This window comes from Lissotriton helveticus, chromosome 11 (genome assembly GCF_964261635.1).
Source record: "Lissotriton helveticus chromosome 11, aLisHel1.1, whole genome shotgun sequence".
Lineage (NCBI taxonomy): Eukaryota > Metazoa > Chordata > Amphibia > Caudata > Salamandridae > Lissotriton > Lissotriton helveticus.
The window spans coordinates 1,198,866,385-1,198,938,473 of record NC_136072.1 but is presented as its reverse complement, the minus strand read 5'-3'; positions in this window follow the sequence as shown (position 1 = coordinate 1,198,938,473).

Genomic DNA, 72,089 nt, shown 5'->3' with positions numbered 1-72,089 from the left:
ACAGCACATCCACAAGTTGGATTATTCTGCATTCCGTTGCTTGTGTCTGAACACATATTGTGACATCCATTACTGCTAACTGCCAGAAAAGTGCCCGCAGCCTGGGTCTTAATAACCACAGATTTGTGTGCCACCTGCACTAATGTCTGAAAGAGGCACTTGAAGAAATGTCAGACTCAAAAGGTTTCATTTAGATTATTAATGCTGGCTATTTGGTTGTTCAGAGTTACCAGAGTGCTCCAGTCGCAGAGAAATAAAGATGACCTGCAAGGTAATGAAAGCCTCAGGCTTCCGTGTGCAAAGCTTTCCTCCTGCTCATCGCGGCTCAGCCCCCGCGGCTCTCAGTTGTGACGACAGTCAGTTCACGAGCTACTCTTTTTCAGGCAAGATGGGTTGTTTCTCTCTCTATAGCATAGTCCATGGCCACATCCAGCTGTTTGTAAAACTAACATCTGTTCTGAGGTCTTTGAGAGTCAGCATCAGGTGTTTTAACTAAGTGTGCGGTTCGTTCTGCATAACCAGCTCTGCTTACCAAACGTGACCCACCAGGCACTTACATGCAATGCCCAGCCTATCATTTCATCCCCTCCAATAATATGTTTCTGAGCACCAAATATTATGGGGGAAATATTTCAGAAAAAACATCTACTAGATGATTTGATTTGTCTTATGTCCCCAGCTCAGATGACTAATTTGCATATAACGACTGCTATGAACCTTAACCACAGTTTTCTCTGACTTCCTCCTACCCAGGCATAAGTCATCATCTTTCCAATCCTATCACACACCCTCATGCACCACCTCCCAACAACACAGGAAAAGAGATGAGTGGTGTGCCTCCAGCTAGGAAGCAGCAGGATCCCACCCTCTTCTTCATTGTGCCACAGAGTTTCCGCAGCCCTCCAATCAACACATGTCTTAGAATCTCTTCTCTTCTAGAGCTTACTTCTTGTCCACTTTGGCAAAGTTTTGCTCTTTCTCTAGTCTTGCATGCTCTGACTTCAGCCTCCTCTCCTCCCTCCTGTCCTCTGGCTCCTCTGGGGACAGCTTCCTTGATGACACACTGCTCCCTGCATGAGGATTGACTTTCAGTCCTGAGAGGTTGTTCCCTCCCTCCCCAACAGGTCACATGTCAACACCCTCCTGCAGGTCTTGTTCTAATTCTTCCTCAGACCCAGATCCTTCCTCCTCATTATCTGCGCGGTTCTTTTGGGCTTCTGCCCATTCTCTCAAAGCTGTCTGGGGCTCTGGTCACAGACACAACAGAAAAAATGGGAGATGGGAAAACCTTAGAAAAATCAAAAAATTTAAATTAGAGTGAACTGGCTCTAATTGGTATAGATATGAAGTAGTGGTGTACACCAATTCACTTCATGGCACAGAACAAACACAAGTCCTATCCTCACCACTGATCACCAGTGTTAGAAATTGGGTTTGTTTTTGGCAGAGGTATGCACACAGTCCAAGCAGGAACCACAGTCCTAGTCAGGATAAGTCAGATGCACAACATAAATTAAGCCATGCTCACCCTCTTGTAGCCTGGTACAGAGCAGACAGGCTTAACTTAAGAGCCAATGTGTAAAGTATTTGTGCAACACTTCAAACAGTAACACAGTGAAAAACCCACAAAAAGACTCCACACTCATTTAGATAAATAGTTATTTTTTTATGAACAAAACAAGACCAAGATGACAAAAATCCTTCGGGTTGCACCAGACTCGGACAAATCTGAAAGTTCAGGCAGACCACGATGGAGTGCTAGTCAAATACAGGAACTAACCGTGGCCAGCTGAAAAGTACCTTAGTTCCATCATCGACGTGGCCGAGACACGTGAAGCAAAAGGTGAAGCGTTGTCATCAAAACACACGTTTGTAGGTGATGTGTCGTCATTGAGACATGCACATTCGAGGTGCGCCATTGTCGAACTGCAGGATGTGGGTGATGCGTCAGTCACTGGAAGTGACGCATTGCACAGTGAGTGAGGCGATGTCTTCATCCTTGCAGTAGCGGTGAGGCATCAGCATAGAAGGAGATGCACCAGTTCTGATTGGCACAACATCATCTATGGATAGATTCTGGCAGTTGCAGCACATTATACCAACTTCCTAGGGCCCTAGACTGAATTGGCACCGTTTGGCAGGGCAAGAGTTGCAGTATGCAAAGTCCAGGCGCTGTTGCAGATGGATGAAAAGACTTTGATGTCCCTGAGACTTAGAACAGGTTGCAGATTATGCTTCGCAACATTTATCATATTGTCACAGGGGAGACCAGTCCGGAACCCTGGAGAACAATGAACCTTTTACCAGAACTATACAGGACTCACCTCTTTTCCTACAACAACCCGAAACCTGGAACCCGGCAGAAACAACACTCTTCCGACCGCAGGAGGAAGCAGGGCCCTGTTTCTTTAATAGGGCCGAGTTTGCGAAAGGCCCCGCCCTCTGGGACGTCACTGGGTCAGAGTCTCCAAAACCCAGAAGAACAGAGAAGGAAGGGTCTCCGAGTCCAGCAAGGGAACGAGAGTGTGGAGAAGCTGCGAAACGAGTCGTGGAAGGAACGCCGGAGGAATACCGAAGAGAAGAGTCCTTTCGCCGTGCGACAGAGCTAGGAGGCCAACGTTTCAACGTTTCGCCCAGCCACTCGTCAGGAGATGCGCGGCTCACCCAGGTACGGGCGCGTGTCTCGGGGTGCACAGCGAGGAAGGGGTTCAAACTCCCGAAAAATCAATCCGGCAATATCCAATCACCACTTACCGGTTGTTTGGTTTTCTTTTGTGTGGTATTGCGCACCGTGTGCTTCCTCACTCCCCATCCCTATCACTGAATGAGGCAAGTCCTCCGACTGAACACAAGTCTTTTTCTTTTTCATTTATTTTGCATTCCGGACCGGCGGCTGTCCCGGGAGCATCCTGGAGTGGAGGAAGAAAGGAAAGCCCTTTCTGAGAGGACATCCATCTCCAGACAAAGACCCTGAAGCCACATTACCTTATTACAGAATAAGTCCAAGGCGGAAGAAACTGTTAAAGCCAATAAAGCCCAGTTTAAAATCAATACCTGCTTCCGTGAGTTCCTCTATCCCGCTAACACATATATACAGAGTGTCTAAAGTTTTCTCACACTAACGTCACTGGTGATGTTTGTTTACAAAATGAACATATGATACATGGGTAAAAATTGGAGTTCAGAATTCCGAATTGCCCCGGAAGTCCTGCTGAGAGCTGTTAGACCTGACAGCTTTTGAGTGGTCTTACCAAACTGACTCAAATATTACTTAAATGCATGCTATGAATTTGTAAGAAATTATAAGGAACACAGTAACCCACATTAATACTACATGTTAGAAATGGGGGTCTCTAGTTGGCAATAGTTTGCACCTTTGTCCAAGTAGGGACCCTTCTTCCTAGTCAGGGTAAGGAGGATGCACTTCTAAAATAACCCCACTCACCCCCTCGGTAGCTTGGCACAAGCAGACAGGCTTATCTCAGTGGCAGTGTGTAAAGCATTTGTGCACACACACAGTAATTTAGTGAAAACACTACAAATGGACACCACAACAGTTGAGAAAAATAAGTAACCTTTATCTAGAGCAAAGAAGACCAAAACAACACAAATCCACAATACAGTAATCAAATGTACTTCTTAGAAGGTAAAAACAGTTCTGTTCATAGCAAACTATGGGTGCAACACTTTTAGCACAAACTACCTTGGATGCTTCAAAATCATAAACAAGAACAGCCACAGGGAAGGTGATGTGTCGCTTCCTTACATGCAAGGAAGGTGATGCTTCGGTTCCTTACTCCAGGGGAAGGTGATGCGTTGGTTCCTTACTGCCTCGCAGGGGAGGTGATGCATCGGTTTCTTACCGAAGGGGAGGTGATGGGACGGGTTATTACTATGCCGGTAGGTGATGAGTCGGTTTCCTAATGTGGCCCTGGTGTCCTTTCATATTTGGTTACCCAGTGCGATAGCTGGCGATCGGGGATGTGTCGGTGCTCAATGTGGCGATGGCGACAGAGCTGTATTGGTCACTCCAGCCGTGGTCCCACAATGCATGGGTTCGTGCAGCTGCACAGCAGGGCATGTATCGGATTCAGTGATCTTGGACTTCGGAGATCGGTGCACAGGAGTTGGCGTGCAGCGATTTCTCCAGCCGTGGGCAGGTGATGCGTCATTTTTTTCTGCGATGCGTCGGAAACATGGGCGGATGCTCATGCTTCTCGTAGTTGCTTCTCCTTTCCAGCTCCCAACAGCAGGAACAACCTCCGTAGCCCCAACTCAGCAACAGGCACCTCTTGGAAGGTCAGAACTCCCAGCAAGGAAGTTCAGGGGAGCTGGTGGTGAAGTCTTTGTGGCCCTGAGACTTCAGAACAGGAAGCAAGCTCTACGTCAAGCCCTTGGAGATCTTCTTAAAGCAGGATACACAGCACACAGCACACAGTAAAGTCCTTGTCCTCTCCTTGGCAGAAACAGCCACTACAGGCCAATCCCAGACAACACACAGCAAAAGGGCAGTACTTCGACTTCAGCTTTCCCAGATTTTCTCCTTGGCAGATGTTCCTCTTGAGCCCAGAAGTAATCTAAAGTACTGGGGTCTGGGCCCCAATATTTGTATTCCATTTCTCTTTGTTCTCCTGTGGCATAACAGCTCTGTGCTCAGTCAAAACCAGTTATGTCCTCTCTGGTATAGCTTCCCAGCAGGAGGTGGAGACAGCATTGTTTAAGGCAGACCTGGCCCATTCAGGTGAAAGGGAATCTCCTCCCCTTACCTTAAATGCAGCCCAGGTCTATTCAGCCCAGCCCTGACCCAGCCAGGAAAGGGAGGACAAACCTCAACCCTCCAGTGGCTGTCTACAGCGAATGCACATTCCCAACCCCTGTCACTCCAAAGCCAGACAGTCAATCCACAAGCCAGCAGAAGCACACAGGATGGCTAAGCAAGAAAAACCTACTTTCTAAAAGTGGCATTTTCAAGCAGAGAATGTAAAGGTTATCCTTACTAAAAGATGCATCTTCATATTCTGAGTCCAGGCATACTAAACTTGACTCTCCGATCTTGTCCTAATGGGAAGTTATAGGTATAAGATGTTATAAGTAAACTCCCATTCTATCCTATGGGACAGATAGACTTTCAATAGTGAAAGAACGAAATTCACTGTAGTCCACGAGCAGGACATGTTACATGCATCAGTACATGTCCTACCTTTCACATACTCTGAACCCTGCCCCAGCCGCGTTCTGTGCAGGCAACAGCAGTTGGGCCACATTTGGGGGGATTTTGAGGTACGATGCAGAGGGTAAAATTAATTTTTTATTTATTTTTTCCACAGGATCGTCCTTCGAAATCCTCCCCCCAAGCCGCCCCACCACCCCATTGCTGTTACATGCACGGACCAAGGCTGCCCTGCCCATAGGGGCACCTCCGGCCTACCTTAGGGGTGACCCACATGTAAGAAAAGGGAAGGTTGGGCCTGTCTCACATGGTATCAGTGCTTAATTTGAGCCGATGGTTTGCGGTGCTCAGAATCAGCACTTAATTGTCAACACTGGTGCTTGTGACAGTCTGCCACAAGGTGGCGCTCACTGGGTAATTTATAGATGAGTTCAAAAACAAATAGCTGCTCCTCCCTCCCCTAGTGTGTGCAGCATGGTTGCATCACTCACACCCCTACGGCACACCATTGTCATGCCTGTTTGCGAATGCCCACAAGCCTGACAACGACACAGTGATGATGTGCGCTGAAGGTGGCCGACCACGTGTGTGTAGGCCCATTGTAAGGACAAGGCTGACAAAGATGTAGAGCACATGCCTAGCTGAACTCGCCATGCAGTTGAGGGTGCACATTTAGCACATGATGCGCTAATAGCAACACACACAATAGTTGGCATGTGTGATCCCTGACCCCAAGCGGGCATGCCCTCCCTCATGTACTCCTTTGGCTGAGCCCGCACTCCGGGGGCATGCCACATAGCAACATTGTCCATTGCGGGATGGGAGGCGTAGACACTACAACAAAGACACATGCATTAGTCACTTCCTTGGCAAGGCATAAACTTAACCACATCCAGATCCACGTGTTGAAGAGCCACACCCCTACGCTGTACTGTCATATGCCTGTCCACTCCGGTTACGCTCACAGGGAGGTACAACAGTGCTACATGTCCCAGGTCTACCCCACTGCCTGCGGTGACATGGTTACGCGCTCGCTGTGCACAGCATAATGTAATGTGGTATGGCCCGGGGCCCTCATGCATACATAATAACCACACGGACACAGTGAGTGAGTTTGTGGAACTGGCTACGGCCACGTGCGCTCGGCCCCTTTTATTGCCAGGGTCACATGTCCAGTGACGCCTGTGCTGGATGGGTGTTGGGTAGTGTAAGCCACCCCTCAGGGGTTGCTTGGTGCTGGCAACAACCACAACAGTGATTAGACAATCAGCAGTACAAGGTTCAAAGAGCAAGGGTCCATGACTTGAGCTGCACAGAGTTAGTGGCCCCGGATGCACTGTGGCCGGCACAGGCACACCGCCACGGGCTGGTGACTTCCATTGCAATGAGGTAGGGCCACGCGAGCTGAGCGGGTCCTTGTTGATATCCAAGGGGATTGTCACGGAGGGTTGCGGAGGACAGAGGAAGGTGTCCTTCCAGGGCATGATGCAGAGGGCAGAAGCAAGCAGAAACAGGCTAATGGCAGAGTTTAATGCTACAGACTGCTCTTTACCACCATGTCAGTTTCAGCTACATGATGATGAAGACAACCCCCAGCCCATGGACTCAGATGCCACCAAAGTTCAACCAGAGAGTGCCCATGAATTTCGGGGCACATACTTAGTGGCACCTGAGCAAAAAGGGGATGCAGTCTGCAATGAGGCCTGTACAATGACATAAACTCTGCCACGAAAAGAGCAAGACTCAGTTCCAATTGTGTGACCTACTCCACCACAGTGTGTGCTGGAGGCAGCAGTCAGCAGTGGCCCACAGCCATGTGTCATTGGCTTGCGATGCACAGAGTTAGTGGCACCAGTGCAGTTCTTGGTAGGGTCCCATCACCTCTGTAATGGAGAGCCTTTTCTCCTCTGGACTGAAGCGAGTGTTCCTCTTACTCCTCTCCTTGCGTACTATGACATGAATACTGCCATGAAGAAATCATGACTAAGTTCCAAATGTGTGACGTAGTTGACCACAGTGTAGGTCAGAGGCAGCGGTCAGCGCGGGTCAACCGCTCTCCAGCCATCTCCTCCTGGATTGCTAACACACGACATTGGAATGGCATGTGGAGAAGATTTGTGGCTGACGGAGGTAGTGGCACCAGAGCTGAGCGGGTGTGCAGCATGCGATGATGCTGTGTCCTGACTGATAGACACTGCAAAAGGATTGGTGTGAGGCATGCAGGAACACAGTGCAGGCTGATGGCCGAAGTCAGCAAGGGCCCACAGACATGTGTGGTTGGAATGCTATGCACAGAGTTGGTGGCACCACATCGAATGTAGTATAGTGATATGAACTCTGCCATGAAAGTAGTACTCTGCCATAGTGTAATCAAGCCACAATTCCAAATGTGTGACCTACTAGTCCGCTGTGTCAGCCGGTGGAGTGCATCAACGAGAAAGGAGTACTGCAGGCCTGTGTCGTGAAGGCCGTGATGGTCTGAGGAGGTTGCCAATTTCGTGGGCCTAGGGCTTGGAGCTTGCAGCAGCACGTGATGGGTCCTCCGTGACACACTCCAGTGTCAGCAAGTGAGCAGTGATGCCTGGATGTGCCGGGGCGGGCAAGACGGCTTCGGGGACCAGCGGCCCGTGCAGGCTCACCGGATCACAGGCACCACCGCTCATGGCGTCAGCCTCGTGGCGGTGTGAGAGGCGCCACCCTGCCATGAACTTTGACCATTCTGGAAGAGAACCATGCCCAGGGCTACGTGCTTTATATTCACCGCCCTTAGCTAGCCTGGAATACACCGGGCCAGCCCACTCTGCACACACTCAGATGGGGCTGTAACAAGCTACATTTCCATGATCTCTCCCACTAACTTGGGTGACATGGTTGCGTCCACTGTCCACTGCACTCCATACACCGGCGGTGTATGTCGACATGAATATGTCTGTGGTCTGAATACTGCAAACTGTCCAGTACATCCACACCACACTTGGCATTGTGTACATTCTCATTTATCGATCACTTGCCTCCTTCGCAAATGCCTGGTTCCCACCTCTCCCCACATTCGGCTAATATGTGGCTGAGGTGCCATGCCAGTGATGGCTTGTGTACATGGCTAGCCCATGTTCCCACAGTAAGTTTTGCTGTTGTGTCTGGTGGGTGGGCATGTTGTATGTGAATTTGTGACCTGTGCATTCCCAGAGTTGTGAATTGCATTATTGTGGATTTGAGGTGTGTGGTGTGTTCATTTGGTACTTACCAACGAGCAGTGCATTTCCGTAGGTGCCAGCCTGGAAGCTCTGGTTGATGACGGAGTGTTGGAAGATATAGGAATCATGCACATTGCCTAGGTAGTTGGTGACAACGTGGGTGAAGAGTCCCCGGTGGTCCACTATTGCCTGCACATTGATGGAATGCGTGTGCTTTCTGTTGCGGTAATTGTGTGCAGTGTTGGCAGGGGGCAGAAGTAGGACATGTGTGCAGTCAATTGCCCCCAACACATGCGGGAAGCCAGCTATGGCATAGAAGCCTTGCTTGGTTTCCAGCTGTTCCTGCACAGTGTGGGGGAAGTATAGGTACTGGGGTACCAAGCTGAGGATTGCATCCAGGACAGGTTTGAGGAACTTGGATAGGGCTGGCTGTGAGACTCCTCAGACTCTGGCGGTTGTTGGTTGGGAGGTACCAGAGGCCCACAAGTGTAGCACAGCCAGCAGCTTTGTCTGTGGAGGGATGTTGGTTCTCCACTGTGTTGGTACCCTCAGCCTGTGGGCAATGATGTTCAGGATGCGGAGGATGGTTGTCCTTTTGAGCCTGTAGTGGGCAGTGACATTCTCTAGTGTTAAGTCTGTGAGGCTGGTGCATTTTCTGAAGGTCCGCTGTCTGTGTCTGCGCAGCCTCTGTGGTGGTCCAGTGGGGGGGCAGAAGGGGTTCGGGGAGGGTGGCGGGCCTAGGGGTGGTGGCAGTGGGTGTTGTGGCCCTGTTGGGGCTCACAGCTGCATGATCAGTGGCTCCATGGCTTCTGTTGTTCTTCAGGTGTGGCTCTGGCCTGGGCTCCCTTTTATGTTGCAGGCTGCCATCTGACTTTACACCAGGTCAGAGCAGGTGTTAATTCCCTGCTACTAATGCGCATTATCGCCTGTTTTGATATCTTATCGCTGATCTGTCTGGTCATGAGAATGTTGCGGAGTGGTGTTGTCGTGGCTTTTGGCACGGGAACGCCTACTCTGCATCTCATTAGCTATAGTTGCCGAGGTCGTCTGTGGCGATGTTTTCTGCGGCTGCTAAATTGGTGATATGGGCTGTTATCACCAGCCTGTGAATGGGGCGATAGTTTTATTGCCACTTTGTCTGCGATAAAGTGCCGATAACTCAGCGATGCATCCTTGAGAATATAGCCCACAGATACAAAAGAGCCCTGAGCATTGAGAACGAAAAACACCTGGGGGCAGATTTACAAGCCCCGTGCACCACTTTTGAGTCACTTTTAACATGGGAAAAGTGACACAAAAGTGGCGCAAGGAGCTTGTAAATCTGCCTCCTGGTTTGTTGATTGACGCACTGCGTAGGGCTCTGGCACCCGTGACATCATCTATCACGTGTGCAGCCCTGTGAGATACATACAGTAGTGAGGGGACTCTCAGATCCCAGATCCTGGAAGGAAGTCAGTCTCCTGCTTTCAGACAAAAGATATTACAAGAGCTCAAAGAGCTGAAAGACATTCTCAGCATCACTGAAATATCAGCTGTGGAACCAAGCAGCAGATTTGAGTCATCACAAGACAAGGACTGAAGTCGAGGAATCTGTAGAGCATGCTGACAGTACACTCACCCTCGACAGGCTCAGGAAGAAGAAAAATCTGTACTGTATTTAGTTATTTAAAACCATTAAAGCAGCACAAAATGAATATCATTGATACCCCCAAGAATTATTTACAGCTAAAAATATCACTGTTCATCCCCGATGTTACACCGCGCTGAGTTACATTTGCTGATTTTCTAAAAATTAATGGGGCATATTAACAAGCAATAGCGATAATTATCGCTATTGCTTGGTTAGAGACGAATTTTACCGCTGAGCTGCGGCGATTTTTACCGCAGCTAAACCTTGGTATTACCAAGGTTTATCGCAAATGCGATAAAAAACGTCCGCAATGCATGAATATCGCTGAAAAGTCCGCGATATTCATGCATTACCGAGCTAATGCTCTTAGCCATGTTATCCACCTCCCATTGGATAACATGGCTAAGAACTGCTCAGGGCAGGTGTTAGCTTTTGGAGATATTCGCGCTTAGCGCGAATATCTCCAAAAGTTGGTAATAGGAGATAGCGATGTTAGCGACTGTTTCCAGTCGCTAACATCTTGGCACGCCCACTTTGCATGTCATTAGTGATAAATATCACTCACATGCAAAGCGGGGCCCAAGATGGTCGCTATCTCCTATTAGCTGTCGCTAACTGGTGTTAGCGACAGCTAGGTAATAGGGAGATCATTTTATTTCCGCTTTCTTGGCTTTTAAAGCCAAAATAGCGGAGATAAACCCCCTTGATAATATGCCCCAATATTCTTTACTTACACTGTTTACTTTGTCTTAATTATCATTCATGGTTACAATTTTGATGTAAAACAACTCAAAACAGCACATTTTTAAAACCATCAATAATTCATTTCTCCCGGGGGTTACTATTATGATGCTACAGATCATAGCCAGAGTTCTCAGTCCTGAAACCCTATGTTTGAAATTTCCTTAAATAGAGGTGTTATGAATTTTACTCCCCTACAAGCAAGGGCAGCTGAGCATCCGCTTAGCCAGATGATAATGGGCTGCCACCATGAACGTGTTCCCATGTTCCTAAATAATGATTTCTAAAGAATCTTCCTTTGTGCCAAGGGTACAGGACAGACCTATAGTAAATAAATTTATACTTTGTTCTTATATTCGCATAATCTACAAGATAGATCCTGTGGCTGTTTTTTTCCAGGATGGGACATAGGCCCACATGCATCATTGTAGGATTTTGCGATTCCTAAAGTGCAAAAATTAAGGAATCGCAATTTAGGAATTGCAAAATCCTATGCATCAAGAAATTGCAAAAGTTTTTGCGATTCCTTATTTTTCTTTATTTGCGATTCCTTAATTGCGAATCACAATTAAGGAATCGCATTACATTGATTCCTATGGGCCTAGAAGCCCGTAGGAATCAATGGGAAGGCATTCTCATTTTGCGAATTCGCAATTAAGGAATCACAAAATGAGAATGCATTTTCAAGGGTGCAGGGGGGTCCAAAGGACCCCCCTGCACCCCTGAAAAGTCACGTAAGTACATTTTACTCACACACATGTCCCAAGGGCATGTGTGTGTGTAAAATATAAGTTTCAAAAATGCACTTTTGTGCATTTTTAAAACTTTTCGCAAATTACCATGAAGGTTTACTTCATGGTAATTTTCCCCTTCCTAATTGTGAATTCGCAATTTAAAAAAAACCATGCATAGCATTTAAGAAATCGCAAAATTTCCGATTTCTTAAATGCTATAGCAATTTAAGAAATCGCAAAAAATTGCGATTTCTTCAATTGCGAAAAATGAAAAAAAAATGATGCATCCTAAAAAAGGTTTTTGCATTCGCAAACGGACAAATTTTGTGATTCGCACCGTTTGCGAATGCAAAAAACAATGATGCATGTGCCCCAAAGTCTTTAGATTTCATAATACCAAATGGAATAACATAAATTGATGTTTCAATCTTAATGAGAAATGCTCTGCCAGATATCCTTTAGACTTAAATTGGAAACCGAGGTGCATATGTAGGTAATTTTTGTTTTGCGATTCTCAAATTGAGATTTTTTGGGAATCGCAATTAGAGAATCGCAAAACGAAATGTAGGTAGAGTTAGCACATTTTTTTGCGATTCCTAATTATTCCTTATTTGCAAATCACAACTAGAGATTTGCAAATAAGGAATTCATTTCTATGGGCTAGAAGGCCCATAGGAATGAATTGGAAGTCATTCTCAATTTGCGATTCTCAATTAGAGAATCGCAAATTGAGAATACAATTTCAGGGTTGCAAGGGTGTCAATAGGTCACCCTGTTGCACCCCTGAAATTACCATGTGCCATGTGCCCACATACATGCCCTAAGGGCATGTATGTGACCCACATGGCACTTTGAAAAATGCCAAAAAATGCATTTCTCAAAGAAATCGCAATTTACAACCAACCTGAAGTTGGTGGTATTTTGCGATTCCTTAAGCCACAATTCTCACAACTTGGATGCTTCCTATATTGTATTTAAGGAATCGCAATTTGCGATTCCTTAAATGCAATTGCAAAATAAGGAATCGCAAATTTTGCGATTTATTTATTTTGCATGTGGGTTATTCCCTAATTGCGATCGCAAATGCCGAAATTCTGCGAATGTCAGCATGTGCGATCGCAAATGGGCTTCCTGCATATGGCCCCAAATGTATTACTGTCCAGGCATGTACCCTTATTCTTTTTGTCCCTAAATATATATAGTGCAAACTTGACCCAAAGGTATCAGTGTGCTTTACATGAGCACCAGTTGTGCGTTACAGACAAACACATTCATTTTTGTCGGGCACGGGGAGATAAATGGGCATATTATTGAGCACGGCGTTAACATTATCGCTGCTTTAGCTGCAGAAAACTGCCTCTAAAACGGCGATAATGGGATTGATAATACGCCGTAGATAATTCCCATAGAAGCCCATGTTCACACCAGAACATGAGCTTATATGGGAATTCACAAGGGCGTATTATCAATCCCATTATCGCCATTTTAGCGGCAGTTTTCTGCCGCTAAAGCGGCGATAATGTTAACGCCGTTTCTTGATAATATGCCCCATAGTGATTTTCCCAGAATCACAGGATGTTGAGCATCCCTGCCAAGACTCAAATCCAGTTCTCTAGCTTTGAGGTCGCCTGCTCTAGCTGCAAGGCCACATCCTCTCCCTTAGTGCAAAAGTATTATTATCCCCCCCATCCCCTAGAATCCCTAGGGGCCCGCTAAGGGCCTTCAATGCTGAGAACAACATGCCTTTCCATGGCAGTGTTGCCACCACGGAAAGGCATGTCCCCCCATGTATGCCAATATGGATGGCGGTGTCTACCAGCCACCGCCACCATATTAACAGCTTTTCTGCCCAGTAGACTCTTCTACCAGTCGCAAAACAGGCGGACGGTCTTTCCGTCCACCGGGGTTCGCCCCCACCATGGTAATGTGATGGGGGAAATTTACATGCGTGAGGTGGATTTTAGCGGGTGGATCGCCACCGCCATATGGGCGGTGGTGATCCACCCGCTATCATAATGACCTCTTTACTATCTAGACTTCTTTACAATTTCTTTTTGATTAATTGATGACCACAGCTCTTGCAAAAACAGCTAAAACTGTCTGTGTGGACAACTAAAAAGCAAGAATAGATGACAAGCCCTTGATAATATGCCCCAATATTCTTTACTTACACTGTTTACTTTGTCTTAATTATCATTCATGGTTACAATTTTGATGTAAAACAACTCAAAACAGCACATTTTTAAAACCATCAATAATTCATTTCTCCCGGGGGTTACTATTATGATGCTACAGATCATAGCCAGAGTTCTCAGTCCTGAAACCCTATGTTTGAAATTCCCTTAAATAGAGGTGTTATGAATTTTACTCCCCTACAAGCAAGGGCAGCTGAGCATCCGCTTAGCCAGATGATAATGGGCTGCCACCATGAACGTGTTCCCATGTTCCTAAATAATGATTTCTAAAGAATCTTCCTTTGTGCCAAGGGTACAGGACAGACCTATAGTAAATAAATTTATACTTTGTTCTTATATTCGCATAATCTACAAGATAGATCCTGTGGCTGTTTTTTTCCAGGATGGGACATAGGCCCACATGCATCATTGTAGGATTTTGCGATTCCTAAAGTGCAAAAATTAAGGAATCGCAATTTAGGAATTGCAAAATCCTATGCATCAAGAAATTGCAAAAGTTTTTGCGATTCCTTATTTTTCTTTATTTGCGATTCCTTAATTGCGAATCACAATTAAGGAATCGCATTACATTGATTCCTATGGGCCTAGAAGCCCGTAGGAATCAATGGGAAGGCATTCTCATTTTGCGAATTCGCAATTAAGGAATCACAAAATGAGAATGCATTTTCAAGGGTGCAGGGGGGTCCAAAGGACCCCCCTGCACCCCTGAAAAGTCACGTAAGTACATTTTACTCACACACATGTCCCAAGGGCATGTGTGTGTGTAAAATATAAGTTTCAAAAATGCACTTTTGTGCATTTTTAAAACTTTTCGCAAATTACCATGAAGGTTTACTTCATGGTAATTTTCCCCTTCCTAATTGTGAATTCGCAATTTAAAAAAAACCATGCATAGCATTTAAGAAATCGCAAAATTTCCGATTTCTTAAATGCTATAGCAATTTAAGAAATCGCAAAAAATTGCGATTTCTTCAATTGCGAAAAATGAAAAAAAAATGATGCATCCTAAAAAAGGTTTTTGCATTCGCAAACGGACAAATTTTGTGATTCGCACCGTTTGCGAATGCAAAAAACAATGATGCATGTGCCCCAAAGTCTTTAGATTTCATAATACCAAATGGAATAACATAAATTGATGTTTCAATCTTAATGAGAAATGCTCTGCCAGATATCCTTTAGACTTAAATTGGAAACCGAGGTGCATATGTAGGTAATTTTTGTTTTGCGATTCTCAAATTGAGATTTTTTGGGAATCGCAATTAGAGAATCGCAAAACGAAATGTAGGTAGAGTTAGCACATTTTTTTGCGATTCCTAATTATTCCTTATTTGCAAATCACAACTAGAGATTTGCAAATAAGGAATTCATTTCTATGGGCTAGAAGGCCCATAGGAATGAATTGGAAGTCATTCTCAATTTGCGATTCTCAATTAGAGAATCGCAAATTGAGAATACAATTTCAGGGTTGCAAGGGTGTCAATAGGTCACCCTGTTGCACCCCTGAAATTACCATGTGCCATGTGCCCACATACATGCCCTAAGGGCATGTATGTGACCCACATGGCACTTTGAAAAATGCCAAAAAATGCATTTCTCAAAGAAATCGCAATTTACAACCAACCTGAAGTTGGTGGTATTTTGCGATTCCTTAAGCCACAATTCTCACAACTTGGATGCTTCCTATATTGTATTTAAGGAATCGCAATTTGCGATTCCTTAAATGCAATTGCAAAATAAGGAATCGCAAATTTTGCGATTTATTTATTTTGCATGTGGGTTATTCCCTAATTGCGATCGCAAATGCCGAAATTCTGCGAATGTCAGCATGTGCGATCGCAAATGGGCTTCCTGCATATGGCCCCAAATGTATTACTGTCCAGGCATGTACCCTTATTCTTTTTGTCCCTAAATGTTATATAGTGCAAACTTGACCCAAAGGTATCAGTGTGCTTTACATGAGCACCAGTTGTGCGTTACAGACAAACACATTCATTTTTGTCGGGCACGGGGAGATAAATGGGCATATTATTGAGCACGGCGTTAACATTATCGCTGCTTTAGCTGCAGAAAACTGCCTCTAAAACGGCGATAATGGGATTGATAATACGCCGTAGATAATTCCCATAGAAGCCCATGTTCACACCAGAACATGAGCTTATATGGGAATTCACAAGGGCGTATTATCAATCCCATTATCGCCATTTTAGCGGCAGTTTTCTGCCGCTAAAGCGGCGATAATGTTAACGCCGTTTCTTGATAATATGCCCCATAGTGATTTTCCCAGAATCACAGGATGTTGAGCATCCCTGCCAAGACTCAAATCCAGTTCTCTAGCTTTGAGGTCGCCTGCTCTAGCTGCAAGGCCACATCCTCTCCCTTAGTGCAAAAGTATTATTATCCCCCCCATCCCCTAGAATCCCTAGGGGCCCGCTAAGGGCCTTCAATGCTGAGAACAACATGCCTTTCCATGGCAGTGTTGCCACCACGGAAAGGCATGTCCCCCCATGTATGACAATATGGATGGCGGTGTCTACCAGCCACCGCCACCATATTAACAGCTTTTCTGCCCAGTAGACTCTTCTACCAGTCGCAAAACAGGCGGACGGTCTTTCCGTCCACCGGGGTTCGCCCCCACCATGGTAATGTGATGGGGGAAATTTACATGCGTGAGGTGGATTTTAGCGGGTGGATCGCCACCGCCATATGGGCGGTGGTGATCCACCCGCTATCATAATGACCTCTTTACTATCTAGACTTCTTTACAATTTCTTTTTGATTAATTGATGACCACAGCTCTTGCAAAAACAGCTAAAACTGTCTGTGTGGACAACTAAAAAGCAAGAATAGATGACAAGCACTAGGTTTACTATCTAGAAATGTGCAATGCATGTGATCTCATGTCATGTGTCACTGGTTCAACCAGTGCTGGGTCCTTAGGACTTTCTGTTCTTGGCTTTCCAGATTGCCAGGAAAATGGGCAAGAACTCTTGGTAAAGTCATTATTAGCTGAAGAAGTCACATGTGACATTGGGTCAATGGAAAACTGTGCATTTCCAATGCATTGAGCCTGTTTGCCTTGCTTACGTTGGCCAACCGGTCCATTGTGCGAAAGATGTTTGAGTAAGTTGGCTTATATCAACATGGCGAACCAGAGAGGTGTCTGGGCGCACAGCAGTTGCGGCAAACCTGCCCACAGCTGTCCATGCACTCCTCAGCTCACAGGGGGGCATATTATCAAGGGATTTATCTCCGCTTTTTTAGCTTTAAAAGCCAAGAAAGCGGAGATACAATTATCTCCCTATCAGCAACAGGGTGCTAACACGCAAATTCGCATGTTAGCACCCTTTTTCTCTACGCTTCCCCTTGCATCTCTAATGAGATGCAAAGTGGGCGTTCCAGAGAAAAATAATAGGAGAAATGTTGTTAAGCGACATTTCTCCTATTATAAAGGATTTCGCTAACCCTGTTAGTGAGATTACACCTGGGGGCATATTATCAACAAATAGCGATATTTATCGCTAAGTAGGGTTAGATACAATTTTTTTATCGCTAAGTATCGCTAAGCATCGCCTATTTTTATCGCTTAGGAACCTTGCTATTATCAAGGTTTATCGCAAATGCGATAAAAAACGGCCGCAATTCATGAATATCGCTGAAAAGTCAGCGATATTCATGCATTATCGAGCTAATGCTCTTAGCCATGTTATCCACCTCCCATTGGATAACATGGCTAAGAACTGCTCAGAGGCAGGTGTTAGCTTTTGGAGATATTCACGCTTAGCGCGAATATCTCCAAAAGTTGGTAATAGGAGATAGCGATGTTAGCGACTGTTTCCAGTCGCTAACATCTTGTCACGCCCACTTTGCATGTCATTAGTGATAAATATCTCTGACATGCAAAGTGGGGCCCAAGATGGTCGCTATCTCCTACTAGCTGTCGCTAACTGGTGTTAGCGACAGCTAGGTAATTGGGAGATAATTTTATCTCCGCTTTCTTGGCTTTTAAAGCCAAAAAAGCGGAGATAAAACCCCTTGATAATATGCCCCCAGGTATTTTCCTGACTTAGCCATGATATCCTATGGAAGGTGGATATCATGGCTAAGTTTGTGAGCCCCTATCATCAAGCTAACTCCAAACTTCGAGAGATTATCGTTGGTTTTCCAGTGATAATCTCTCATTTGGCAGTTAGCGTGAGGATTTTTATCACTTCTGAGATAAACCTTGCTAATAGCAAGTTATCTCTGCGATAATTTCCGGCGAAGCTTAGCGTTAAAAAATTCGTTGCTAAGCCTCGTTAGCGTTAAATATCGCTAATCGTTGGTAATAGGCCCCACGGTGTCTTAGTAAAACATGCTGGACTCTAGCTCAGGTACAGACATTAAAGTGTGCTTCTTGAATGCACAGAAGGACCAGTTACATATCTCTGTGTACATGTTTGTGGGAGAAGAGGACATGATGTAGTTGCCGAAGGATTTAGACACCTTTAGGTGGGATTTGAATCTGTAAATTAAAGGTGTTAATCAATCCCACTATAGATGAGAGCTTGGCCACTGAGCTATCTTTGCCGGTAAACGTTTCCCTCTGTGTCATGATATAGGACATTAGTTGGACAAGGTCCTGCATGACATTGCATAGGTTTTGTCACTGCTTACGTCATACTAGTCATGCTCGGTCTTTGGTTAAAAAGAAGGGGGTGGATGGGACCACTGTTCTTTATTATGTGCACAAAAAGTCTTTTAAAAAGCAGTATGTATTTTTCTGTGAGAGGGTCTCATAGGGAAAAAATAATAGCTGTTAGAACAGTAACCCACCATGTACAGCGCTCCTACTCAGAGAACCTGGGGGTATATTTACCAGGAAATGAAGCAACGCGGTGCTGCAAGCAATTTAGCAGTGCTGCGCTGCATCATTTCAAAAGCGCAGGAATTCACCGTATTTACAAGAATACAGCGCACCCCTGTGTTTTCCCTTGTGGTAAAAAATGCTGCCTAGCGCTGACACCCTTGCACCATGGTGCAAGTGTGCCTGTGTTGCAGGGATGATTGTTTATGCGCAGGATGGGAAACCTTCCTGCACATAAACAGCAGGAGGGGACACCTTCCTACACATGAGCAATTTTTAAAGGTGATTTGATCTTTCCATGTGTGGTGCAGAATAAGTGGTGTAACAGAAGCCACCACAGCCCCCGCAGTGCATTGAGTCCTCCGAGCTCCAGGGTCCCCCTTAGCAAATGTGGTAATTACAGGGGGGCCCCCTGAAGTTTAGATACATCCCTGTGCAGAATGCTGCACACATAGAAAGAGCAACAACAAGGAGAAATCAAAGTATTTCTCCTAAGTAGGCCAATCTAACACCTGCTATTCTGGGGCATTAGGTTTTGCCGTTGCCTCAGATTTACCGATCCTTGTAAATCTGGTGCAGCGTGAAAAAGCTATGGGTCCGCAGTAAAACGCCACAGCAGCATCAATTGCGCACCCCTTTCACGCAGACACCTGCGTGAAAAGAGGACAATATTTAGGAAGCACAGTGTTTAGTCACGCATAGTGGCTTAACGCTGCTTTGTAAATATGGAGCAGGGCGATGCGCCACTGGAACGTCAATAAAAGTGAAGTTCCGGTGGTGCAATCACCTTGTAAATATGTCCCCTAGTGCCATGTAGCAACCCCTTGCCCCCCGAAGGTGGAATAATGACAGAGGGGCACAGAAACGAAAGAGGGACTAGGCAGTCAGAGTATTGTCTTACTTAATGGAACATTACATCCATCTCATGATGGGGTTTTCATTATTGTTGTTGGATAAACCCCTTCTAAGATGGGCTTTATTTTTCCTTATGTGCGTGAGCTCCCAATGCCTTGTAAGTAAGTGACCTGCCAGCTGTGCTCAGCATGCTCCCCTGGAGTGCCTTGTGCCTTATCATCCTGGATATGAAGTCCAAGAATACAACCTCTCATGGGGATAACTCAACACCTTACTGAGAGGTGTGTCTCAGGTGCCTACAACCCAGGGAAAACTCTTGAATATGACATTAATTTGTACATCAACCCTAAATACACGGTAGGAAAAATGATTGTGTTCCAAACATGTTCTCACAACAATCACAGATTAATTTGCCAAAATGAAGTGACAGTGCATTACAATTCATCAGAGCATGCAAACCTTATTGTTTCTTTTAAAGGAAAAAGTCCTTTGGAAAATCTGTTGCAAGTAGCTGTTCAAATTTAACCTATTTACTAGGGCGAGGCCTTCCTTTGGAAGGATAATATTGCTTATCTCGTTGTTAATGCCACCATAGTAAGAGTCCTAAATAACTTCTCTACCTTCATATGGTGGGTTGGCCTCCTGTGCGCTTCGACGTGTTTCGATCTGTTAAATATTTTCTAGGCCTTATCGGGACATCCCAAGGACTTTGGATAGACAGTTGTGGGGGGCCTCTGTGGGGGTAATTAAATCATTGTGGGTGGTTTGACAAGTTATAGTGTAGAGATTGGCCAACTGTGAATGGAAAACAAATGCCTTTTGTGCCGGATCCTCACACTGAAAAAAGGATTGCCAACTCCCTGGCTGGTGTGTAGAGACTGGATGGAAGCAGTCCAAACCAGAATCTGAGATGAGTGGGGTCGTATTGGTTCCCCTCACACTCAGGAAAAGTTGTGTGTGCACGTGGCTAGTGTGCAGGAGGAAACTCCAGGTAGCCCACAACAGGACATCAGTGAGCTGTGGAGATGGCTTGGGTCGAGGATGGCCCATCCTGGACACTGGAATTCACAGGTCTAAATCTTTGTGAGAGAGCGCAAATTAAGAAAATATATAGAAGTGCACCATATTTACAAGCACGTTGTATTAGTTTAGTAAACACTATATAAGAGTGGTTTAATTAGAATGATAATACATATACTAGTGTGAAAAGATAAAATAGAATTGTGTAGTGATGTTAGAATGATGTTGAAATCCCATGTTATGTGTCTGTTGTAAGGGAAAATGTAATTCTGCTAAACGTAGAAATGTGTAGGCCACATGGCAGTTCACAAAGAGTACAAGAAGCTGATGCATTTCTACATGAGATGGATTTTAATGTTGTAATTACACAAAGTATTATTGATTAATAGAATTGAAATATATGTTTTAGACGCTTTATATAATCATTGTGTGTTATAAGTTAGAATACTGTTTAAACTAAGAAATTAAAGGGTTGCAGAATGCATAGGCCCGTTTCATGTAATCTTAATAGGCCTGAAAAGACAAAGTCATTCTTTTTGATCTGCAGGTGCTCATTAGAGAAAAGTCGTGCTAGACACAAACTGTGGAGCCTGCTCAATAGTTTACGACTTAAAGATATGGTGGAGGTCGGAATTTGGGGCCCACTGTGCGAAAGTCTGTTTGCAGGTGCGAGGAGGTTCCAATCAAGAGAGTGATGAATAGACTTTTGTTCAAGAGAGCCAGGCACAGGCCTGGAGGAGTCTTCAGGAATTTCCTGGAGGGTACCGTCCAGCCAGAGAAGAGCCTGGGAAGCAAGGTCAACTTTAACGATAGGCCCCGAGGAGTATCGGTATGGAAAATACCAGAACCAACACCACGTGAGGGGCGTCTCTAAAGGGCGTTTCTATTGTAAATGTGATTTTGTATTAGGGACAGCACCCCGGGGTGGAGTTAAGGCAGATGGTCTGAGGAACCTAAGAGAGCGGATGGGTAGGCAGATAGGTTAACTGCAAGAGATCGATTCAACGAAGACTAAGGGAAGTGTGTGATCTTCTTTGGAAATCACCACTGCTGACACCTTTTTAGGTTAAGATCTTGTTAAGTAGGGATGTCACTTAGTACAGTGTAGGGATAGACTAATCTGAATTTTTTCCTTTCTGTAAATGACTCACAGGCTACAGCTTGTGTCCATTCTTGCAACTTTGATGATTCTTGAATTGGTTTTGGTCTTAGTCTTCTGCCGACTAAGAATATTTAGAAAATTCATGTTTGTATTGATACCCGTATATCTTTTGAACCTTATTTTGAGATGTTTGTATTTCCAGTTAATTTTGGCTTTGTAATAAACTTTTAAACTTATTAAGAGTAAGTGGTTCTTTAGAGTGGTGTAAGTCTTTAACTGATTGACCTAGTAGTGGATTGCCGTTTACTCAATGACAGGTACCAACGGTTCAGTCGACCTGAGTTGGGGTCTGGATCTGTGACGATAGACCAGAAATCCCACGTTAACAGTTGGTAGCAGAGGATGGTTACCTTCTTGAGGAAGGTGATCTAGACTAGGTTAAGTTTACCCCAAGGTCCCTAGAGATCGAGAGGTGGCCCGCCGAAGAAGGTGCTGACGGCGCGAGAGAAAAGCAGCAGAATTGGACGAGAGTGAGTATAACAAGGGTCATGCGTGGACAGATTGCGGTGTTTTGTGTTGTATTTGTATTGTAATGTCATGCGGAGTTGAATGCCTGTAGTGTGAATGTGAGAAGGTTGTGAGCGCGCGCAACCTGGTAAAATCTTAAGTTCGGAGAAGAGCTTGAGTGGTTCGGGTGTATCGAACATCCAGAGTAGTTGTCAACCAGAGAAAAGGGGGTCATGAGGTACCATTGATCGCCCGCAGGTCGAAAGTTACCGTGTGCAAGTAACCTATCAGAGAAGGCGATTGTCTAGACATACACGGAAAGACATTTCGTCGGTTAAGGTGACAACTACAGTTAGACTGTGGACGTACAGTCAAGGAAAGTGATCGCTTGGTCGGAAGTAATCATTTTTCAGAGTATGAATACATTATTTAATGTATATGTGGCCCCCCTTGCTGAGATTGTGCGGAAGTACGGGTTCACACCGGTCTCCTACGCTGATGACACCCAGCTCCTCTACCCTTTCAGCTCCCTTGGCTCCAAAGTCAAGGAAAATTTTGCTGAGGGTATGAGGGCAGTGTCACATTGGATGGCCGCAAATTGCCTTCAATGTAACGTTGCAAAAACAGAGGTTATGCTCTTCGGCAAAGCAAGTCTTATGTGGTCTCCTAATTGGTGGCCGCTGGATTTGGGTCCAGTTCCAACATCAAAGCCACACGTTAAAAATCTAGGGGTAAAAATTGATCAAAAACTGACCCTTAAGGAACATACCAACCACATCGCAGGATTGTGCTTCCATACCATTGGCCTCCTAAGACGAGTCTTCCCGTATCTTCCTGACACCTACAGGAAGACTCTCGTACAGGCCCTGGTCACTAGCCGCCTGGACTACTGCAACGGCCTGCTGACACTAGCAAACGCAGATGCAGTAGGCCGTTTGCAGGTAGTCCAGAATACTGCGGCTAGACTGGTCATGAGTGCACCGGCTAGGACTCCCTCTAAGCCCTTGTTGGATGAGCTGCATTGGCTCCCTATACGGCAGCGCATCAGTTTTAAGATCTGCTGCACGGTCCACAAGTGCTTATATGGGGATAGTCCTAAATATCTTTCTCAATCACTTGAGTTGTATCAACCTAGCCGGTCACTCCGCTCAAGTAACCAAGCTCTTCTGAAACCCCCTGCAACAAAAAAATCCAGACAGGGTGACCGAGCATTCTCCTCAGTCGGCCCTGCCTTATGGAATAAGCTTCCTACAGATTTGAGAATGACCACCAATCATCTGTCCTTTAGAAAGACATTAAAAACTCTCCTTTTGCGGGAAGCATTCCAGTTCCACTAATCACTCTCACTGACCCTGTTAATGTTCTGGTGGGCAAAGCGCGGAGATACCCTTACGGGATTGATTCCTGCCCGATATAAGAAATTAAAATAAATAAATAAATAAATGAATGGGACGCATGCATGACCGGGAAACGAGCGGAGAAAGGAGGGGAACTGCTGCGAAGGGGAGACGAGTGACGTCAGCGAGAGCCGCGCTGTGATAGGGCGGTTGGTGTGAAGCCGCGCTGGGATAGGGCGGTTGGTGTGACGTCAGCGAGAGCCGCGCTGTGATAGGCCTGTTAGCGAAAACCGCATTGGGATTGGTGGACTGTCATCAGGAAGTAAGCGAAATCGGAGAAAATAGAAATTTTGTAGATTTTGAACATGAAGTGTTTTAAATGTTTGAGAGGGATTTTTAAGAGAAAAAGAAGAGAATCTTATTACGGGCAAGAGGCACCGCCGGAGGGTACACCAGCTCACTATATGGCAACGAATGTTGGGTTACATACTATACTGTGGCTTGATGCTTGGAGTAAGATTACAGAGGGGAATGAGGAACGGACTTTTCCGAAATACGGAGCCTTTAGACTAGAAGTGTTGCATCAGCTGAAAGCAGTTATGTCCTCATTGAGACCTCTGCCTAGACCAACACAATTTGAGGCCCTTAATGCGTGGATTAGGGCGGCGCCTGACAGGAGTCAGAACAGACGCCAGGAAAGGGTACGGCGATCAGTAAGGGCAGTGCAAGATGCCAAATAGGATGCGGAAGCCAAGAAATGGAGGGTACAGACAATTGAAGTGGATAAGTTGTATCCAATGAGGGAGGTTACAGGAAAGAAATCCATGGAGGAGGATGAAGAGAGCGAGTTGGAGGATGGCCTCATAAATAGGTTACTGATAGATAGACCGCCTCCGGACTATAGGGAGATAGAAGGTACTGAACTCCCAAGGGGAGATAGGGTTGAGATGGGAGAAAATAGGCCACTCCCTATTGCGGATTGGGTACCTATCAAAGGTGAGGAGATACCTCAACATAGCCCTGTACAAAGAGTAGTTGGAAAGGTGGTGGTGCAGAAAATGCCAGCAACAGAAAGGGTTGAGTCTTATGGATTGCCAGATGCTCTTCAAGTACCCGTTACCATAGGTCCTATAGTGTCGGTTTATCATCCAGAGAAAAGGAGAGAGGAAGAACAGGTATGGCTAGACAGAGAAAGAGTTGAGATGGAAAGAAGGAATAACACGACAAATGCCTGGGGACAATTACCAGGACCGATAACGTGGAGCACCCCATTGGATTCAGCAGTGGGTCCCGTAACAGAGCAAGGAGGTCAGAGAGGACCGATGGACCTGAGGGGACCACGGCCGAAATCCTTTAAAGAGTTGAGGGCTGATTTGAGAGAATGGGATGGGTCCACAGAAGCACCGAGCAACAGGTCAAAAGCAGAAGCTGAATGGGGAAGTCGAGGCACCGGGATATTATCTCACTGCGGGGCTAGCGAAAGCAGTCAGGAGTGGGACGGTAAAAATCAGGAGAGTAGAGGAGTTACATGTCATATTGACGGAGGAAATGGGCAGGAGCAAAGAGGCAGAAGTATGGAGTGGGTGGAGACACCTTGTTTCACTCAAAGTGAGGGAGACCAAAGGACCCAGGAATACAGGGAAAGGGGTAGGTGCACTCACCACGCACCTAATGATAACGTACAGCACTGGAGCCGTGGGAACAGTGAGGGATCTTGCCAGGTGTCGAGTGATCAGAGACCACCGGCAAATGGTGAAGAAATGGGGAATAACGGAATGTCTTACCATGCACCTAGAGAAGCCAGGCAGAATGGGAAATGTGAGACTATGGGAATCAGAGGAGTGTTTCACCATACACCCAGAGAAGATGGCACCGCATGGGACCTGGAGAGATGGGAGCATGGGAGGACTCCCCATAACACACCTGAGCCCAGACGTAGGACTCAGAGCTGTGATGGGAGAGATGTAAATGGACTCTCTAGAGATGGCATACTGAAAGCTGTGATAAAAGCCAAAAGACTCGATGTGGCCAGCTTAAAGTCTGACCTGGACGATATAATAGATGGTGTGTTGCCTTTAGAAAGGATCGAGATGTACGAACAAGATGAGTTGCTATTTATAGCAAAGGACATCACTCGAAAGGCCAGAGCAACTCATGAGAAACTGTCTGAACTGGCAGACAAGTATATGGTAGATCTGTCCAGAACAAAGGCATTGCAGGGTAACCATAGGTTGCATTATTCAGATCAGGACCTAGATGAGAGAAGGACAACTGGATTAAAAACACACATAAGGGAACTGATCACAGGAATAAGAGCTTGGAGAGATCTGGACAAATGGGAAGAGAGGTGGTCCAAAAGGGGAACTGTTAGGCGGAGCGCGAATGTGATGTCTCCGGAGGGAAGGCCAATGCAGATGGAGGCATTCCCTTTGCGAGAAATATCAAATGGAAATTATGTACATGTGCCCTGGAGTAGGGGGGATTTGGCTGCATTTACAAACTCATTTCCGAAGTTAAGGGAGAACCCGGTAGAATGGTACAAGCAGGTAGAGAGGTTTGTCAAGATCTCAAAGGTATTGTGGATTGATTTGAACACCTTGTTTGACATTGTGGTCCCAGGAGACTTATGGATACCATGCAAGGTTAGTGTCGAATGGCCAACTGCAGAACCAGAAAGGGATGCTCATACTAATGGACCATCAGAAAGTGTAATCGTAAAATATGAAAGGGTGATGACATGGCTGAAGGATAAGGTGCCACCGCAAGATATAGATTGGGTAAAAATAGACCGAACAAGGCAGGAACCCAAGGAGACAGTTCATGAGTTCTATGAGCGATTGCTGAAAACGTTCAAACAATATAGTGGACTAGATGTAATGGATCCCAAGGATATAGGACAGTTTGTATCGAAGTTCGTTTTGGGGTTGAGACCTGATATTTGTTTGATGATTCAGCAACATTTAATTTGCTGGCAAAACAAACCATTGGATGAAATTTTGAGATATGCAAGATATTGCAGTGATGAAATAGATTCCAAAGCAAAGAAACTAAAAGAGAAGCTGATGCAGGTACAGATGCAATCAGCTGGAAAGGGAGGACAGCAACAGGGAACAATGGGACGGAAATCAAATAGTCAGAATAAGGACAGCGAGGAAAACTTTGAAAAAAACCACAAAGTGTCATCAGTGTCACCAGGTGGGACACTGGAGACGCGAGTGTCCCTATAACCCTGAGAACGGAGAACTAGAAGTTCTAGAGGAAGAAGTTCAGGAAGTTCCAGTCCAAAGAGTGACAGTGACAAAAGATAAGGTGGCAAAAGGGGGGGTTTCGGCTCCACGAGCTCAGTTCCCACAGCCACCAAAGATTTCGACCGGAGGAAAGGTTTATAGACAAATGCCTCTTTTCACAAGTGAAGAAGAGAGTTACTATGTTGATCCATTGACGGGACAACGTGTAAATAGACAGGAGGACTGTACTCTCGGGGCAGTTCTAGAGGTGGATCAAAGAGGACCGTTTGTTGAGGCTGAGGTGGCAGGGTGTCCTACAACATTCTTGGTGGATACTGGAGCTACTCGTTCAACTTTGAAATCGGCAGTTCCAGATCTACCAATGTCGGGGGAAACGATTCAGGTGGTAGGAGTTGCAAATAGGAGAATGAATAGCCCTTTGACTGAACCAGTATCAGTGAAAATAGGAAACTATACCGATGAACATCAGTTCGTGGTATGTGATTCTAGTCCTGTGTGTCTGTTAGGAAGGGACTTATTGTGCAAACTGAACTGCACAATATACTGCACACCTCAGGGAGTAGAGGTACAGACTACAGACGATGATGCTGATTTTAAAGTTACAAATTCGAGAACATGTATAGAACTGTATCCTACCCTGACAGTGGAGGAGTTCCCCAGGGAGTTACGAGATGCAGTGTCATCAGAGGTATGGGATTTTACTGGAGAAGAGATAGGACTTATCAAAGGAGTAGAACCAGTGAAGATAATGGTAAAACCAAATGCTGAGTATCCTAGAACGCCTCAATACAAATTGACCCCGGAGACGATTGCAGGAATAAAACCCGTAATCGACTCCATGATTCAACAGGGAATTCTGAAAGAAATCGTGGGTAGTCCATGCAACTCCCCGATTATGGGTTTACGGAAACCTAGTGGGAAATTTAGAATAGTACAGGATCTTCGAAAAATTAATAACATAGTTGTTTCATGTTGTCCAGTGGTACCGAATCCATCAGTGATATTGTTTCAGATACCATTCCAAGCTGAGTGGTTCACAGTGATAGATCTTTGTCAGGCTTTCTTTTCGATTCCATTAAATGAGGAGAGCCAGTATCTCTTCGCTTTTAAGCTGGAAAATCGTGTCCTAACATGGTGTCGTATCCCACAGGGGTATACAGAAAGCCCATCAATTTTCAACCAGTTATTGAAGAAAAATCTTGAAAGTCTAGTACTGCCACAGAGCTCGGTTCTGGTTCAGTACATAGACGACCTCCTTGTTCATCAGGAACTGAGGAAGCTTGCAAGACAGACACCATTGCCTTGCTGAACCATTTAGCTGAAAATGGACACAAGGTATCTACAGAAGTACAGTACTTGGGTCACCGGATAGAAAAGGGAAAGCGCAAGGTGTCCCCCGATAGGATAGAGGTGATAATGAAGATGAACGCGCCTACGACACAGAGAGAAGTCAGGATGTTCCTAGGAATGGTTGGTTATTGCCGACAGTGGATAGCTAACTTTTCACTGAAAGCGAAACCTTTACAAAAACTGACGCATAAGGAGGTGAGTGATCCGGTACCATGGGACAAGGATTGTTTGATGGCGTTTCTACAGCTGAGAGAGGACTTGTGTTGTGCTCCGGCTTTGGGGATGCCTGATTATGAGAAACCCTTCTCACTCTTCAGCTGTGAGAGAGAGGGTTGTGCGTTGTCAGTTTTGGTACAGATTCACGGAAATGCCCGTAGGCCAGTTGCATATTTTTCGGCTACTTTAGATCCGGTAGCCGCAGCGCTGCCGGGATGTCTCAAATCCGTTGCTGCAACAGGTGTCAGCATTGAACAGTGTGAAAATATTGTTATGGGTCACCAGTTAGTGGTGTATGTACCTCATTCTGTAGAACTGTTAATGACCAGGACCAAGACACAGCACTTGACCAATAGTAGGCTCACGCGCTACGAGCAAGTTATTCTTGCTGCGGAGAACGTGACCCTTAAGAGGTGCTCTGTTTTGAATCCTGCCACACTGATGCCACTTCCTAATGATATAGAAGGCAAGGAATGTGAAGAACACGCTTGCCTTGATGTGACTGAACTAGGCACGAAGCCAAGACCAGATATTGTGGATGAGCCGTTGATCGACCCTGATGAAATTTTCTTTGTTGATGGCTCATGTTTAAGAGACGATACTGGTCGGTTGAGAGCAGCTTATGCTGTTTGCACCGTTACTGGAGTTGTGGAAGCCGCTTGCCTGGAAGGAGTACACTCTGCTCAGGTAGCAGAAATCATTGCATTGACGCGTGCCTGTGTAGCAGGTAGCAAAATTAGAGTCACCATTTATACTGATAGCCAATATGGTTTCGGTGTAATTCATGATTTTGGGCAATTGTGGTCTCAGAGAGGTTACATGACCTCCTCTGGTTCGCCTATTCGAAATGGGGAATTTGTGCGACTGCTGTTAGAAGCATTACAAGGTCCAGCTGCAATTGCTATCGTCAAATGTGTAGCCCACACCAAAAATACAGATTTTGTGTCACAAGGTAATAGATACGCAGATGAAGTTGCCCGCTATTGTGCGGAGCACGGATATTCTTTCATGGAGGTGGAAGTAGGTGGGGCACAGGAAAAGACAGAGTTAAACATGATGCTAGAAACAGTTGATACTTGGGAGGAGTTGAAAAACATGCAAGAGAATGCACCTGAGGCGGAGAAAAAGGCCTGGGAAACAGCAGGTTGTGTGAAAAGTGAAATGGATTTCTGGGTTTCAGCAGATGGAAGGGCAGTGTTACCTGAGGAATTAGTGAGTCCAATGGCATGACAGATACATAGTCCAGTACACTTAGGAAGAGATGCCATGCTGAGGGTATTTAGGCAGACTTGGTATTGTCCTAAGTTTAGGATTGCAGCAGAAGCAGTATGTAGGAGATGCGTTACTTGTCAGCAGCTGAACATAGGGAAAAGAACACCAGTCACAATGAGTCACATTGGGAGGTCTGGGGGGCCTTTCAACAGGATGCAATTAGATTTTATTGAGATGCCAAAAAGCAACCGCCTCAGATATGTTCTGGTGGTTGTATGCATATTTTCCAGATGGGTCGAAGCATACCCTACACGCAGGTGTGATACACTCACAGTAGCAAAGTTGTTGCTTAGAGAGCTGATCCCGCGCTTTGGGGTGCCGACCTCTCTGGAATCGGATCGAGGAACTCATTTTAACAGTGAAGTTGTGAAGATGCTTTGCTCTGCATTGAACATTGATCAGAAGTTGCACTGTAGCTATCGACCAGAGGCTTCAGGTATAGTGGAGCAGATCAATGGCAAGTTGAAGTCCCGAATAGCCAAAGTGCGTTCATCGACTTCCTTAAGTTGGCCTGATGCTTTGCCCTTGGTACTCATGAGTATGCGTAGCACACCAGACAGGAGGACAGGTCTCTCTCCACACGAGGTTTTAATGGGGAGGGCAATGAGACTTCCATCCATACCTACTACAGCTTTGTTGAATATTACAGATGATCTGATACTGGATTACTGCAAGGGTCTGTCTGACGCCATTCATTCTGTGTCTCTTCAGGAACAGGCTACTGAGGTTCCCTCTTCAAGAGATCTGTGTCACGACTTGTGCCCAGGTGACTGGGTCCTACTGAAAAAGCATGTCCGGAAGAACTGTCTAGACGTGCGTTGGAAGGGGCCCTACCAGGTCATATTGACGACGAATACCGCTGTGAAGTGTGGAGGGCTGCCAAATTGGATCCACGCTTCCCATACTCGAAGAGTTCCAGCACCCCTGGAAGAAACAGCTCCTCTCGCAGATGAAAATTCAGTTGTGGACGGCGAACCACTAGAGGGGACCAGTCAAGCTGTGGGGGTGTCTGAAGAGGCTGGGAGCGTTACAGATCCAGAAGAAGAAAGGCAGGACGGCAGTGAAACTGAAGTTGCTACCGAAGGAGAAAGTTGCTGTGAATACGGCTCAGACTCAGATCGAGTCCTGAATGATCAAGAACTGAGTGAGAGAACAAGGTACCGGAGAACAAGGCGTGGAGAAGATAGTTGGCCTGAAGGAAGAAAGAGGCCAAGTTTGAAGTCAACTCCGGAGAGAACTCTTGCTCCTATATCTGAAGACTCGGATCTGGACGAAAGTGCACAAGGACAGGAACAGGAAGGTCCGAGAAGATCAAGGAGGGTGCGAGTGCCTTGCAGAAGATACGCTACTCCTGAGTGGACCTACTTCGCTGCAGATGTCCAGTGTACAGGGATCCGGGAGGGTGAGGGAATTGACCCTGACCAGTACTGACCCCATCATAACAGTGGAAATTGTGTTGCTGATACCAGGAGTGGAGGTTGAAGGGTTGCTGACACTCAATATTCCCTATCCTCCTTACCTGAGCGGAATAAGAGACCTGATTTTTAACAGACTAGATTTCCCGATTTGTTGTCCAAGGAGGTCAATACTTGGGGAGATCCTTCTTCGTATGGAAATATTAGAATGCGTGACTAGAATTGCTGGATCACGTATAATTCTGGATTGCTAAAAGACTTTATAAAGACTTTGTAAATAAACAGATTGGAAGATAACCTAGCGCCAAGTGGAAGAAGAAGAAATTAGGGACTTCTCATTTAGTGGACGGAGAAGGGCTAGGGTTGTCTGCTGCTATAGAAATCAAAGACTGATCTTGCGGAAGGGATTACCAGCTTCCAGGTGTGGTTCGGAAAGACTGAATAAGCAAAGAAAAGAGACATTGTGCTGCTAAAGAAAACCGGAACTACACTGTTTGAGATCATGGAGGTTGGCAACCCGAACCGCAGGACAAAATGTATAGTAGGCACACTTTTAGTGGGAGTAATTTTTCTTATAGTTTTAGTAGTTACTATATCATATGTAGTGGGACATGAAAATGAAGAGAAGGCAACGAAGGAAGCAAAATTGGTACCGATACAGAAACCTACTACTGCTAGTCAAAGGGGGGACAATACAGAAGAAGACAAAGCTTTACTAGCAGCTGAGACTCGTAGGTTGCATGTAGATGAATCGAAAGGAAACTTTAAATCAAATGCATATGCTAAATTGCTTTATGAATACATCGATGCCATGGAGGCTAAAGATTGTTATGTCTGCATGAAATTGCCAGCCTCTGTAGACGAAGGTATTAGATATCATCATCTTCCATTAACTTATGGAATCACATGTAGTTTGTTGCTGAGCATATTTTATGAGCGTGATGGTTTTGAGTACTATTTCTCAAACTTTGATGCAGTGTTACCAGAAGTGCCAAACTACAAGCATTTAAATAAGTGGGATTATTATAAGAGTGAAGACAGATTAAAGAAATTTTTCATTCCTTGGAAAACGTTGGATACTTCACATGCCCGAAGAAATAATTTGACTTGTAAAGTGTCAGAAATTGAGAAGAAGTTTATAGGGCAGGTGGATGATCGATACAGGAGACAGAAGATCTTAAAGGCTTCAGGCCAATGGAAAACTGATTGGACCGAGGAAGAAAGGTCACACCAAAGAAAGGGTAGCACTGGTCCAATAGCTTTGGATCGAACGTAAAAGGGGAAACTGTGTATATATAGGGGTAAAACCTATTATGAGAATGTGTTCGTAGGAGAAGTAAGTTGTGAACATGCTTTCCAATTAGAATACTATTCTAAGGACTTCTTGAAGGAAATGCAGGTGATCCCAAATGTATATTTTGTTTGTGGAAGGAACGCATACGTGAAGCTACCAGATAATTGGTATGGATCATGTTATTTGGCAGTTGTTTTCCCAAAAATATACCATGCTCAAGATTTAGAAATCATAGAGGGAGGAAAACAAGCTAGGGGGAAAAGAGATGTAAGCAGTGAGGAGGTAGTGGGAGACATATTTGGAGCAGCATTTCCTCTTCTGGGGGTAATACTGAATGACATCAAGATCAGTAGATTGGCAACAGTTGTAGATAGGTTGTCCACCAGTACTGCTAGATCATTAATGCTGGTGGAGGGAGAAATGCAATCGATAAGGGCGATGGTTCTTCAGAACCGACTTGCTCTAGACGTTCTGTTAGCCAAAGAGGGAGGAGTCTGTAAGGCTTTGAAGGTCCAGGAATGTTGCACTTACATTCCAGACAACTCAAAACCTTTAGAGAAGTACATACGGAATATTACTGAAATACATCATGAAATTGAGGATTTGACAAAGGTAAATGTGTGGGAAAAAGTAGGTCAAGGAATGGGTAAAGTTGGAGGTTGGTTTGCCAACCTAGGAAAAAGTTTCATTTGGTACATGCTGAAACCTATTATCATCATAGTGGTTTGTATAATCACCTTGTGGGGATTGGTGCGGCTGTACCAATGGTATAGGTCAAATAGGTTGCAGAGATCCATGAGAGAGCAGGAGAGGAGATTAACTGCGATGCAGGATACCCAGTATAGGAGTCTGAAGGCTCTAGAGACGATGAAGCGAGGGGGTACTGCAACGACTTCAGTTTGATTTGGTCCACACCTTAGGGATGGTGTTGTGATGGTGATGACTACTAAAAGTCATCAAAGGGGGGATTAAGAGAGCGCAAATTAAGAAAATATATAGAAGTGCACCATATTTACAAGCACGTTGTATTAGTTTAGTAAACACTATATAAGAGTGGTTTAATTAGAATGATAATACATATACTAGTGTGAAAAGATAAAATAGAATTGTGTAGTGATGTTAGAATGATGTTGAAATCCCATGTTATGTGGCTGTTGTAAGGGAAAATGTAATTCTGCTAAACGTAGAAATGTGTAGGCCACATGGCAGTTCACAAAGAGTACAAGAAGCTGATGCATTTCTACATGAGATGGATTTTAATGTTGTTATTACACAAAGTATTATTGATTAATAGAATTGAAATATATGTTTTAGACGCTTTATATAATCATTGTGTGTTATAAGTTAGAATACTGTTTAAACTAAGAAATTAAAGGGTTGCAGAATGCATAGGCCCGTTTCATGTAATCTTAATAGGCCTGAAAAGACAAAGTCATTCTTTTTGATCTGCAGGTGCTCGTTAGAGAAAAGTCGTTCTAGACACAAACTGTGGAGCCTGCTCAATAGTTTACGACTTAAAGATATGGTGGAGGTCGGAATTTGGGGCCCACTGTGCGAAAGTCTGTTTGCAGGTGTGAGGAGGTTCCAATCAAGAGAGTGATGAATAGACTTTTGTTCAAGAGAGCCAGGCACAGGCCTGGAGGAGTCTTCAGGAATTTCCTGGAGGGTACCGTCCAGCCGGAGAAGAGCCTGGGAAGCAAGGTCAACTTTAACGATAGGCCCCGAGGAGTATCGGTATGGAAAATACCAGAACCAACACCACGTGAGGGGCGTCTCTAAAGGGCGTTTCTATTGTAAATGTGATTTTGTATTAGGGACAGCACCCCGGGGTGGAGTTAAGGCAGATGGTCTGAGGAACCTAAGAGAGCGGATGGGTAGGCAGATAGGTTAACTGCAAGAGATCGATTCAACGAAGACTAAGGGAAGTGTGTGATCTTCTTTGGAAATCACCACTGCTGACACCTTTTTAGGTTAAGATCTTGTTAAGTAGGGATGTCACTTAGTACAGTGTAGGGATAGACTAATCTGAATTTTTTCCTTTCTGTAAATGACTCACAGGCTACAGCTTGTGTCCATTCTTGCAACTTTGATGATTCTTGAATTGGTTTTGGTCTTAGTCTTCTGCCAACTAAGAATATTTAGAAAATTCATGTTTGTATTGATACCCGTAAATCTTTTGAACCTTATTTTGAGATGTTTGTATCTCCAGTTAATTTTGGCTTTGTAATAAACTTTTAAACTTATTAAGAGTAAGTGGTTCTTTAGAGTGGTGTAAATCTTTAACTGATTGACCTAGTAGTGGATTGCCTTTTACTCAATGACAGGTACCAACGGTTCAGTCGACCTGAGTTGGGATCTGGATCTGTGACGATAGACCAGAAATCCCGCGTTAACATTTGCATCACAGTGACAACTTCACAACCCTTCACCGAAAGAAAATAGGTAAAAATATAGACATTCTTGAAGTGCTGTGAGCTGATCCAAAATGTAAGAACGTTGACTGAAATAATTCCTGAAGGGAGCTCACCCAAAAAAAGGCTGACCCAAACGCCCTTTCTCAATATTATGAGTTGTGTGTTGCCCTGACTAGAGATCTTGCTAGACAACTAAAGAAGGGGCATATTATCAAGAACGGCTTTAAAATTATTGCCGGTTTAGCGGCAGAAAACTGCTGCTAAAGTAGCAATAATGGGCCTGATAATATGGCCTTGTGAATTCCCATAGAAACCCATGTTCTGGTGTCAACAGGGGCTGCTATTGGAATTCTCAAGGGCATATGTTCCAGCCCATTATCACCGCTTTAGCGGCAGTTTTCTGCCACTAAACCGGCGATAATTTTTACCGCCGTTCTTGATAATATGCCCCAAAGTCTCTAACTAAATCTAAAAAGTTGTCTTTGTCATTGCTTCATGTAAAATATCTCTTGACATTATACCTGAGTTTTTCGAGTGGAGAAGTGACAGTGACGCTGACTCATGCTTTATTTGTTTTTTATTTACAAAAGGTGTTGCGAGCAGTTGTTATTTACATTACAGAATTGCATTTATTTATTGGCATGACGCATTTTTTTCAGAAAACCACGCACATACAATGTTGTAGCTTTATCGGAGTCAACAGATGTGCAAGTTATTTAAAAAACAACAACACGTTATTGAATTTAAATCTATGCAAATATAAAACATGCTTAAGAAGCGGAAACAAGGAGCTGCATAAAATGTTTCACTTTGCAGTAAATATTTAAGTGTGAGGAACAACATTTTGTTCACTTGATGGTAAAGCGATAGATCGCACCAACTTGAATAAACACACCACAGCATCAATCTCACACCTAGCTGAGCTCAGAAACGGATGTCTCTTCGGAGAACACCATCCACCTGGTTGTATCATAGATATGTAGGTGAGTGCCTAGATGTATGGAGTACATAAACTAATGGACAACCTGTGTCCTCTGTTTGTGTAACAGCCCAGGTCTGAGGCTGTACTTCTTCTTGGACTGATGCATCGCCATCATCTCATCTAAAGTCAATCTTAATAATAATAATAACAATAATACATTTTATAGAGCGCATGGTTACACTGGGAGCAGTGTGTCCCCGAGCTAAGTGTGACTGGCCCAGCCAACAGACGGATCATCTCCACCCGGTTCTCCCCCACTAACCTCCTCAATCTATAGCCCGAGGAAAGAGGTAGGTTTTAAGTTGTTTCCGGAAGATGCATTTCATGTGGGAGTTTATTCCAATGTTGAGCAGCTTGTACTCGGAAGGAACGTCCGCCCATCCGAGCTCTTCTGAACCTAGGGTCCTTCACCAGCCCTTTCCCGGAAGATCTCAGGTCCCGGCCCGGGATGTAAGGATTCAATAGATCCAGCAGATAGGATGGCCCCTTTCCCTGCATGATACGGTGGCTAAGCAGTAAGGTCTTATAGAGCACCCGTTCTTTAATCGGAAGCCAGTGGAGGGATTCCAGGGCTTTCTTAGATGATGCTCTTCTGGGTAGGTTCAAGATCATGCGGGCCACCATATTCTGTATCCGTATCTGTATCTGTATCTTAGTTTGAAAGATACCTTTCCAAGTTAACCCCTTCGCCGCGGGGTAAATTTTGCTGCGGTGCGAAGGGGGGTTGGGGTTGGGCGTGGTGCTCCCGTACTCAGAACGGCTCCCGGCCATCATAAATCACTGTGGGCGTGTACTCATGACGGCCGGGAGCCGTCTGAACTCCGCCCACTGATTAATGCTCTCGCACAGGTGGGGAATTAACACCGCGTGGGTGGAGCGGCAATGTTCGGATGGCTCCCGGCCGACATGAGCACACACCTACTGTGACGGCCGTCAGGAGCATGAAAGGAGCTAAGTTATGTTACGTACGTTACACTACATTACTGCATGGTATGGTTTGGTATGTAGATTTGTAATGCGCATTATCACCTGGGAGGGTATCCTGGAGCAGGTGTGTGTTTAGCCAAACTTAGGGCTGGGTGGGTCTACTTGAAAAGCATGGTATTCAGCTTCCTGCAGAATTCAAGAAGTGGGAGGAGGCTCTTATATGTAGCGGCAGGCCGTACCAAACTTTAGGAGCAATGTAAGTTAAGGCTCAACTGTCGGATCTGGTTTTCCATATTTGTGCGAGTTGGAGTTCAGACAGAGGGAGGTGTCTGGAAGGTTTGTGAAAGAAGATGTGATGGTTGAGGTGTGCTGGGCCAGTTTCATGCAATACCGTGAAAGTGTGGGTGAGAAGTTTGAATGTGCTTGTTTGTGAATGGAGAACCAGGGGAGCTGCTTCAGGTGAGGTGTGATATGAGTGCAGCTTGGGAGGCTTAGCGTGATTCTGACAGGAGAGAATTTACAGTGCCCCGATTTTAAAGGATGACCTTGGAAAACATCCCTGCCGGGGTTGGGTTTCTACTACACAAGTTTGATTACTAAGCACAACCACCAGGTATCACACCAGATAATATACAAACAATTGTTCACAATTTAAACAACACCCTACCATCATATTAATAGTGAAGATGACAATATCGAGAGAATAATATTCGTGTGACATCAGAAAACAAAGCACAAGTATTAGACAATATACATATATTTATTACACAATTATACAAAATGGTTCATACAGTTTTAAAATACATCACGTTATCCATCAGAAAATTATTAAAAATGTTCGTGAGAACATGAGTCAACGCGGCGTTTCGGTTAAAAAACCTTCATCAGGACAGTTTCTGTAAAGAAACACAATATTACTACATCATACTCACATTTTTATAAAACATTGTTGAAGATGCAGTAATGAACCACTCTTTTTATACAAAAAAACATCATAAATAGCTTCTCTACAGTAGTTTAAGTATCTCTAGTCGTCACACAATTTGATCGTAAAATGTTATGCAAAAAACAATCACAGTACTTTAATGTTAACAGTTGTAGACAATTCTTTATCTGGGTTACAGTAAACACAGCTTTATACCGGTGGTTGTGTTCTTGGATTTATTAAACCTAAACTACTTGTGTGTAATTGCTAGCTCTTATACCCTCATCCTTCAAGAAACAAACCGCCCACTGTGGGTGGATTTAAGAATAACCCAGGTTATGCCATCCGGGTTTCTTACCTCGAAATAACAGTTTGTGGTAATTGAAACCCAGCTATCCAGTCTGGGGTACAGTCTGTTAAAACCACAAAAGAGGTGTCCTGGTTAGGGTCCACACTCAAATATACTGGAATCCCATTAATTCGGGATATGATAATTCATGTCTTTATCTGTAAGCGTAAGGAAAATAATAGTATGTTTATATAATCCCCATGTTTATTTAATTGATAGTGGGATAAGGGGACATTAGACTCAAACATACCTTATTGATAAGATCTGAACATTTATCGCTGTATCGGAGGTGCCACCAGTAGGTATTTGGATACTAGAGATAAAAAATGACAAAATTGTTCTGGTGCCATTTACACTTAAATTGATCAGACTGAAATAGTTAGACTATCTGGCAACCAGTAGTCATGGGGTGGGTAGAACTTACCAAAATAGCTGCTTATGCAATCGCTGTAGCCGCGTGCTAGATACGTTCTGTCGGCTAGATCTGGTCATACCATTATGTAAACCATCTGCGAATTAATAAAGAACATGCCCAAATTTGATACTCATATTTGATGTTTATAGGTTAGAGGTTCAGATTTAGATATTGATGGCCTCTCTATCATCCTGCCACTGTACTCTGTAAATCACGGCAGTGTCTGGTTTACGAAAGAACAAGCAGTTCAATGATATAGAATTGGTGTCTTGCCAGTTTGATGAATAAATTTAGCTATGCAAGGAACACCTACGTAGTTTATTAGCATCTAAAAAGTCTTAAATATTCAAAATATGTCAATATTGTATTCAAATGGGAGTAAACACCTAAACGTACATGTAAACCTATACGAGGCATGCATAAGTGCCTTTAAACCTATACATGGCGTCCATAAGTGCATTTATTCATCGTTATCGATTTTTCGAGCACAATTAAATGCAAAGCATTGATTATTAGTAAAAAACGTTCATGTTACTATCTATTAAAAATAATGTTATCATTGTTACATGATTGTTCCTCTTAAAGTTTCTCGATCGCGCTAGGTATTTCCACATAAAAATATAGAACTTTTCTGCCCAATTTTTTAATATATGGAAATACCGCTTCAGTAATAGTAGAGTTATAGGTTTAAAAACCTCATTCTACAGATTTTACCTCTGTACTGGAGCGTTATCCCAGCTATATTTACAAGCTGTTCTAACGAAAGACCATTTTTATTTTGCGGACTGCGGTATACCAATTGATCTATGCTGGATTGTAAACTAGTAGTTAACACTTTTTTAAAGTAACGATATCCTAAGCGGTAAGTTAGTATCCCTGTGCTTATGTTTCACTCACCTCAATGATAAAAGCTGGCCTCCCTGCTTCTCCGTATACAGCGTCCGGGGGTTCTGTTCGTTTCAGTGAAAAGACGCTACCTCCATGTTCTCGAGCCCTTAAATCTCAGCAGCCAGTGGATTGGTTACTAGTAGGGACTACGCTATTGGTTTAGAGGGTATCACATGATCGCAGCACTAAACTTTATTGATTTCCGCGAGAAATGAACACGCTCAATCACATATCGTTTTTATAGTATTGAGCCGAAAAAACAGGGACCTAATAATCCAGTTTCTTATTAGGAGAAGCCATAAATCATTTTAACAGTTATTTCGCCGAACCAGTTCGTCGTTATTTAAAATTAAAGGATAGAACTACATCGACTTTACAAACCTCCATTGACCATCATTTGTTCGATATTATAATGCCACTAAATAAATGTTTGTTGTATGATGTCGTTATTGTCAAAGCCTCCGCATGTTTTTTATTATAATTGTTAGTGGACTTTGTTGTTAATCGAAAGGCTCCTCTCAGTTTAGGGCAAAATTTAATGTTGCGTCAGGATCGCATAAAGGTCTATGGTGACACATTTAGAGCTTCTAATTCAACCAATGATACGTTCCCAATCTTCCCGACTGTTTAATCCTGCTCTAACGCTGTTAAACCTAGACATGTAGTACTGCTCTCTTTTTCTGCGTTTCTGATCTATATCGCCCCCTCTACTGTTGATGGTTACAGCTTCTAGGCAGCACCATTGGAAGTCATTAATGTTGTGACCAGTAATGTGCCAATGTTCAGTCAGAGGGGCACCCTTCTTCTTATTCCTTATTGCTGATTTATGCTCGTTCATTCTGATGCGAACTTCACGTGACGTTTCGCCAATGTAGACGAGGTCGCATGGGCAGCGAATCATGTAGATTATATTTTTAGAACGGCAGTTCATAAAGTTTTTAATTGTTACAGAAGTGTTCTTGATCTTAATAGTGCTGCCCTTAATGATGTCTTTACAGTTACAGCAACCCGAGCAAGCAAATGTGCCAGCCGGCAAAGGTGCTTTATTGATGCTCTGTTGGGTGCAGACGTTACTATCCCTATAGGTATGCACTATGCTGTTACGAATAGTACAATTTCTGCGATAGGAGAACATTGGTTTGGGGTAATTTTTCTGTTGTTTATCATTAATAAGGTGCCAGTTTCTATTGATGATATTCTTTACCTTATTACTCACTGCATTATAATTGGTTACAAAAATGAGTGGTTGGGCATCGATGTTTGATTTTTGTTTACCATCGAGCAAACTGTCACGGTTGTAGTATTTTGCCCTTTTATAAGCATGTCTGATCATGCGTTTAGGATAGCCTCTTTCGATGAATTTCCGTTGGAGGAAGCTGGCATGTTTATCGTAGTCTTGAATCGTTGTGCAAATACGCTTCAATCTTAAAAATTGCCCAAAGGGAATATTGTTAATTTGACTAGGGGGGTGATTACTGGTAAAATGAAGCATAGTGTTTTTGTCCGTGGGTTTAGTGAAAAGTTCTACATTGATGTGACCATCAACATGTTTAATGATCAGGTCCAGGAATTCACACTGTTGTTTGTTGGTATGTGAAGTGAAGTTTAAATTAACATCAACTAAATTAAGCCAGCTGATGAATTCATCTAACATCTCTGAAGGCCCCGTCCAGATGAAGAAGACATCGTCAATGTAACGGGACCTTAGCGTGATTCTGGCCATTGAGTTCTGAATTGCCTTCAGGAGAGGTTTTTGTTGATTCTGACACAAAGGGTGATTCCTGTAGTCTGGTTTTCCGGTTGCTGATTGGGAGCCGTTTAAAAATCTTCCTCGGGATCTTCTGGGTATGGAAATGGTGACAGCGTTGACTTGACAGTCACGCCGAGCTTGCTGTCAATGACAGTCCCAAGGGAGAGTGTCAGTCCTAGCTCTGTTAGCCACCAGGAAAAGCCCCAGGCTGAAGAGCTCTTCCAAAGAAGTTATGACTTCGGACTTGGTGGTGGTCAGCTTTAGACATTTGATCTTCATGCAATGAGCAATTTCAGTCGTGCAATCTTTGAGCTCAATCCGGGAACTGGGCATCGTGTCCTTGGGGGAGATGATAATTTGCATGTTATAGGCATAGAAGAAGGTGTTGCTGTAACAAGAGTGTAAAATGCCAGCTGGAGGGATCATATATATATTGAAGAGGATCGGGCTCAAGGAGGATTCTTGCAGAGCTTCGCCATTGAGGTCTTGGGCCTCGGAGGTGTACTGTGCTTACTGGTTCCTTCCAGTCACAAAAAAGCAGATCTATCGGAGTGCGTGTCCGTGGATTCCAATGTGGCATAGGTGCTGAATAAGCATAGGGTGGGAAACCATGTCAAATGCTGCGGAAAGGTCCAGGCGGATGAGGGTCGCTCTGTCTCTTCCATCCAGAGTCTTGCAGATGTCATCTATGGTGGTGATGAGTTTCCGTATTGTGGTGTGGTCTCAAACAAGACTGAGTGGTGTCGAGCTGTCTGTAGCCATTAAGGTATTCAGTGAGTTGTCTGAGGATGATTTACTCTAAGCCATTGGCCAGGAATGGTAACAGGGAGATCTGTCTGTAGTTGATGAGCCTTGAAGGGAATGAAAAGGTTTACTTCAGCAACATTTGCACATTTCAAAGTGACTGGGAATGTAGCAGAAAAGGTGGGGGCAGTGAGATCTCAGGGCTTAATTGATCGTTCTCCTGACTGCATTGTCCTTGTTCATACTCCATTTGTGCTCCAGATTTCTACAGTGGCCTTTCATCAGTCTGAGTTGCTCCATTTATCCAGTTGCCTGGGGTCTAAATGTTGTTGTATTGCTGTGTTGGAGGGGGGACTCTAAATTGGCAGAGAATATGATCCCATTGTTAAAATTGTTGATGACTTTGGGGAGGTTGTTATTGTGTTCGACTTGGTAGGTGTTAAGAGTAGAATTATTTTCCTTATCAGTAATACTGTTCCAGTTTTGAATGACTGGTCTGTCGGTGGTGTATGGTGCTGGAGCGGGATTGGACTGCGATTGGGATGCTGAACTTGAGAAGGACATGATCTGGTCCAGTAAGCTGGCTTGGGCTCATTGCCTCAGATTTTGTCGAAGGTGGTGAAAATAAGATCCAGAAGGTGTGCAGCAAAGTGGGTAAGCCCCTGTACTTGTTGGGCGCGGCTCATGCATTCAAGGTCTTTGAGGAGTGCTCTTGAGTTGGGGTTGGTGTGGTCTTGTAGGTGGAACTGCAGGTTTCTAAGTAGGATGTAATTACTAGCGTCATGGGTGAGTGATGCGAAAAAATCCATAATCATTTTGTCGAAGTTGGTGCATGGTCCGGGTGGTTTGTGGATGAGAGTGCCACAGGTACAGTTGGCCTTGATATGGAGTTTGAACCACAGGTATTCCATGGTGGAGAAGGATGTGTCCTTGGAGGTGGTGGAGCTGATGGGGTTCCTGTGGATGATGGGTATTCCACCTCTGGGCTTGTGAAGTCTGTCTTGCCTGGCGATTTTGTAGTTGGGGGTTGGGGCTGGCAGTGGCAATGTCAGGTGCCAATGCAGGTGTCAGCCAGGATTCCGCAGAGAACATTAGGTTGGGAGTGTTGTCATGCAGCAGGTCTCATATCACTGTGGCATGTTTGGTGAGTGAGCAGGTGCTGAGGAGCACATGCAAGAGCAGAGTGTTGTGTGGGTGATTGCAGGACTGTGTGAGTGTTAGAGAGTGGGGTGTTTGATGCTGGCAGAGAGGGTTCAGTGAGTGTTGGGAGTGGGGAAGTGCACAAAAACTTACAGGAAGTGTAGAAGAGCCCTCCCTCAAGGCTGTTTGGTGCAGTGAGGCAGCAGTGCGTGGATAAGTGACCAGAGTTGAGGGCATGGAGGTCGCAGTGGGAGAGTGACAGGAGCACCATGGCACAGGACACAGTCCAGTAGCAGAAGGGTGCAGACTGGTTTGCCTTTGTGTACCTTTGAGGCACTATCAACATGCCCACTGCCCGACTGTTGTACATCCATTCTACAGCCGCCATTAAGTAGATCTTGGGAGCAGGGAGGAGTGATGTCACTTCCTGTGCAGATGGATGATGGGAAATCCAATGATGTCACTTCCTGTGCAGATGGTTTATGGGACATCCGGTGATGTCACTTCCTGGGGAGATGAATGATGGAAATCAGTCCTCTTGCTGGCCTTCTCCTTTTGCAGACAGTTTTGGCGGGAGACCAGTGAAGTCACTTCCCGTGTAGGTCAATGATAGGACATCAAACTATGTCACTTACAGTGCAGATGGCTGATGGAAATGAGTCAGTCCTCTTGCTGACTTCTTCTTTTCAAGACAGTTTTATTATTAAACCAGTAAAGGCAATTGCTGTGGAGGTGGATGATTGAAAATAAAGTAACGATCTTCGGCAGGGAAACATTTAAAGCTATTTGAGAAATATACATAGTGATCGGTATTTGGGCCCAAGTGGTGCATGTCACCTTTAGAACTCCTGGAATATTACCAACATATTTACAACACAAATCTGCCTCTTCCATAGACTCATGCTGCTGTGATCCATCTACAAGTTTGCATTTCTAAACAGCTCTGGACTATCTTGCAGACTGTAGTCTGGCTCACAAGTGCAGCTGATTTTGCTTTGGTCTGGCGGTAGCCAAGAGCTTGTGATAAAAAAATTATAAAAAGAAAAAAAATATATATTTATGTATATATGATCAACTTCCGTTTCCCTCGCACGCACGTCCTCTCACGACAACGCACCAGGAAGCAGACACGGACCAAAGAATCAGGATGCCTTTTCGTTTATTCAACTGTATATATATATTCACTGAAAAAAACATAGGTTTCAGGGACATTATAGTTATTGTGACATTTCAATTATACAAAACCATAGAAATTTCCTCCGTAGTTAACTATAAATCTCTGCAATGCACTGCTGATGACATCACATATTACATCATTCATGGCACGGTCAGTGACATCACTGATGACTTGACTGATGACATCTCAAATGACATCACTGATAACTTCATCCTGTGAGTGTGTGTTTCTGTAAAGTTGATATATGTTTAATATACATATTGGCCAAGTTGTATTGAATAATGAGTGGCTATATAAGTGTCTTGATGAAGGATTTAGTAGGTTCATGACTGACTGTATGAGTGAGTGAGTGAATAAATGTATCTTACTGAATGCATGGGTTAGTGACTAAACTGTGTGAATGTCTTTATCAGTCTATCTATTGCTGTGTGAGCTGCTGCATTGGTTGGTGAGTAGCTACATAAGTGTCTATATGGGTTATTGTTTGGTTGTGTGAGTATTTGTTTGGGTGCCTGAATGTCTGTGTGGGTGGATGGGAGGTGTGTGGCTCTGTGCATAGATGTGTGAGTGCTTCATTCACTGGGTGTATGGGTTCAAGAGTGCATGTGGAAACAGCTGAATGGGTGGGTGATTGTATGTATGGGTGTGGCTCACTGGTTAGAGGAGGCAGACCTGGAAGCAGAGGTCAGCCCGGGACCAGGGTACAATTCCCGGCTCGGCGGGGTCTTGAGTCCTAAAATGTCCATGGACTCGACAATTCTCGCTCTGGTGCCTACTCGATTCACGGGTTCACACTCTGCGACTCTGGGCAATAGCTTGCTTAATCTCCACAACGGCCCCTCGCGGCGGGATGCCTGGCTTTCACCTTGCGGATAGCCTGCCGGGGTTATCTCACAGGGGAATACCAGGACGGGTTCCCTAAGCAAGCGCTTAGAAACCGCTTGGTGATTTGCGCTATATAAATTCCTGTACATTTACATTTACATGGGTGTGTTGGTGAGTGAATGGATATCTCAGTGCTACATGTCCAAGTAACTACATATGTAAAACACAGTGCATGTAAGAGTTGGAGTATATAAATGACTATACATGAGTGCCAGTGATCGTGAGAGTGGATGTATGGATCAGTGTGTACTTGTATCAGTGATTGTATAAGAGACTAAGTGTATGTTAGTATCTGTTTGAATAAGTGAGGTTGTGTGTGTATAACTGTATAGGTGAGTAAATAGAAGTGTGATTGATTCTTTGCATGACTGACTAGATGTTTGAGTAACTCTGGATGAGTGGCAGCATGTGAGTGTTTCAATAGGTGTATGAGTGCCTATAATAGTGTTATATTGATGATTCACTGCATGTATGAGTGACTCTATGGGTGAATGAGTAGATGTGTGCGTACACCTAGGAATCAGTGAGTGGGTGCATAGTTACTGGTATTGGTAACTCTTTTGTTTCAAAAATGGTAGGCTGTATTTTAGAATGGCTGTATCAAAGGTTTTATTAAGGTATCAGGAGGTGCATCGGATTTTGTCGTGGATGATGCCATCAGTGATGTCATCAGTGATGCCATTTGAGATGTCATCGGTGATGTTACTGACCATGTCATGAATGATGTAATATGTGACGTCATCAGCAGTGCATTGTGGGGGCTCGAGTTATAGTTAGCTGAACTAACTATAACGGCAGAATTGTTATGGTTTTGTATAGGTGAAATGTCCAACTAACTATAACGTCCCTGAAACCTATAGTTTTTTCAGTGAATTTCAATTTTTTTTAATGCTAATTTCTAACTGAAATATGCCTGAAACCTATGGTATTTTCAGTAAATTTCAATGGTTTTTTAAATGCTAATTTCTAACAATGCCTACTAAGGTAGGACATGTGAAGAAAGAGGAAGAAAAGCACAGAAAGAATCAGGACAAATGCTGAAAGAGTCAACAGAAGTCCAGAAAGACGAACAAAAGTGAAGAAAGAAGCAAGAGATGTGCAGAAAGAACCAACAGAGGAGCAGAACGTCCTCCTGTGCCCCCAACTTTTTACTGACGGGTACTGGTGGTAACTGGCTCTGACTAACCAGGACCGGAGCCAGTGCTATGCTGAAAGACACTTAGAATACAGTGAAAACACCTATATACACTAGGGAACACTATGCCTTGGGGTACCCCAGTGATTAGCATGACCTCCTCTGTATTTGCCATGAGTTAGTGCCTGGGTCATTGCATAAGTACATGGGTACTGAGTGGATGATTAGAGTACTGCAAGGAGAGTGCCTGGTGAATTTATAAGTCCTTGGGTTTTGGTGGACTGATTGCATAAGTACACACATGTCACATCAGGCCCCGCCCCCTCCCTTCACCACTGTGCAAACGCGCCCCCTGGTGGGTTCTAAATTAGGGGATTAATTCCCCTTGAATCCCCCCATTGTAAATTGGGGGATTAAGTCCCCTTGAGTCCTAAGGGTCCGTGGGGGCCAACTAACCCACCAGCTACCTCCAGTAAGCGTCACAGAGCTGCGTTGCAGAAAGATGTAAAAAGGGCCGTGGCCTCTTAACACCTCTCTGCAATGCAGCTGCCTGGCGCATACTGGAGGTACCTGATGGGTTAGTTCAACCCCAAGGGCCCCCCAGGATTGAAGGAGACTTAATCCCCCAATTTACAGTGTGCCAGGGTGAGTTTGCTCACTTGCTATGTCAGGGCCCGCCCCCTCTCTGCACCACTGTGCAAACGCGCTGAAAGGGTGTTTCTACCCTGCCCCCTTCTCTTGTTTTATATCTTTGTTTCTCTGTTTTTTGGTGACTCGCTTCTACCGAGCCACAAGATGGCTGCCAACACTTCCTGGTTTGGAGTGTTGACAGCCAATCACAGTGAAGCTCCTGCACGGGACTCAGGCTTCGCCCAGATATCGAAACTTTTATTTTTTTAATTTGTCAGCAGCTACTGAACAGATTTACACCATTAAACAAAAGGTTGCTTTCTGACCCACAGACTATCTTTGTGCCAAATGTGGGGTAATTCCGTTCAGTAGTTTCGGCTGGAGCCTTGCACAAAGTTTCCTATGGGAAAATTATTTTTTCACTCTTATTTTTTGAATTGTTCAAAAACTACTCAATGGATTTACACCATTTAAAAAGAAGGTCACTTTCTGAACCAAGCTCTACCTTTATGCCACATTTGGGGTAATTTCGTTCAGCAGTTTGGGGTGTAGCTCGTCGCAAACTTTCCCAAGGAAATTAACATGGGGAGAATGCGTTTTGGGACACCCTTTTTTCTCAGCCCCTGCTTAATGAATCACCCACAAACTGTCCAGGTAGGAGCTGACCTAAAAAGTGCAACTTTTTGGAAAATTTCATAAAGATTCGTTAAACTATGCCAAAGTTATAAGAAAATCAAAAAATGCTTTTCCTATGGAAACTATGTTGTAACTATAACTACCTACTGCCGACCGCCAGTAGGTAATATATGTAAAGATATATTTTACAAGTTAAACCAAGTAAGTGCTCACTCAGGGGATATTTACTGACCCAAAGATTTTATTACCAGTAACGCGTTTCATTCACACCCCGAACAAACTACATATTTACATACAGATACTTTAACATAGAAAACAGACAACACGTACTCGAGAGTTAATCATCCTGGTGAAATATGCATGGGAAGAGATAGAGTCAATTCTCCTAGATTTAAAAGCATTGGAAGAACTGAAAAAATACAAAGAATAGGAAATGGTGAAGAAATACGTTGATGACCTGAAAACCAAACTCAATTTATACAAGGATGACATCAAAGCTAGCAAGCAAAGGAAACAACATAGGGACAGTAAGGATTATGAAAGTGGGAGAATTCTCACATACAGGCATAAATATGACCATCTATATGACAAACTCCTACTTGGAGAACCAATTGAAAATACAACAGTCCTCACAAATGGAACAGAATCGACACCAAAGATCTACCCAGCTCAGTGACAAGTCAGCAAACAAAATGAGTAGTAGCGATGACCCACAACTTTTTTTAGACGGCTATCGCCTCCTGAGAATGGGGTGACAAAAACTGAGGATAGTACCTTCACCCAGACACGAGGAAGAGGACAGGGAAAAGAGGAAGGCGCCAGGGAAGAGGCCAGGAAGAAGTAAGATGAGTAGAAGGCCATACAAACAGAGGGAACAGAAAAGGCAGAGGCCGGGGAAGAGGGCCAATGGGAAACAAATCAACTGGCTCCAAAAAAACAAGCATAATGGATGACACTATGGTCAAATAAACTATTGTTTGCTTGTCCAATCAACCATTACCATTTCTTGAGAAATGTTTAGGCATCTATTTCTGTCCTTCAGACTAGTTTAACTATCCAGAGACCAGGATCAATGTATTTAAATGTATCAGGAATCTTAAATTGAAAAAATGGCATCACCTCAAAAATACCTGGCCCATGACTTCAGTAGGCATAGACAGTATGTCTAACACTAATCCTAACACAAATAGTAATCCAAGTAATGCTCTGAAAATAAGAGATGCAGATACCCTCCTAACTTTGCAAGAATTGCTTTTCGAGACTGTTCTGGGACAGAGCAACACACTGAGTGCACCACTGACTGGCCAGCTTCCACAGATTTCACACCCAGGTCTAGTTTCTATCCCAACCTGTCACATGATAGCCTTGATACAATCCATGATACTGTCATGCATAATCTGATCCAGGTTAGAATACAGAACTTTACAAAATTCCCACAACGAAATCTCACAGCCGCCCAACAACAAGTAATTAAATCCCTAGCAGACGATGACACTATTGTCATACATCCAGCAGACAAGGGTGGCAACATTGTCCTGTGGGATAAAGAGCTTTACAAGAAATAAGCGTTAAGTCAATTGGAGGACAGAAGATTCCATACCCAAATTCACATTCAACAGTACTATGAAAGTATCATTAATATGTGGGACATGTTAAATGGACGAAAAGAAAATGGCATCTTCCAATGGGAGGAATTTTGCTTTCTCAAACGAGACTACCCCAAGCTATCCATCTTCTATCGCCTCCCAAAAATTCACAAGAACCCGCTTACACCCCCAGGGAGACCCATTGTTTCATCTATAGGCAGTGTATCAGAAAATATCTCCCAAAACATGCATAATTTCCTTCGCCAATGTGTCATGGCTCTTCCATCCTACTTCAAAGACACTAAAGACTTTTCAGGCAAACTTAACAAAGTTAAATGGGAAGAAGATTTTCTTCTCATCACAATGGATGCGAACTCATTGTATTGAATCATAGACCACAATCTACGCATCAGAGCATGCCGACATTTCCTAGAGAACAGACAAATTCAGTACCTTGAACACACTAATATGTTAGTGAAGATGATGAAATTCTGCCCCTACAACAATATTTTTATGTTCAACGGGAACATTTACAAAATCATTTGGAATGGAAATAGAAACTTGTTTTGCCCCCAGTTTTGCTAAGCTTTTCCTTGGGGCATAGGAGGAGGAAATCTGCAAAGAACAGACTCTACTTCCCATGCTTGGCCAAGTCAGTTTATGGCTTTGTTATATAGATGACTGTTTGTCATTTAGAGAGGGAGTTAAGCCAGTGCAGAGAGGTTCAAAAACAATCCGAAGGACCATAACCTGAAACTGACCTGCGCAAGACAGTCAATAGAATTCCTAGACGTTCTAGTAGAGGTAACTGGGAATAGACTAAATACCAAACTACATCACAAAACCACAGCAGAGAACAATCTGCTTCATGCTCTCAGTAGCCACCTGATATTTTAAAATGGAGTATCCCTTGTGGTGAACTACTGAGAGCAAGAAGAAACTGTAGCACAGAGGAATCATACCTCGCTGAACAAACCAATATGATCAAAAGGTTCAGAGAACGGGGATACCCCATGTGGGTTTTGAAGAGAGCGGTAAACAAAGCCAGGTTAGTCACAAGAGAACAAACACTGAAGGAAAAATAGGAGATAAGTGAAGAAGGGAAAGAGACAAACACCACCAGAGTGATTCTCACATACAATACAGAATTAGACAAGATTTTCAAACTACTTACAAAAAATTAGAATATTCTAGTCAGTGACCCTGTCATAGGGTGAATCTTACCAACACGTCCCATGCTCACATACAGGAAAGGGAGAACTCTCGGAGACATTCTAGTGAAAAGAGATATAACTAACAGACCATCAGGCACACAACAGTCTACAAGGTTTTTTTCCATGCGGCCATTGCAAAGCATACAAGTATAGCTACATGAATAAAAAACATATGACACCCCAAGTAACAAAAAAACAATTAGTCAATCCTAACCTGCAGCTGAACCTTTGTGATCCATGTACTAGAGTGCCCATGCAATCTTAGATAAGTAGGGAGTACCACACTGGCAGCCAAGAAAAGAGTACTCTAGCACATGCAAGCTATTAATAACAAAGACACACAGTATCCAGTGGCTAGGCATTTTTAAGAATAGTATCTGTCCAATAGCTCCCTGCTGAGGTATTTTACAATAGAGCAGGTACAAACAAAAACCCAGGAGTGGCAACCTGGACCTCCAACTGAGAAAACGCGAATAATGGCATATTCTGGACCTACAAACTAAGACCCCATAGGGTCACAATCATGACGAAGAGTTTGGGATCCAGCTGCATGAGAACTAACTTCCAGATAACTTTGTATTTATCTGTAGTCATTTTTGGCTACTTGCATATAAGGGTATTTCTGCCTTGCAGGCTATGGACAATATGAAAAAAAATTGAAAAAAATATAATAAAATAGATAAGAAATGAGTTGTGTGTGAATTCATTATGATTGATTCATAAATGCTTTCATCTAAATAATATTTAGATGATATTTCACATTTCAGGAGGAAAGGAAGGAGCTTTTCTCCTGGGAGGAGATGCTGTCAGAGGTCCCTACCATTTTCTTCAATATCACTTCTCCGTGGTAAAGAGCACAGCACAGATACGAATGTTTCTTTGTTGTGATCTCAAATGTTATGTTTATTCTTTGTTATTTAAGTTTTGTTGGATCACGGGGTGAAAGTATATTTGTATTTGTGGGCTGGTGAATATCAACCACACATCAGAATAACATTTGCATAGTGGGCTATTGTCAACTCAATTTACATCCTTTACATGAATGAACAAGATCGTGGGCGTGTTTCTTTCTCATGCACGACTTGGTGCACACTATCAATCACTTATGACATCTATATCTCCCTGCCCTTTGTCCCTAGGTTGGAAGACTCTTAGGGTAAACTCTAGCCATTCTCCACATTAACGACACAGTCAAAGCCACTTGGCGAAAACATAATTGTGGCGACTTCACAGCTTTTTTTACAATTCCAACACATACCCTGTTTCGGTACTACAAGAAGATATGTACGGTAACAATAAGTCATGGGGAAAATAACAATAACAAGCCCCGTTTTTGAGCCGTCTTGTATGCATCAGGCATTACCATATTGACATCTGGTCACATAGATAAGTGCACTAGGACACTGTACGAGAACCCCAGTGGACATAAACATTGCTGTCCCAAGATGGCCACCGTTCATACTCGTGACTTTAACAAGAGTTCGTAATTGGCCAACTCTTGATCTTGTATGCCATTTAAAAAAAAAGAACCTTAACACACTTTGTGATTGATTAATATTATGACACACAGGTCCTGTGTAACTGTTATCAATATTACAATGAATTGGCTGCATGTATATTTGTAGAGTTTTGTATAGTGAACTGCACATTAGAAAATGGATGCCACAGTTACACTTATTCACAACACTCAAGTACGTACTGTCCGTTTTCTCTGTTAAAGTATCTGTATTTAAATATGTGGTTTGTAAAACAATCCAGTGTGTGAACAAGACTGCATGGCAGTCAAAACAGGTTACTGGTGATAACATCTTTGGCTCAGTAAATATCCCCTGAGTGAGTGCTTACTTGGTTTAACTTGGATTATTGACATCTGGTGGTCTTAGCCGGTGCAACACACCAACTACCAAAGAGCAGGTGTGGGCGGGAGGAGTACAATGACGATTTTTATACATTGATATATAGGAACAATGCAGCGCACCTGTTAATATTCTGACCTTGATAGTGGCTACAGCACCATTTTGACATTATAAACAGCCCCTAGTGTAAGAACTGGCGTAGAAATGAGGCACTGAGGAAAGCCTATGCTGAAACGCGTCTGCCACGGCGTTTCTACATACATGTATGCCATGCACTGAAAAGATTGTCTGAAATTAATCCAGTTGTCAAATTCCTGGCGTGTCGGACTCATTCTGATAGGAGTGAATTTTGATTCTACATATATATATTCACTGAAAAAACCATAGGTTTCAGGCCTTAAATAGTTAGGAATTAGCCATACCTTTGTAATAGGTAGGACTGTTAGCGCTCTAGTTGTTCTTTAGAACACTCTAGGAGGCTGCAGTAGAACACAAAAGAATCAACTGACAGTCTCTGTGCTTGTTGGATGTACATGTTTTACTGAGAATGTCAGACTTCATTCTCACATGACTGAGAAAGATAATGTGAATTTACAGAAAATATGCTTTCAGTTTAGCTTATAGATCCCCTTTCAAACCACTATGGGAAAAGCATGAGATAATAGTTTTCTTTCAAACATGATTCATGATATCCCAGCAGAAGGCTATTTCACTTGGTAAAATCACCTTAGAACACACCAAAATTCCTAAAATGAGTATGGTACCATCAACAAATGATTTATAATGTAACTAAAGTCCTAAAACCCTCTATTAACTACAATGCTTTTTAATGAGGTGCTATCATGTATATTGGTCCCAAGATGGCTGCCAACACTTCTTGGATGAAGTGCTGACAGCCAATCAGATCTCACGATGAGATGTGTGGTTAGGCTCCGCCCAGATATATATGTGTTTTTGAAGTTAATTTTCATAAAAACCACTGGAGCAATTTTCACCAAATATAGCAAAGGCACTTCTGCGTACCAGTCCCTACAATTTTGCCAAGTTTGGTGTATTTCCGTTTAGCGGTTCGGGCTGTAGCCTTGTCAGAACGTCCTATGGAAATTAACATGGGGAAAACACGTTTTGGGACCCCCCTTTTTTCTCAGCCCCCTCTTCACGAATCTCCCCGAAACTTTTAGGTAAGGAGCGCAGCGGAGCTGGCCGAAATTTTGGAAAATTACTCGCAAATTCCTCAACCGCGCCAAAGTTATTCCCAATAGAATGTTGCAGATTTCCTATGGTAGCTAGGTCCTAACTATAACTACCTACTGGCTATCGCCAGTAGGTAATATATATATATATATATATATATGTATATATATATATATATATATATATATATACATTCCACCAGTTGATTCCTTTTGTCAGCGGGCTCGCGATCGGTCCGAGTGGTGCGGTAAAGGAATATGACTTAGTCTCTAATGATTGGAGACACAGGGGCATATTTACAAGCCCCTATCGCCACCGCAAAGTCAGTTTTCTCGATGTTGTGGTGGTAGTAGGGGCTTTGCCTTATTCAAAAGGTGCTGTTAAGCCACTTAACGTTGCTTCACGCTGTCTTGTAAATAAGGTCCCCTTTCTTGCTACACTTAGCCTGAAAGGGTCTCAATGGTTGATGTGGTGGGTATTCCATCCTCAACACCCATTGATTTTTTTTTTTGTGTGCAGATTTTATATAGCGCAAACTCGACCCAAAGGTATTGGAGCGCTTTACATGAGCACTGGTTACGTTACACAAGGACACATTCATTTTTTTTGGGGGGTAGGCAAGGGGAGAATAAGTGATTTGCCCAGAATCACAGAATGAAGACGCAACCCAGAGGCTTAAACCTTGGTTTCCAGCGCTAAAGTCGGCAGTCTAGCCGATGGATCACATCCTCTCTTGATTTGACTCTGCCCCATATTTACAAGGGTGGCCTAAATATGAGGCAGCACCAAAATTAAGACCAGGGGAAACCTGGTCTTACCCTGGTGCAATGAGAAGACATTTTTAATTTCTCCTTCTTTTTGCTGTTTCCATGTGTGCTGCATTGTGCAGCACACATGGAAACAGCAAAACACCATTGATTGTTTATGTGCAGGAAGGTGACACTTCCTGCACATAAACAATCATTAAAAAATATGTCGTTTTGCAACTTCTATGTGTGTTGCATTAAGCAGCACACATGGAAGTTTCAAAACGCCATTTCAGATTATTTATGTGCCGGAAGAGACACCTTCCTGCACGTAGACAATCATTCCCCTCAACGCAGGCTGCCTTGCTCTGTGGTGCAAGGGGGCCTGAGTTTGCATTCAATTAGCAGCAGCAGAGGGGCAAACGCAAGGCTGCGCTGCATTCTTGTAATTATGGTGCGCTCCGTAAATATGCACCACAGTGTCATCCCCACTGCCTTCTGACTGCCCAGCATGCCTTAGAGGCTGTGGGTTCTGTACAATGCCAACCTTAGCTTTTCTCCCTGAATTAATTCAGTACTCGAGCGTGAGAGCACGCCTCACCCAGAGAGCCTCTCCTTCCATTGCTCTGCTCTTCCCTGCCAGATGAGGGCCCCTCCCTCCTCTGGCCCCTCTGCCATGCCCCAGCCCCTGCTCCCTCTAAGTAAGTGCCCGCCCTGCCCCTCACCAGACCTTCCCTCCTTTGGCTGGTTTTAGTTGCATGTTGTCATAAATCTTTTGCAATGTTGTAAAGATGGCAAAGTTCTTTGCGTCGTTACATTGTGTAAAAACTGTTACTTGTGGAACAGTTGATGCTGCAGAAGGTGCACGTGCAGAGAACCGCTGCATATATACAGATGTGCAAAGAAAAGCTGAACAAAAGATAAACTTACTGAGAAAAAGCCTGCCTGCTTCTTCCAAGAGTAGCGACCCCCAGAAAATAAGGACCACCATATATATATATGTATTGTATGCACAGTAAAATGCAGCCAGCGCGCCAAACAATTCCAATGAGACAGCGGGTGGGGGGTGGGTAGGGACATTAAAAGAGTTGGCTAAAACCTGTGTTGCGGTAAATCTAATTATGAAACTAAAAAAATATTGTAGGGAAAAACGCAAAAATGTGTAGTGGCCTTTAGATAGCGTCAAGGAAATGTGTCCTTTTATGTTACCCTCTTATTACACGTCACTGCCAATTGGCCTCTCCTGTCAGTCGTAACATTTAGACAAAAACACTTTATCTGCTGGGATTCTTGGCCCGTCCTTACCATATTAAATGTGAAACCATGAACAGTGTTTACTGTTGTGTAAAATGCCTGGACGGCCTAAAGGGTTTTTCGCAATAAATGAGGCTACTTGTCAGCTCTGAACACTTACCAATGTGAACAGTTATTTTCAGTTCTCCCTTTTAAATGTGCAAATAAATAAATTGCTGCCAACATGCTGGGGTCAGACTGCCACTCTGTGTGCACAGTGTGATACTTTCACAAGACCCAGAGCACTCTTTTTCGATGCAAGGCGCGCTACCAAATCCGTTTTATTAATTATATTGTTTACTTACCAGCAATTATCCATATGCCGGTTTTTTGCACCCTCCACCCTGCCCCTCCCCCTCCCCGCCTCCCTGCCCCACCGCAACTCCCTCCACGGGCCGTGGCTGACAAATATGTCTAATTCCTACAACACCTAAAAGTGATTTCTCCTGACACGGAGAATGTGTTCAGTTGTATTTTCCCTACTGACATGCAACTGTGGATCATACTACTTTTAAAAGAAGAAATTGAGAATCAAAGTGAAACATTGCAGATTTGATCTTCGAAGCGAGTGTGGGTGTTACACAGTAACTCCCCTACCCCCTTTCATCCATTGCTCTCATGCCAAGGCTCCCTCTACCTCCTTTTGATCTCTCCCGCCCACAAGAGGAAAATCCCCCTATTTAGACTTCCCACTGTGGGCATATATTCCTTACTCACTCCTCAAACTCCTTGACTGCCCTTGTTCTCACTCACCACCAGCTCACGGGGTTCAGCGCAACTCATGCCACACACGGTCCCGCTGTGCCAGCCGCGCTGCCCAAGCTCCTGTAGGGGCTCAGGGTGGGTCCCCGGGTTCGGGTCCGAGAACAGTAGGAGTAGCCGCTTCGCTACCAGGGCGGCTGTGTCTGCCATGGCACCCGAAGGGGAGGGGGGCACTGGACGACGGGTGCGTAACGCAAGCAAGAAACAGGGGTTGGGGGTCACAAACACAGAAACCCTTGAGCTGAGCAGGCCTCTCTCAAACCGCCGACTCCAAACACCTCTGCCAATCATCGCTGCCTCTAACCATAGAGAGCGTGGCCCGAACAGAGCGTGGCAGGAGAAGCTCGTAAGGGCAGAGGGCCATACAGCGACCATAGAGGCATTGGTGGGATAGAACGTCTTATGTGTTATTTGATTTGGATAATATTAGTTAGATCGTTTCCAGCGTCCAGGAAGATAATACTTTGTACTGACCTGCTAGTCAATCGAGTGTTACTGCAATCACGACCGTAAATTCAGTAGCTTTCTGCATTCCTTTTTTTGCGACGTACATGATCCTATCATCGGTCTTCCAACCCATTCACATCAATTCTGTTTTGTTTTGTGTTTGAGTGGTCAGAGAGGTTTGGTACGATTCAAAAAGGTGGTGGGCTATGAAAATTACACTCTAAGGGCCTGATGTGTGAACGTTTGGGAGTCTGTAAACAGTCGCAAACTGGTTAGCAAGTTCTGTGTTGTACCACAGGTCAGACCGTAAGAGTTCTGGCACATGTTAAGCATCGTATATAGAAACGAATTCCTGTAGTTAACATCGAGTTGGCTTTAATGTCTTGGAGGCATTAAGTAGCTTCCACAGCACTGTTAAATGCTTGCAAACCATAAAATAAAAGTAAACAAGAGACATGAGCTGTGACTGCAACCACGTTTCTCCGAGGCGATGCAGAAATGCCTCGGAGAAACGCAGCCTCATTTTCGCATTCAGGGCGTGTTTTCTTTCCCTCCTCTTCCCATTGGCTGAAAGGTAAAATTCCAGCCAATGGGAAGAGGAGAGAAAGAAAACAAGCAAGAAGCTTAAAAAAACGCCCCCGAATCGGAAAAAGACGGGGCTTGAACCGAGTGATGCCCCTCTCCTCCAATGGCTGGCCTCCGTTTAGGAAGCCAGCCAATGGAGACGAGAGGCGGGTTTAAGCCCCCTTACTAAGAAACATAAAATCTCGGAGCTCTGCCCACTGCTTACGCAGTGCGATGCAGTCCTCGACCTAAAAACGAGGAGAAATAAAGATATTTCTTCTCGCTGTGCCTCCCTTACATCTCCCCTAGAGAGGCGTAACCTTTTGGGGCTGCCTCAGATTCACGATTTCTCATAAATCTGGGGCATTGTCAAAAGGCCATGGATGTTGTTGGGAACGCCCCCAGCAACACCCATTGCACACCCCTTTAACGCAGACCACTGCGTTAAAAGGACTGATATTTATCAAGTAACATTAAGCTAAAAAAAGTGGCTGAGTCCTTACCTGATAAATATCACTCAGGCTTCTGCACCATGGAACGTCATGAAAAGTGACTTTCCGGAGGAGCAAGGGGGCTCAAAAATGTGGCCATAAATGTGTAGTACCCTGTTGGCCAAACTGAAGATCCTCCCACCTGATTTCTACATGGGCGGTCCTTACTTATGTCGGCGATGGAACCTCTTCTGACTCCGTCGGTGACATACTCCGCAACGGAGTACGGGCGGTTGTAGGTCACATATGACACTGGTGATGCTCTGTCAATATTTTACAAGTTGCCTCATATATGTACTAATGCACAATATACACTTATATTTAAAACATGATTTGTATGTTAGTTTGGACCATATTTGGAACATATAGTTACCCGTAGTTAAGTTGGGTTCACGTTAAGTTAGCCGTGGTTAATGTCGGCCTCAGTTGTGTGTGTCATCTCACTCTTTCTCTTAGCTCAGGAGCCAAGCTCTACAAGTTATAATTGTTGCAATTGTTGTTGTTTCAATGAGAATTGTATAATAATGTGAGTTGCACTGAAATGCCTTTTGTGAATACCGAAAGTCATAAAGTTAGGATTTTGTCTAAGTTTAGTAGTAGTAAAGTTAGGAGTCCTAACTTTACTACCACTAAATGCCTTCTGTGAATACCAAAAGCAGTAAGTTTAGGATTTTAACTCAGATTTGTTCTGAGAATCGGCTTGAGGTTTGTGCATCAGTGTCTGGGACGGGCTGACCCGGGTGCACCATTCTGTTCAAGACATCGCCTAAAGGACGTGCCGATGTGAGCTTCCGTTAAGTTAGTTCTGTGAATCGGGCTCTATGTGTTTGGTATCACGATGGGCTTGGCATTTTTCACTGGAATTTATCGCTGAGATAACGTGCTATCAAAAGCGATAAAATCCCAGGTGATAGCGGCAAAATCCGTGAATATCGCTGAGAATACAGCGATATTCACGCATTATCGCTAACAGGGTCTTAGCCATTATATCCACCTCCCATTGGATATAATGGCTAAGAACTGGTCTGAGCAGGTGTTAGTTTTTGGAGATATTCACGCTTAGCGTGAATATTTCCATCGCTACGCCTGTGTTGCAAATAGGCGATAACGCTGTTAGCGATTGCTTTCAGTCGCTAACAGGTTGGGTACGCCCACTTTGCATGTCATTAGCGATAAATATCGCTGACATGCAAAGCGGGCCCCAAACCGCTCTCTATCGCTTACAAGCTGTCGCTAACTGTTGTTAGCGACAGCTTGCTAATAGGGCGATAGTATTATCGCCGCTTAGCGGACAAAAACGGCTGCTAAAGCAGCAAAAATTGCCTATCGCCACCCTTGGTAATATGCCCCCAGATATGTGGAGTTGGGAATAGTAACTCTAAGGGGCATATTACCAAGCAATAGCGATAATTATCGCTACTGCTTGGTTAGAGACAAAAATTTACCGCTGAGCTGCGGCGATTTTTATCGCAGATAAACCTTGGTATTACCAAAGTTTATCGCAAATGCGATAAAAAAACTGCTGCAATGCATGAATATCGCTGAAAAGTCAGCGATATTCATGCATTACTGAGCTAATGCTCTTAGCCATGTTATCCACCTCCCATTGGATAACATGGCTAAGAACTGCTCAGGGCAGGTGTTAGCTTATGGAGATATTCGCGCTTAGCGCGAATATCTCCAAAAGTTGGTAATAGGAGATAGCGATGTTAGCGACTGTTTCCATATGCCCCTAAATTTCCCCCTTTGCACTAATCTTTCGATATTTTGTCTTTCAATAATTAGTCCTCTATGTTCTTGTAGCACAATATTCTAGCAGGTGATATTCAGTCGTTAAATGTCACTGCGCAATCCCAGCCTCAGTGCTGCACCTGTTTAACATTTTGAGGGCCGCCAAAGGGTCTCGATATTCTAAGTTTCTCTTAGTAAATATGTTGTCAACCGCGCCATGTTTTTTGACTCAAAGTTTGTTAATCGTGCTCAGTGCTTCCCTCATGTTGTGCAGGAAAGTAGGGGCATATTATCAAGGACCGGTGTTAAAATTATCGCCGTTTTATCGGCAGGAAACTGCCGATAAAACGGCGATAATGGGCTTGATAATACGCCCTTGTTAATTCCCATAGAAGCCCATGTTAACACCAGAACATGGGCTTCTATGGGAATTAACAAGGGCGTATTATCAAGTCCATTATCGCTGTTTTATCGGCAATTTCCTGCCGATAAAACAGCGATAATTTTAACACCACTCCTTGATAATATGCCCCGTGGTGCTTCCCTCGCTGTGCACTGAATGCTTCTCAAATTATGATCCAAACCCAGACTGAAGCCATTCTCTCCTGCCGCAGTCGAAGACATTAGTAGAGTGATGGAAATATATCGAGAATCCGCGCTGGCTGGGAAATACGCTCCAATTGCGCCTACACCCACCCAGAGAATGATTTTTCAGCCCATAAACACTGACTTTTTCAATCTTCTGCAGCTTTCAATCTCTTTATTTCCTTAATATATACCGAGGTCAGAATCCAATTTTCTTGCTAATTCCCAGGGACATACATGGATGAACTGAAGGCGCGATGGGTGGATAAATAAATTAAAAAGAGGCCGGAACCTTCCATGTGTCAGAACAACACTCGGTAGGCATTAGCTGGCACAGGGATTCATTGGGCTCGTAGCTCAGAGGCATCCGGTCACAGGCCGCGGATTAGAAAAACTGGGCTCCGCGGCTTGTAAATAAGAGAGCCCTAGAGTTGACGCGGAATGGAGCATCTTAGGGGAAGCATAAATTCTGAGGCAAATATTCACGTTATTCATTCTGCATGAGGATTTAAAGCCCTGTCGAGACGTGTTTCGCACCTAAGGGCCTGATTTAGAGTTCGGCAGACGGACTTCTCCTCCTAAACGTGATGGCGATCCCAGCCGCCGTATTACACGTGCATTATATTCAATGGCAATTGTAATAAAGTGGACAGCATATCCGTCATATTTGTGGCTGAGTAACCCATCTGCTCAACTTTAAATTAGGTCCTAGGCCTTCACACATTCATGTAGTGCTTTGGAAATAGGCTGTTCAGCTCCTGTACATCCCTGAAAAGTTATCCTGCCTAAGGTTTTGTGTTCATGCTACTCAGTCATGTGACATTGGTTGAAGAGCAGAGTAGCGTCATTGAGCCTGGGGGTTGGAAAGTGCAGCTGGCAAACAGACCTCGTGCTAACACTATATGTGAATTGAGCACTGAATATCCCCATTTTAGCCATTGGATGTCTTCAAGCAACCTGTTTCAGCTATTGGCTTGAGGCTTTGTCAATCACGTCTTGACTCAGGAGAAGTGTGGCTCACTGGTTAGAGGAGGCAGACCCGGACGCTGAGATCAGACCCGGGACCAGGGTTCAATTCCCGACGCGGCAGGGTCTTGAGCCCAAAATGTCCACGGACTCGGTAATTCTCGCTTCGGTGCCAACTTGAATCACAGGTTCACACTCTGCAACTCTGGGCAATAGCTTGCTTAATCTCCACTACGGCCCCCTGCGGCAGGATGCCTGGCTTTCACCTTGGGGGTACCCAGTAGGGGCTATCTCACAGGGAAAAACCAGGACGGGTTCCCAATGCAAAGCGCTTTGAGACCTGGCGGTGATATTGCGCTATATAAAAACCTATCCATCCATCCATCCATTCACTCAGGCCAGTGGAGTATTCATCTCTCAGCTAATGCTATTGGCTGCTTGGGTTTGTCCTGCTTCCCATGAGTGCTTGCACAAATCTGCACGAAGGACTACTTTACAACTATAACCCTCTCTGACCAATCCTGCTGGAAATAATGTGCATTTCCTGCATTCGTTAGCACCAAACCTTGGCTTTTGGCTTTGACAATGCTTGTTTTGCAATTGTTTACTAATTTCCTTCCTCTTGTTGGTGTTTGAACTGCATCACACAGGCCCTGCTACGCTATGCAGTCTAAGGGCTGAAAACCAGGGGCGGATTCTCCATTAGGGATCTGGAGCCGTGCCCCCCCTAATATTACTACACATTCCTGTGCAAATTTTAAATAGACCGATTTATTTAGAGAGACGATCATATCTCTAAACAAATCAATGTTGTTAAGTCTGGGCTTTCTGTCGCAGGCTGCCTGCCCCGCCTTGCTCCGAAGCAGGAGAAAGATACCAGTCTGGACTGTGACACTCGACGCAGGGCCTACTGTTCTAAAGTGGAAACATCCTTTACAACGCAGCTTTTACCACGCAATGCTTTTACGTCGCAACTTTTACAACGCAAACCATTACAACGCATTGTGGTGGGGGGCGCTCTAGGATAGGTAATAGTTTAATTTACTAGCCAACACCTTCCCTACTATCCACGGGAGCTGGAGTTGGAATAGTAAATTAAACTATTCACTATCCAGCACCCCAAAGCGCTATGCGTTGTAAAGGCATGCGTTGTAAAACTTGCGATGTAAAAGCATGCGTGGTAAAAGTATGCGTTGTAATGTCATACATCCATTCTAAAGCCCTTCATAATGAACCATTGCCATTGAAGTCTATGGCAGAATCCACTATAAGCCAGTCACGCTTTCAGCGCCACGGTTACAGGGGCTGGAGTCTCCTTCTGCGTGAGAGCAGACTTCCATCATTCACAGGCATAGATCCCACCCTTTTCCAGGAGTCCACCGTGCACGTGTTTTAGTGCCTTGCTCTCCTTAGATAGAATGCTAATCTTCTGTTATGTATATTTTGCTGAGACCCCTCGCCACGCTAACGTCCCCCACTGTGACACCCCAAGCCCTGGCTACACATTTCTAGACCGTTAGAAGTGGAGCTGCAGAATTTGTTCCACCGCAAAATGGATCCAAAAGATGAGCAGGCCAGGGTTCTTGTCCCCTTGTGAAGTTGATCCAAATACTCGAGTCAAACACAAGAGAAATGTGCTTACAGTAGACAGCTATCTGCTATTTGACATTAAGGGGCAGATTTATGAAGGCCTTGCGCCGCTGGTGCGTCACTTTTTCCCATGTTAAAAGTGATGCACCGGCGGCGCAAGGCCTTCATAAATCTGCCCCTAAATGTGTTCCTGTCTTCAGGCCCTTAACAACATTAATGCCAAAAACATGGATTGATTTACGAACAATGAATGTTAAAAATGTTGAGGCAAATGCATGTCAGCCATTTAGTTCCTCTCATTTCAAGTTTTACTTAATCTTGCCTCCCTCGAGAGTTAGCTATTTATTCATGCTATGTTTAATCCTGTATTTTATTCCTGTTCATACTTTGATCTGTGTGAGTGTTTGTGAGGGGCTTTGATTGAGAGCACTGAAACTGAAGCCAACACAAAATGCCTGTCAGTGGGTTGGTCTCTCGACAGAGAACACAGAACTATGGTCATGTATTCCAGTTGTAATTGCAATTTTGTGAAAATGTGTGTGAAGGGCTTGCATGGATGGCAAAATATGAACACGGCAAAACTAAAAAAATTGCTTAAATGCGAGTGAGTGCAGTATATGTTTGGAAGTGGTGAAGTGAGGAAGTTGCAAGGAAGTAAATATCGGGAAGAGTGAAAAGAGGATGCTGAAGAGAAAAGAGAGTTGGTTGAAGATGTGCAGATGGACGAGATGTGCAGAGAAAAAGGACATATATAGCTAGCATAAAGAGTACATAACTGAAGGCCAAAACTCCTTCCAGAGGCCTCAATCCTACTGAAATTTCAGAATTGAAACATTTTGAAGGTTAATGATTTATAACAAATCCTTGTTGTTACTCACTTATGTTAAACAGCTAACAACCATTGGCAAAGCCAATCGTACCAATGGCTTACGGTGTAGGTCAGTTGTTGTGTTATATATCTGGATGCAATTACATCTCAGAGAGAAATCAAAATGCAGGTCAGTTAGCACGCTATGGGTACCACTAAAATGTATTTTACATGTTCCCTTTTAGAGGGTCAACATATTTTTCATCCCACTTACAGACTAGTCTTCACATATTTCTAAAGGACTGATTGCAATCAGCAGCTGTGGGTCATTCCCGAAGCCTGGTTAGGGCATTTTCTTCCAAAGCTGATGCCGGCTGCAGTGCAAGACACTGAGCAAGCACACACTTTAAAAGGCTGAAGTTGTCGCGTTGTACAATTTGCACATTTCAGTAACTGTCAAACATATTAATGCAGCAACATATAGGGCAGATTTTTATGTGTTTAATATTTCAAAACTATAAGTTCCCACTGATTTATAAGCCTTTCTTTATCACTAAATTAATTTGCTTTAAAATGCACTATTTGCCAATGTTTTTTTTAATGTTTTTCTCTGGAGGAGTATCCAGCCTGGACCCCACGTTTTCCCATTAAGCTTGCCAGTGTTGCTCACTACATTAAAGTCATATCAAACTTTTATGCCGCACCACTTTCAAATGCCACCAGCCACCACTGCTAGAACCATACTTTAGTTCTAGAAACAGCAGTGGACTGGAGTTATTGTTAGTTTCTTTTGATATTTTCTCAAAAGCAGTTGGTTGGATTAATTGACTTTTGGACTCAAGCCATGCCTTCCTTGTCACCAGACGATGGATATACCACACATTATTATGAAAGGTTGAGTTTAACATGGTCAAACATTAGTCAGGGCCTACAATGAAGGGTGTAACTAATATTTAAGCAAAACAAACAATACCGAAAAACCAGCATGATTTAACAGTGAGCGAGACGAAGGGTTCAACTCACAAGCCTGCATTACGGTGAACAGCCTTTACAACGAAACTTTTACAACGCACTACCATTACGACGCAACTTTTACAACGCAAACTATTACAGCGCATAGCGCTTGGGGGCGCTCTAGGATAGGGAATAGGTTTAATGTACTATCCAACACCTTCCCTACTATCCACGGGGACTGGAGTTGGAATAGTAAATTAAACTATTCACTATCCAGCGCCCAAAAGCATTATGCGTTGTAATGGTATGCGTTGTAAAAAATGCAATGTAAAGGTAGGCGTTGTAAAAGTATGCGTTGTAACGTCATACATCCCTGCATTACGGATTACATTACGTAGTACAAAAGTAGTATTACTCACGTAATATAAAATGCAATCCACAAAACTATGGTCGAAGACTGCTGCCTCCGTCTCTGTAGTTTTTCCGGCCTGGAGATATCTGCCATGTGTGGAAAGACCTCCCCACACTTAGATATAGGTCTTTGTAACAAATTTGGGAGGGGGAGTGACAACAAATTGGGTAATGTCTATTACTAAATGGGAGGGGTGTAGATAAATAGAAGAAATGACTTGTGAAGGGAAATGTCTATACAAAACACACTCACAAAAGAGTAAGAAAAGTATTATACGTAAGATGGAATTATGTAGTTAGTACAGGTCTAATAGGGACAAAGAGTTTCAAGTGTACCCTTGCCAAGTCTTAGAGTTAGTCATGTGCCACATAAGGCTTCTCATAGGTACTGCACCACACTTTTATAGCAGTGAGGCCTGTGGAGAATTGAGACACCAAATAACAAGGAACATATAAAAATAATTGAAAAACAAATTCCAGAATTATGTTAGGTGCAGATTAAAAAAAAAATGAGTATATATTACAACACTTGCAACACACCTCCTATTTCAATAGTGGAATGAGTGAAGACTCAGGACTGACCACCCAACTAAAGGTGAAACTCATTACAACTAGAGATGTGGGTGTCATTCATGTAATTCTACTATATTTACTCAAAAGCAGAACACCTTACCACAAAATGTAATCCTTGCCTCTATAATTAAAATCAGATGATCCAGCCAGGCTTAGTATCCTGATGGGTTCTCACATAAGCCAACTTAATGCAAGGTGATTTCCGACGCTCAGGTAAATTGGCTTATAAATCCTTTATCATATTGTTCATACTATGATCTAAAAGAAAGCAGCCTATGCATTCTTAGGAAAAGAAGTGTCTGGTCCCAAACAATTCTTTGTAATATTAATCCTGTTACCCAATGTGTTTGCATCCTCAGGAGTGATTGCATGCGCACTTAAAAGTTCTTTGTTTTGTTCTCATTACTTTTCAGCAAACAGAACCCAGGGTGAAGATCAATATCCTCGACTGCAAGGTGGGCGTGAGAGCTGTCAACATCCAGCAAGGAGGGTGCACTTACAACTAGCAGAGCGAGCACAGCCAAAGGGGCAAAAACACCTTCCATTATGAAAAGATGCCAGGCATAGACCAATGAGCCCAATGTTGTGGTTTGATGAATTGGACACCAGAAGCCATTAGGAGGTGGACAATGGTGTTCCTCCACAACCTTGAACAATATCTGACTGTGGTGTCACAGGAGCAGGCCTTACCATCATCTGTTTCTACACCAGCCCTCTTCTATGGCTCAAGTTCAGGTTCAAGTTCAAGTTCAGAAATTTGTATAGCGCACTACTCACCCAGAGGGTCTCAAGGCGCTTGAGGGATGGTGGGTGCGTTATTTATCAAATTGCCAGGTTTTTAGCTGCTTTCTGAAGGAGGGGTGGTTCTGGGTAAGGCGGAGGTGGGTGGGGAGGGAGTTCCAGGTTTTGGCCGCTAAGTAGGAGAAGGATCTTCCTCCCATGGTGGCTCTGTGGATGCGCGGAATTGCAGCGAGGGCTTGATTGGCTGATCGTAGTTGGCGGGTGGGTTTGTAGAAGGATAGTCGTGAGTTGATGCATTCGTGTCCTAGGTCGTATAAGGCTTTGTGTGCGTGGGTGAGGAGACGGAACGTTATTCTCTTGTTAACGGGGAGCCAGTGGAGTTCCTTCAGGTGACCGGAAATGTGAGCTTGACGGGGGATGTCCAGTATGAGACTGGCTGAGGCGTTTTGGATGCGTTGGAGTTTATTCTGTAATTTGGCTGTGGTTCCGGCGTAAAGGGTATTTCCATAGTCCAATCGGCAGGTGACTAGTGCGTGGGTGACTGTCTTTCTTGTTTCGGTGGGGATCCAACGGAAGATTTTTTTGAGCATGCGAAGGATGTTGAAGCATGACGATGAGACGGCATTGACTTGTCTGGTCATTGAGAGGGAGGAGTCTAGGATGAAGCCCAGGTTACGTGCGTGATCTGTAGGTATGGGTGCGTTGCCCAGGGCCGGTGGCCACCACGAGTCGTCCCAGGCAGAGGGGGATGATCCTAAGATGAGGACTTTCGTTTTGTCTGAATTTAGTTTTAATCGGCTGTTCTTCATCCATTTGGCTACATCTTTCATTCCTTCGTGTAGATTGGTTTTGGCGGTGTTTGGGTCTTTGGTGAGGGAGAGGATCAGCTGGGTGTCGTCTGCGTAGGAGATGATGTTGAGGTTGTGTTGTCGTGCGATGGATGCGAGGGGACTCATGTATACATTGAAAAGGGTGGGACTGAGGGAAGATCCTTGTGGTACGCCGCAGATGACTTCGGTGGCCTCTGATTTGAATGGGGGAGGCGGACTCGCTGGGTTCTTCCGGCCAGGAATGAGATGATCCAGTCCAGAGATTTTCCTTGTATTCTGATGTTGCTGAGGCGTTGTATGAGGGTGCTATGGCAGATTGTGTCGAAGGCGGCGGAAAGGTCAAGTAGGATGAGGGGAACTGTTTCCCCGTTGTCCATTAGCGTTCGGATGTCGTCTGTAGCTGCGATGAGGGCAGTTTCGGTGCTGTGTTTAGCTCTGAAGCCTGACTGTGAGGGATCGAGGGAGTTGTTGGATTCGAGGAAGGCGGCGAGCTGACTGTTGACGGCTTTCTCAATGACTGTGGCGGGGAATGGGAGGAGTGAAATGGGGCGGTAGTTCTTAAGTTCAGAGGGGTCTGTTGTGGGTTTCTTCAGAAGGGCGCTGAGTTCGGCATGTTTCCAGCATTCCGGAAGGTAGCGGAGTTGAAGGAGCAGTTAATGACATCGCGGAGATGGGGTGCAATGATGGAGTCTGCTTTGTTGAAGATGTGGTGGGGACATGGGTCGGTTGGAGAGCCTGAGTGGATGGAGTTCTTCAGGCGGATGGTGTCTTCAGTGGTGATTGGGTTCCAGGTGCAAAGGTTGTGAGAGTGCTGTTTTGGTTCGGATGTGGGTGGAGTGGGCTGTTCTCCGGACTGGTTTTCAAAGCTGTTATGTATGTCGGCGATTTTGTTGTGGAAGAAAGAGGATAGAGAGTCGTAGAGGTCTTGGGAGGGAGTAATGTCGTTGGTGTTGGCGGTGGGGTTGGTAAATTCTTTGACGATGTTGAAAAGATCCTTGCTGTTGTGGGCGTTGTTGTCGAGTCGATCCTTGAGGGCTGATTTCTTGGTGGATCGGATCAATTGGTGGTGTTTGCGGGTGGCGTCCTTGAAGGTGGTTAGGTTGTCAGTGGTTGGGTTTTTTCTCCATGTTTTCTCGAGGGTGCGACACAACTTCTTTGATTGTTTGAGGTCATCGTTGAACCAGGGGGCCTTTTTGTTACCTTGTTTTATCTGGTGGATTTTCAAGGGTGCTAGTTCGTCAGCGCAGAGGGTGATCCATTGTGTGAGTTTAGTGGCGGCTTTGTTTGGGTCTGATGAAATGGCGGGAGGGTTTTGGTTAAGCGATGTGGTGAGTTGGACGGTGGTGATTTTATTCCAGTTTCTTCGAGGGATAGGTTGTGGGGGGTTGTGAGTCGGGGTCTTCTTGTAGCTGAAGTGGATGCAGCTGTGGTCCGTCCAATGGAGAGTTGTGGTGTGATCGAAGGAGATGTGTTTGCTGGAGGTGAAGATAGGGTCGAGCGTGTGTCCGGCAAGGTGGGTGGAGGTGTTAACAAGTTGTTTGAGTCCGAGATTGGCCAGGTTGTCCAGAAGGGTGGTGGTGTTGCAGTCATTTTTCTTTTCCAGGTGGAAGTTGAGGTCTCCCAGTAGGATGTAGTTCTCGGAAGTGAGGGCATGTGGGCTGATGAAGTCAGTGATGTCTTCGTTGAATTGTGTGCGTGTTCCTGGTGGTCTGTAGATGAGGGTGCCTCTAAGTGTGGTCTTGGGGTCGGTGTGGATCTGGAAGTGAAGGTGTTCAGCGGTTGCGAGGTTGTCGTTGGAGCTGGTCGTAATTCGGATGGTGTTCTTGTGGACGATGGCAATGCCTCCTCCTGTTTGGACGGTGCGGTCTTTTCGGATGATCTTGTAATTGTCCGGGATGGCTATGGCGATGTCGGGTGCTGATGAGGCGTTCATCCATGTTTCAGTAAGGAAGGCGACGTCCGTGATGTAGTGTCGAGTAGATCCCAGAGTTCAGTGGTGTGTCTGTGCACCGAGCGGGTGTTCTGCAGGATGCACTTCAGGTGGTTAGAGTCGGTGCTGTGTTTGGGGGAAGTGGAATTGGTGTGGGTTCTGATGCATGAGAACTTGCAGGAGTTGCAGGTGAACGGTCCATGGGTGTGTCCTGGGGTGGCTATGCAGCATTGTGGTATGCGTCCGGGGTTGAGGGTCAGGAGGGAGGCGGCGTTGTACGTTATGTGGGAGGAGAGTGTATTGCGAGGACCAGGGGGTCTGGCGCTGGGCGCGGTCCAGGCGCGGACGGGCGTAGACGGGCTTACCTTTGGCGCACCTTTGGCGCGCATGGGGCGCGACCGCTGCGCGTGAACGCTGCGCGTAAATGCATCTGTCATAAGTGGAGAAGTGGAGGGGGAGGGGCGAGGGAGGGTCAGCTGGGAGGCGGGTGCGGGGTGGAGCTACGGGCTGAGGATCACAACAACAGCAAAATGGCTGCACCAGTCCGAAAGCGAAACTGGGCGAGACCGGGGCAGAATCAGAGGCACAATCGAGCAGACACACTACAAAATACAACAATGGCTACAGAACTATGCGTAGCTTTAAATGAGCAGCACCAAACATGCAAATTGTACAAAGCAGGCAGCGGCAGCAATGCGGGGGTGAATAGCGCAATGCGAGGCAGCAGGGCGAGCGGGGTGCGGATGCGGTGGTCAGAGTCGGCTGGCAGGCGCTGCGATACCGCTAATCTGCTTCGAAGCGCTCAGCTATTTCAGGTCACCAGTTCCTGGGAGCGTGGGGGAGCGACCTCCTCAGATCGAGTATGGCTCCAGAGGTTCCCATCACAATGGAGACTCAAGCTGCACCACTCTAAGTGCCTTCCTGGAATAGTAACAGCAGCCGGTTCCTGGCAATTTGCTGTTTGCAGAATCCTGGTTATGCTCCAAATTACAAGTTTCCCCTCATTCTTGAGGTGTCAGAGGCTGCTTCAAGATTATCATTTTCACTGTTGTTGTCCACCCAGGTGGTATGCTGAATGAAAATTTGCTGACTCTCATTTCCACTTATTTGATCCATTCATTTACTAACACCTTCCACACTATCCTTATTCAGGCTCATACTAAGTTTAGCATGCTTTTCAAATACTGAAGTCTCACCTTTAAGAATTGCAATCATTTAAAACAAATTCACCTTCCTGTCACTAAATCATACAGCAATACACACTACTTTTATGATTTTTATTGATACAAAGAATTGACTCTCTCTTTTATGCACTTTCCGAAGTTTTTTAACCTTCACCCACACACATTCACACACCTAGATCCTCTCTTAGAATGATATCTTTCCTTGTATTTTATGTGTGTACCAACAATTATTTTCCTCACATCCTTCATGGAAATATTACTAAACAATGACTTTAATAACCAGTCATCATTACTTTTATTTCTTGCACTCATACCTCTTTTGACTTTGAAAGAAGTTACTTCTAAAGTATCATTAATAGATGTTCTGTAAGTCCAAACTGTTTCAAGCATGCAAGCATCCTCATTGTTACTCACAGCCAATTGTAGGGTCCCATAAGTACGCTATTAAATCATTCAATCATACCATTATTTCTGGGATTGTAGAGTGACACGGTTCCATGTTTTTTACCAACTGTGTCAAAATAATTTTTCACTTATTAGAATTGAATTGTACACCTTTGTCAGTTAAGACTCGGACCCCGTATCAATGACATTTTACAGAGAATCAATATGTAAATTATCTGTGATCTTAGGGCCATATGTATCAAGATACCAATTTGCGAGTCTGTAATAGTGAATTTTAAGAAATTGCTATTTCAGAATCGCAAATTGGTATGTATCAAGAAAATCGCAATTTTTTTGCGATTTTTTGATATTCCTTAATTGCGAATTCACAAATTGCGAATTCGCAATTAAGGAATACTTTCCCATTCATTTCTATGGGCCAGGAGGCCCATAGGAAGGAATGGGAATTTATTCTCAATTTGCGGTTCGCAATTTGCTAATCGCAAATTGAGAATAATTTCAAGGGTGCAGGGGTGTCCAAAGGACACCCTGTTGCACCCCTGAAATAAGCATGGGTGCACATGTGGTGAACATACATGCCCTAAGGGCATGTATGTGCGTCACATGGCACTTTGAAAAATACAAAAATGGGCATTTTTCAAGAAATTCGCAAATTACCACCAACTCGAAGTTTGTGGTAATTGGTGATTCCTTAAGGGCATTTCGCTAATTTTTTTTCCTTCATACATTGCATTTAAGGAATTGCAAAATGTGCGAATCCTTAAATGCAATTGCAAAATAAGGAATCGCAAATTTTGCGATTCCTAATTTTGCACCGGATTTTTCTTAATACATACCACTTAGCAAATTCGCATTCACAAAGGCCGAAATTCTGCGAATTTCGGCCTCTGCGACTGCGAATTTGTATGATACATATGGCCCTTTGTCACAGGCAACCTTGAAAATATATCTTGAAATGCACGAATTTACTTTGAATGAAGTCCTATGCTCCAATTATGTCAAACACCCCCAGCTTCTTTTGAACAATTGGCTCACACATGTTAGATCTTATAGCAGTTAACAACGTATCAGCATCAACATATGCAGCACAATCCCTTACATTTCTCTCAATACAAATGCCTATTGCTTGGCACCAGAACCATTTTTTTTACATTTAGCTTAATTTTAACAAATCCATAATTTGTGGCAAAAACTATAGTTTGTCTCAAAGAACGAAGGCAGGGATGGGTGATTCCAAAGGTATTACTTAGCAAGATGACATTCAAGGTAAATACCAGGTTACTCACAGTGTAACTGTAATCACAGCAGTATAGAGGCTAGGAGATTGCTGTAAGCAGGGACAAGGAGAGAGAGATAGGAGGGCAACAATAGCAAGGGTTTATAAAGTAAAGGATTCACTGGTTTATGACAAGAGGTCTCTTAGTGGCTAAGGTAAAGCCCCTTTGGAATGACAGCCTCAGATTGCTCTTAACAAGAGTCTTACAGCAAATTCATAGTTATGCTACTAATATAGAAACTGTTGTACTCAGTGCAAAGTGGACAGAGACAGACAAGAACACTGAGAAGGTAGTACTCCAAATGACCTGGGCTCAACAACAGAAGTCTTTTCATTTACCTGATCGCCGTGGAGATCAAGCCAGAGGTCATAATGTATGGAGTGCAACAGACACTGGATCAAAAAAATGTTTTGTTGTATATTTCTATTGAGAAGTGCATGTCAATATGTCAATATATGAACAATATGTCAAAGAGAGATAATTAAACAATAAATCAAATTATGGCCACACAGTAAATTACTATGACATGTTAATTTCTCAGATTTCTAAACACAAAAATTATAATACATATATAAATAGACACAATATCTGAGAAATTCATAAAACCTGGAAATAAAGAAATAGGAAAGATGGGCAAGGAGGGAGACGATGGCAATAGCATATAATATGTATTACACAATATTTTATAGATAGATGATAGAAGAGATAATATAATATCAATCCCCAAATATAACATTTCAAATGTAGATATTCCTGCTAATTCAACAATTTCCAATAAGTGAACATTAGGTCCTAATTAAAATAACAGTGTTTTTGACTAAAGCTTCAACA